The following is a 72,089-nucleotide window of genomic DNA, read 5'->3' as shown; positions in this document are numbered from 1 at the left end:
CTCCTGTTCAATATTTTATCCATCATGCTGCAGTTTTCGCATCATCCTTGAATCCTCCCCATTTTGAAATCAAGACCAGCCATTAGCCATCTCCTAGTTTTCTTTGCCAAGCCTTTCGACTCTTCGGGCTTCCCACCCCACCGCCCCCCCACCCCGCCCCCCAACAGCTTTGAAATACCAATCTGTCGACATCAAGTGGCAAATTCCTGATTCACCCTGGGGGATAAGAATGCCTGTTGATCCTGGAGAACTGGAGGAGCACCTTTCTTCTTCGAGCTCTCCACCTTTCATTCCGTGATCTCTGTCCCCTTTGCTCTCTGTCCCCTCCTCCTACCACTTCCTTGCTTCTTACTGTTTTCCCATTTCTTCCTGCTCCCACCTGTATCCTCATGTCACCGGGCAGCCTGTGTTCCTTCCCTTTACCCCACCACACTCTTTTATTCAGGCTTCTGCCCCTTTCTTGCTTTTCCTCATGAAGGCTTACAGCCCAAAATATTATTACCTTCCATGGCTGTGGCCTGAGCTGCTGAGCCCCCCCAGAATATTGGATGCTGTTCCTGATTCACTCTGTTTTTCTCCCTTCCTCTTTTTCATGCTGGTTTGTGCTCTGAAGTCTGACTCCCCCCCCCCCCCCCCCACCCAAAGTTAAGATGGCAGCAGGCTACCTCCTGAAACCAAGTAACTCCAATAGTTCCATCAGCAACTAAAAGTGCCGCACCTCATTCCAAATGCTTTTCCTGACTGGAAAGTGACTAGTTGCCACTTGGTGGGTGGGGGGTGGGGTGGGGGTGGGGTGGGGGGGGGCTTCGCTCCAGCTTATGGTTCTGCACTGCTTCCTACCTATTGCACAAACAAATGATAAAAATAACATTTGATCATTTCATTTTGTAAAAGGTAGGCTTTCACTGCAAAATAATCAATACAAAAGTTAACTGTGGGTTAATGGCTGGACTGTACTGCTGTGTTATGGAACATAAATATCAAAACACAGAGATCTTAGTGCTTTCAGCCACGGTTAGGTTGCAGAACCTGGTGACAGAGCTAACAGGGCACAATCAGCCTCAGTATGAAATGTTCTTAAGACTGAAGCCAAGAACCTTGGTTTGAATGGCATCCCCTCTCCACATTACAACCGCCTGGCTACATTCACAACTGAAGGGCCAGGTGCACAATGCAGCCTTTTGAATGCAGTGCAGTTGAATGGACTGAACATCTGTTGAATCATACTTTGGCAGCAACTTCAAGAGAGGAGTAAATAACTGCTTATGGGGCTGTGGGTGGAGTAGACTGACGTGAATATGATGAATCCACTCTCAAGATACATTTCATGGAAGAAGTTAAAAAGAATGCCTCCTGACAACCTATAATTATTTTTTTTTTAAATCTTATTTTGTGTGTTATGTTTATGGTGAGCCAAAATTTGACATGTTCAGCTCACTACACAAACTGAGGTAATGGTGATTGTAGGGATGGAGAGAGGCAAGAAATCACTGCACAATAAAATGAGAGATTCAGATTGCTCCACAATGAGGTACTTTTTAAAACCTTGAGTTGTAAAATCTTTATTTTAACATGGATTTTTAATTTGTCCAAGTGCGGCTGCCTTTGTTCTCTATTCAAGAAGAGCGGGAGGATAATACCAGGCTGGTGGGATGAAAACCAATGGGAAGGACACAATTCTGAGGATCAGGATTAATTTACATTTGGAAAGGCAGAGATTAACAAAGATAGCCAGCGTATATTTTTCAGAGGGAGATCTTACCCATTTGATTTAATTTTCAAATATATTAACGAGGGCAGAACAGTTAATGTAGCCCATCTGGAACTTAATAAGGCTTTCGGCAAGGATCCACGTGGGAAATTGTTCCAAAGGTCTATGGCCAATGGGAAAGAAAGAAAGTTGGAACAGTAAGTCCATTGGCTTAGTAGTAGGAGGCAGAGGGTGAAGATGGGGGATTGTTAATGGCCAGTGATGTACCACAGTGATCAGTGGGACCTTTTACATCAATGGTTTGGATATGTATGCAGGAGATATGATTCATAAGTTTGCAGATGGCATGAAAGTTATTGGTGCTGTTTATATTGAAAAGGATTGTCTTAGGTTACAGGAAGATATTGATCAGTTGGTAAAATGGGCAAAGCAAAGGCAAATAAAATGTAATCCTGATAAATGCAACATGATGCACTTTCGGAGGACTATTAGGGTAGAATATTTACAGGGAATAGTAGGGCCCTCGGGAGTATTGATGGACAAAGGAACCTTGTGGTACAAGTCCAATGATTCCTGGAGGTGGCAGCACAAGGTGATACGGAGGTGGAATGGTATATTTGATTTTGTTCTCTGGGGCATGGAATATAAAGACAGGTAGATTAAGGTATAAAATATTGATGAGGCTGCTGTATTGTGTGTGATATGCCGGACTAGGGAAACAAACATGATAGTTACAGGGAGGGTGCAGAGGAGATTCTTCCAATGGATCATTTAATTTGTAAGGAGATAGATAGGCTGGGCTTATTTTACATGGAGCAGGAAAGACTGAGGGGAGATCTGACAGAGATATATATAATAGTCCTCTCATTATAAACGACGATGCCCTTGCACCATTTTAAATGTACCTTTCCTGATCCTCTGCAGTTTGTCTTTCTAACACGAGACTCTGCACTGCCTGCTGCACTTACATACGAGTTGGCTTGCCTGTATAACACGCTAAGCAAAGCTTTTTATTGTTTCTCAGCACATGTGATAGTAAACAACTCAATTCAATAAGGATGGACAGAGACAAGGGAGAGAGAGTAGGAAACCTTGTAGCAGAGATGTCTTAAGATGGGGTGGCATGGTTAGTGTAGACGTTAGCCTTTGCAGAACCAGTGATCAGGACTGGGGTTCGAAATCCTCGCTCTCTGTAAAGAGTTTGTACATTTTCTCCGTGTCTGCATGAGTTTTTCCCAGGGGCTCCGGCTTCCTCCCACCATTCAAAACGTTACGGGATGTAGGTTAATTGGGTGTAATTTGGGTGGCACGGACTTGTGAGCTGAAATGGCCTGTTACTGTGTTATATGTCTAAATTTTTTCAAAAAAATTAAATTAAAATGTTTTAAAAGGCACTAGATTAGAGTTGGAGGTTATAAGTTTAGAGAAATCTGAGCAAGACCTTTTTCCCAAGAGGGGAGTTGAAATCTGAGGATGCACTGCCTGAGGAGAAGTGAAGGCAGAGACTATCGTGTGATGTAGAAAATATCAAGATGAGCACTTGAATTTCCAAGGGAAGAACTAATAGACCAAGTCCCAGTAAATAGGATCAGTTTGCTGGGTATAATGGTCAGCATGGACATGGTGGGACCAGGTACCTGTTTCTGTGTTGTCTGACTCAGTGACTGGCAGGTGCTAACCGGCCTGCGGGGATTTTCCAACATTCTCCATTTTTATTTTGGATATTTGAATCAGTCTACAGCAGCGGGTTCTGGATGTATACAAATAGATATGTTTCTCCAGGCTAGTCCAAGGAAGAATGAGGAAATTCCAAGTCAAACAACACCAAGAAAGTTTTTAAAAACTTGCCTCAAGGAATGCAAATACTCTGGGAAGGACAAGAATTTTATTTTTTTGACCTGCTTTAATTGACCTATATAATGCTGAGATATCTCCTCAAATGACTGCAGTCCTTCTGCCGAGGACAATCCCACTGATAGATGGAATTTCCTGACAGAGGAATTTCCTTGTCAGATATGTGTGGAACTAAAAATTAGTAATGTCCCCATAAAACCTGTTGCCCTTATCTATTTCAGTGTTTGACCTCAATGGTTTCAATGGCCCTGTATTACAGTACTACAAATTTTCAGACTCATATTTATCCTGATGGGCTGTACCAGAAGCAGGCCCCGTCTTATCTGCACAAATCAAAATACAGTTAGCATTTCATTTAACATAATCCCACATGATGCATGTGGGGGGCATTTGGCCCCTTGAGTTTAACCTGGATCACAGAGCAACCCCATTCCCCATGAATTTATCCCCTGTAGCCTATTCTTCCCACAGACACATCAACTCCCACTACATTCTACTCACAGCAATTTGCAGCAGACAATGAACTGACCAACCTGCACGCCTTTGGGACGTAGGGAGGAAAACTGAGCATCTGGAGGAAACACATGTGGTCTCAGGGAGAATGTGCAGATTCTACATAGTTTTTTAGATAGTAAGCAGGGTAACAGGCCATTTCAGCGCATGAGCCCATGCTGTGCAATTATACCCAATTAACATACCCTCGGTATGTTTAGAATGGTGGGAAGAAACCACAGCCACTGGGGAAAACCGATGCAGACAATGGGAGAACGTACCAACTCCTTACAAACAGCGCGGGATTTGAACCCTGGTTCCAATCGCTGGTGCTGTCGCAGTGTTGTGCTAACTGCTATGGTAAAAGTGCTGTCCCACATTAGCACTAGAGTTCAGAATGTAACCCAGTTCTCTGGAGCAGTCTGCCCCTAATAATTTATCCATAGTTTTGGCTATAAAGTTCAAAATTCAAATTCATTGTCAGAATGCATGCATGACATCACATATAACCCTCAGATCCTTTTTCCTGTAGACCAGGCAGAATTTCTACTTATTGGTCATGAAAAGAAGTGTACTCAAGTAAAGACGTGTATAAAAAAGAGAAATTTAAGCAAATAAACAAATGTGAACAAACTGACTGTGCAATACAGAAAAAGTAAATATTCAATAATAAATAATGTCCTTAAATGAGTCCCTTATTGAGTTTGTTGTTGAGGAGTCTGATGGTGGAGGGGTAACAGCTGTTCCTGAACCTGAGTGGTATATCTTGTGCCCACTATACCTCTTCCCTGATGGCAGCAGCGAGAACAGAGCATGTTCTGGGCGGTGTGGATCCTTGATGATCGCTGCTGCTGCTGTCTGACGGCAACGTTCCCCGTAGACGATCTTGATGGTTGGGAGAGTTCTGCCTGTGATGTACTGAGCTCTGTCCACTACCTTTTGCAAAGGCTTTCTGCTCAGAGATATTGGTGTCCCCATACCAGGCCATGTTGCAAACTTTCCAAGTTTGCCAAGAATTCCAAGGTCCACAAACTCCTGAAGAAGTGGAGGTGCTGACGTGCTTTCTTCATGATGACATTAGTGTGTTGTCTCCAGGAAAGATCCTCCAAGGTAGTGACTCCCAGGAACTTAAATTTGCTCACCCTCTCTACCTCTGATCCCCCAATGATCACTGTATCATGCACCTCATGCCCTCTCCACCTCCAACCCCCCCCCCCCACAATGTTTTCCCTTCCCTAAATACCCCAAGCAGTTCTTTGGTTATGGGTACTTGATTCTTGGTTCTGATATGACTGAGAAAGAATGACTTTAAAGAATTTGCAAAATAACCTGTCGTTATTTGAGCATAATATGTACGTAGGAGGAGAAACATGTAAGAAATGGAATGTAGGAGGTGTAAAGGAGTAAGGGGCAGGGCAGAAATTATCAGGCTGAAAACATAGGGAAATAAATATAGGTTAGAAGTGAGGGAGAGGACAAAGGACCACCTTGTCTTAATTGTGAGAGACATGCTGGATTTATGGGAAGGATCAGTAATAGTCAGTGTTGATAAGTGTATTAATGCAGGCCGATTAAATAACAAAATTGTGTGACATGAGTGCATGTTGAAAAGATGCGTGATGTTCTCATGATACATCCAGGCTGCAAGGAGTCTTGAATATCTTGTTAACAATACTGCTAGGTGGAATTTGTTTCAATAGGTTAGCTTCTAGTTTTCTATTTATACTTCAGAAAAATATGTGCTGACAATTTCAGTTTCTACACCTTCAACTAACACCAAACCGTCAGTCATTCTTACATAACTAAAAGGCACTGGCCTTAAATTAATGTTAAGAAGACTTCAAAATGTATGAGTGGCTATCCTCTACAAACTTGAAAAAAGATCATTTCCTGTGCTACAATCCAAGCAATGGAAAAGAGGGCACGAAGAAACTTGCCACTGTTAGCATGTGGTACTCGTAACAGAAATTAAAGAGTGAAATAATTTGATGATATTTAATAGATGCAGAAGAAAAAAAATAGGATTTTATTTTTAACCACTGATTATGAAATTAATTTATATTCCCCAAATAAATTCTAATTCACACCATATTTTCAGATCTCTGTGCTAATTTATCTTACTTCACATTATACCTTTGGTTTATTTTTTGATGAGCTTTTAATTTTTTTTTCCCCCTGTGTATTAAAATCAGACAAGAAAAGATCTAATACAAACTGCTTAGATCTTGTTTTTTTTTCTCTCAGAGAAAATCATCTCTTTGGGTATGAAGGGGCAAAAGTTAAAATTACGAGTTGACTCCAACATTATTTTTAGTCAAGAGAAATGATCACTGAACTTGTGTTATTTTTTTTTATTCATGATATATTTTAATGAATGGCCCTGAATCATTATGGAGCACAAAAATGTGTCTGAAATTCTCTTTCCTCATCCCTTACAATCTGAGGCAAAACCAGCATATTAACCCTGCATTGATCCTGTGACCTTTTATTTTTGATAAGCCAAAGTCAGATCATATGGAAAGATATAGCAAAAGAGTTCTGGTTATACTGAAAGCCTTATGGTATAAATCTCTCTTGTTATAAATATTACTTTTGTTCAAACATTGTTAATATTATGATACTCCTAAAGCCAACAAGAAGACCATGATCTTATATGGTAGTTTGTTTTACCAGAGGTTAAGTTGTTGACATGTTAAGTTGCAGAAAATCCATGGGAAGATGATATCAGCTTGGTTTCCAGTGATTACATTTCTCCATTTGGGAGACACAGAAATTGCAGATGCTGGAATCTTGAGCAAACAATGTCTCCCTGCCTCTTTCCTCTTCTCACCTTCCGTTCAATGCCCTATCATGACCTCTCCACAGCTTCTCCCCCTACGTACATGACAGAGCACCCTCTTTTAACTTCAGTCATGAAAAAAAAATCGCCACCCAAAATGTTGACTGGATGGATATGGATGGTGCCTGACCCTCTTACTTCCTCCAACAGTGTGTCGCTTGCTCTATTTAGGTGTTCTCTTGCAATAACGGAGCACAAAGCAGATCCTGTCATCTTTACCACAGCACAACATCAGCAGATGGTATCTCGTCAAACCTTATCATTGATTATAATGTGCCCATTATTCACAAGGTCCATTCTAACACCTGTGATGGTGTTAGTCATTATGGGAGAAGAAAATTGGAATAATTTCCAAAGATTATTTAAAGTGCATGGAAACACAGAAAGTTGGAGGTAAAGGTTCTATTATTGTCACGTAATACTATATTTAGAATGTAACATACATGAGATTCTTTAACTTTTGTCCACCGTAAGGCAGATAGAGAGTCGCCACTTTGTCCAGCACCCCTCACAGAAACCTACAGCACCTGGTGTTCCAAGGCGGTCTCCCCTCCAAGCACTGACCAGTCCTGAGCCTGCTTCGCTGCCAAGATCAGACTATCTCAGGCGTATTCAGGCTATTAGGTGGAGAAGTCAGAGGTGGATAAGGCCTGCTTCATCATTCAATATGATCATGGCAGATCATGGGACTTCAACACATTATTCCTGTTTCCTCTCCATAGCCCCACCATCCTTTCAGCCAACATGGCTGCATCCAACCCCCCCCCCCCCCCACTTTGAATATAACTAATGAAATGGTCTCAAAAACATTCTGCAGTAAGGAGTTCCACAGGTACCTGAAACTAAATCCCCCTACAACTACTTAAGAACAAAATCCAGGCTGACACTCATGCTTTGGGTAAAATGTCAAACAAGGGTTCTCTCAAATTCTGCCAGCTAGAGGTCAAAGGTTTGGCTGCACTGGCTCATTCTTTCTAGTCAATACAATACTCACCTTTCCACAAAATCAGATTATCAGGTCACTTATATGATTGATGTGCCCCGCACCTTGTTTGTGCACAATTCAATCGACACTTTGCCACAGCAGACAGAATTTACCATGACTTCGTTGCCCGTGAAAAGCTTTCGGAATGTTGAGCTCATGAAAGGAGATGGATAAATGATTTTTTTTAAACAAAAAAGAATACCACCCCGAACCTTCCGACAGCGCAGAATGTGTAGCATGTCAGGCAGGCATGTTTGCAGATTTGCATTGGATTTGTGTAAGTAGGGATCAAAGTAACGCTAAAACGTGCTCACATTTTCCAGCACCGCGGTTATATTCAAACACTCCACCTGCAGCATGCAATTACGTAGAACCCGTGCCCCATTAAACTATTTTACCGCTACAAAGTGCAAGCAATTTGCTCCGTTCAAGGGAAAGAGGGCGTGAACGCGACGTCATGAAGTAACCCCTCTCAGCTGCTAACCGAATTGAAATGACCATGCGAGCACTTTAGTTGGAACATATCTCCGTTGAGCAGAGGGAAAATTTTAACTTCGGGGAAAATAATTCAAAGGATATGTCCGCCAATGGGATTTGTGTGAAACTGGCAGAAATTGCAAGACACAGCAAAATGCAACTTATATTTCAAACCTCGGTGTGTGCTTATGCCGGCGTGTGCGTGAGCTCGGACGGAGATGAACATGAGCAATCACGTTGGTAAATGCGAGGGGTGCCTTAAATCTCAGGCAGTGTGATTCAGTCGGCAACGCTCAGAATGCAGAGTGTGGCGGTCTGGCCAATAATGCATTCAGCTTCCTGTCAATCTCCGCTGAATAGTAACTAACAGCCTGCAATCCGCGCTCCTCTCAATTTAAAACTGTAATAGGTTTAGCAAATAAACCGAGGATTTGAATAAATTAATCTCTAATGCTCCACCTATCGACCTAGTCGCCCTTGTGTTTCCAGCTAATATCGTTGCTGCTTCCACCCATTTTTTTTCAAACATTTTGAATTATTAATACAGAGCTTCGCCTATCCGCGACTTGTTTAAACACAACAATCCTCTGAGAGGAACCTGTCGCGGCGCAGCCCAATTTATTGCGGACAGGCGGACAAGGAATTGGGAAGTAATTTTCGTGGTATGACCACGATCACATTGCGTGTTCTTTGTTTCCTGACACCCGTGTAAGGGCTAATATTATAAAGACGCTGATTACCTTACTTAGACTCACCCCCCACCCCCACCTCCACCCCCCAACGAGCATCCGGATAATATCCTTTCGGTCTCGCACCTCCGTTCCGCTTTTTATTTTGCTGAGCGACGTTAGGAACTTGCTGCTGGACGTGTTATTTCTCTTCCATTCAGTAGTCGAAGAGAGCGCACGGTTGATCTAGGGCGCTTCCCCAGGTTCGCCACCTTTCAAGCGCAATCGCCCCAGATCTGGACTCAGTTTCGGCACAAATCAATCACTACTGATTTTAATCATCGTGGAACCTCCGTTTGACGCAGGGCCGGAGCGCAGCGAGGAGCAGCCGCCTTTCAGGCCGAGGGCGGCCCTGGATTTCTGGGAGAGTTTGACTGGAACTGAAGAAGGGATGTGAGACGCAGACAGCTCCGAAGTGGAGAGCCTGGAACCGTCCTACCGGTAAGAAGCCGGATGGAAACAGCAAGCGTGGTATATGGGTTAAAGCAGACGTGAGAGTGGATTCGGGGGGGGAGGGGTAAAAAAAACTCGAGAATATATAGCGCACCCATTTCTGATTCCAGTCCCGCTGCACAGTAATCAGGAACAACACGCCCATGTGTTAAACAGGCTCGGACTGAAATTGTATGAGGGGCGCTGGCGAGTTCAGCACCGCCGGGCCGGACAGCTCCACGGCCGCTGGCCTTGGTGGCAGTGGGCGGCAAGCACATTCCGAGCTGCCTCGTGCCTGGCATGCTTTCTAATTCCTGCCAAGGATAGGGGTAAACTGGTGCTGCGACCGTCCACACCAGGGATGTTCGGATCACTCCGCTATAAAACTGCCAACTTTCTGCCCCCGTGCTGGAGGAGATCGCAACCAGCGGCTCTGACCTGCTTATCCCGGAACTTTCACGCCCACTCCCCCCCCCCCAACCCTGTCCCCTCGGCTCCTCCCTATATACCCACTACCCCCCCCCCCCCGCCCCTCCCTCTGACCCTTGTTCACGGTCCAGTTGCCCTCGCCTTCCGAGTTCCGAGTAAAGGTGACGGGTTATGGTGCCCTGCCAGTCTTGTGAGGGGGTGCGGTAGCCTTGCCTGTCGCCGCCGGCCCAGCGCCACAGGTTGGTGCTGTCCCGTTAAGCACCCGTTCAACTGGGTTCTGCGTTATTTTAATGATGACGTTCTGCCATCCATGGTCAGGGCTGAGATCAGACTTGGAACATATATATATATATATATATATATTAGTGGTGATATACCCGAGCTTTCTTGAATGAATATGGGCTCAATCTACTGTGTATATATGAGTGAAGGAGGATCAAAGCTTTCCAATTGTGTTTACAGCCTCCTTTCTCAGGAAAATGAACCGAATTCTCATTCTCTGTTCACGGTCTGTTGCTTGGATGGGTGTAAGAATCCAGGTGTATCTGGACACGTGAGGTGGCCGCGGAATGTGATCAGTGTCCCGCACGGGCGACACGATGAGCCGTCAAGTGTGCTCGGCCTTGGATCTCAAGGCGGCCGGAGGGGCGTCTCCCGGTCACTGATTTATGAGCAAGACAGTAACTGTGCCCCAGCAAAATAGAATCTTTTCCATCGGTCGAGCACACGGTGAAGTTCGTGCCCCAGTGTCCACGCAGGCGGAGGTGTGCGTGCGGTTGTGTGTCTGCAGGTGGGTGTGGGCGTGTGTGTGTGTGTGTGTGTGTGTTGGTATGGAGGGGGTGTGGGGTTCTGTCCTCTCTCTTTGAGAGTGTCTGTGCGCGCGTCTGCGTGGGTGGATGTGAGTGTGAGTGAATCTCGCTCTCTCTTGATCGGGTTGCGCGCGCGCGTGTCTGTGTGTGAGTGTGCGTATGCGCGTGCGTGATTTGTAGGTGATCGAGTGTGTATGTTTGTGTGTGTGTGTGTGTAAGATTGGAGCGTCAGTTACCGCGGACCTCTGGTGTAGCGAACCCCACGCAGTCTCGCAGCGAGCTGCACACGAAATCTATCTTCACTCCTCGTGCAGTTTTGCCGGAGGCAGTGAATCAGTGAGCGCAGTTAATCGCCAAAATTCCGCGCTCAGATCGGATGAAATGAGAGGGAAGGCATCTGTCATGATCTTCCTGCTCTTTAAAACCATCAGAAAAGTGTGTGGGGGCGGAGGAGCTCGCTTCCAATCCTCCCCCCCCCCCTTGTTCCACCTCCACTCTTCCTTCTCTCCGCCCCGTTTCATCTATTAGCCCTCTGGCGGCTTCAGACCTGGTAATTAATAGTTCATGATTAAACAGAAAGCTTTAAGGAGGACCAGTGCTTCCGGTCCGTGCCATCGTGCCTGGTGCTGAAGGCTGGGGAGTTAGGCGGGGCGGGGTGGACGGGCTGGTTGCTCCTGACCCAATCGTTTGCCTGTGTTTTGTTTCATCCTGTTACACCTATTGCAAAGATTAGAGGGAAAGAGCACAGTTTAGACACATGGCTTCCGGTAAATTGTGGGCACCAACTGATGGAAGTGAGATGCTGACCACATAGTTCGGGATTAAACTCGTTTTATTGCAGTGCACGATGGTAAAATGCCGGATCTGGGCTGGTGATAATCGCCAAGAGAGACGAACCAAATTCGTCTATTGGCCACCAAGCGAAGAGAGGGCCAGCCCGGCCACTCGCGGGACCACTGCTAGCGTCGAATCCCAACACGCTTAAAAAAACCCACTTCTAAATATTAAAGTAAATTGTAATCATCACTCTCTCTTCCTCTCCCTCTCCCTCTCTCTCACACACACAAGCTCATACACACACTCTCTTTCTCTCTCTCTCTCACACACACACACACACAAGCTCATACACACACACTCTCTCTGTCTCACACACACACACACACACACAAGCTCATACACACACTCTCTCTCTCTCACACACACACACACACTTGTGGTGTCATATCCCCCTCGGCTGCTTACAGGGCAGCAAATACAAGAGTTTGGGTTTGAATGTGAATGGCTGCACCTAAAGAACGTCCGTTCAGTGACGGACACCACGAAGCGGCAGAACTGGTTTGCAGGTGTCAAAACGTTTTCCTAGTGTCGTTGTGTAAGAGAGGCGAATAACTGTTCCAGGAGATTTTCATGAACTTTGTGGCCGATTTGAACAGCAAAACACATTTTCTCTGGGTTATGCCACTTCCACCTTTTCCTTATTTCACTGGCCAAGGGACTCTCGCCTGGCCCTGTGGGTTGAGTTGATGTGTTGAGCGGTAATGCTTTGACTGTTAATTAAAATTGCCTTGCTTAATGGTCTTTAGATTTTCAGCTGCTCCGTTGGGCAGACGCTCTCGCTTGTTAGGATCTACGCAAGCCTGTGCACTTTCTCTCCCATTTATCCTGATGGAAGGTCGATTGAGTCAGCTGTTTTGTATGTGAGGTATCTGCGATCAGACTGGAGGGAGAGAGAGAGAGAGAGAGAGCGTGCAGTGGATACAGAAGGGAGCTCCACGGTTGAAAGGAGGCTGGTGATCTGAGAGATTGTGCAGAAAGATAAGAGAACCATGATCGCCTTCCGTGGGAGGAAAAAACGAGGGAGGGACTTGTGAGGAATCTTGCGGGGGGGAGGGGGGAGACACTGACTGTGAACGGGAGCAGATCTTATGAGCCGGTTGATAGATTCTCGGAGCTGGTACCTGCTGTGACAATTCGCCATGTGTTCGCTCCTGCGGGGGCTGCCGCTCTGGAGATTAAAGCAGCTTCGGAGCGCAAAGGACTGGTGAGCGCTCCGGTCGAACAGGGGCGGCGGAGTGGGGCGGGGGGGAGGCGAGGGGTGGGCGAGTGTGAAACGCCAAATGGATTTCGTGTATAAAACGTGAGCATTAAGGCCCTCCGAGAGGCAGAGAATTGAGAGGAGAAGGAGGGGGGAAAACAAAACTAATTCGTAGACCGACAACGCCAGAACGCCTGACGGTCTAACCCTGAACACCTGTCACGGGAGAAGGAGTCAACGAGTGGGCGTGGGGAATACGCCCGGGACCTCTATCCGATAAGGTGCATTTCCTCGCGTCGCAAGCGCTTGGATAATGCGCGAAAATCAATTCAGCATCTTAAACGGATTTGAATAATTCTTTGACGAAACTTCATGCTGAGGGTGCGAGAACGAGTGCGTGTAAGATAGATAGAGGAGAGAGAGAGAGAGAGAGAGAGGAGGGGTGGGGAGGAGAGAGTCGACTGCGATCAAACAAACCCCCGGCCCAGGTATTGCGGTTCTTCGCTATTCAATCCTCGCCTCTGTTTCTAAATTCAGACTAAAATGGACCAAGGATCCGTGGCGTAAAAGGAGAAACGTCCGGCGTGTTCCGTCCGCAGGTAGAGCCGATAGTGAAGAACCCTCTTTTAAAGGGTGGGATCAGTCCAGCGCCCGTTTGAACTGCTCGACACCGCGCGAAGGGCGAGAAGCTTTCAACCAAGGTAAGGTGCCCCGCAGTAAAAGGAAGCCTGTTCATCGAGTTAAGATGACTTGGGTTGTGCTCGAACCGGTGTTGTTGATCAGGAAGGAACGGTTCCCGGCGGGGAAGGGCCACCTTTGTATGCTGGTCGGCGGGTGGCTCCCATCAGGGCTCAAGAACACTTGCTTGCCCACGGATTGTGCCCGTGACATTCGCGCTAACGTCTCGCTTTTGTAACTTGTGAAACTATGCAAACTCTTACCTGTAGGAGGCAGCCAGTATTTAGAAGCTCTCCAATATTCCAGTAACTAGGTGTGCTCAGCAATACCGGCCGACTTGCACAACTTTAGCCAAGTTATATCGAAAAGGTTCCCATAGATATCGCATCAATGGAATAGACGAGGCACGTGGTGAAGGATTTTAATTAGACTAAATGAAAAGAATCCGTTTCAGCCACAATGGGCGTGGAATTGGTGAAGGTTGGATTAGAGCAACGTGCTCTGAACTATGAAGTGGATAAATAATTGAATGATTTTAAAAAAACACTGCCCCTCTGGTGAGAAAAATTGGATTTTTCTGCCAAAGACCTAGTTCTGACGCAGTGGGCCGAATGGCGTCTTTCTCTGCTCTGTTCCATTAATTCGGTGTAGCGGGCGTGATTTGGCTGGTGAGAAATTTATTTTGCACCAGTTCCTTTATTGGAGGCGCCTCTCGACCCAACATCCCCTTCCTGTCCTCTGCTAAACCCGAAGCAAACCTCTCAGCATTCCGATGGCTCACGTTTTTAATCGCGATTTAGTACAACCGCGAACTGTGGGCAGATCAAATATGTTGACCCACCTCTCGATTTCATAACCAGCAAATAAAGGGGGTTTAGTTGGTTAAAATGCGACCAATGTCTCGATTTCCTGTAAGTTTTTCAGTCCCTCTTGTTGCTTCCGACAGAGCAGCATCTTAATCCCTTCTCTTCGGATCCGCCTCCAGACGGTGGATTGACTGGAGCAAGAAAGGGGGAGGCAGGATGTGATGGACCACCGAATGTTTCAATCTTCCCAGCAATATACACGAATTTGCGCGTGTGTGGCGTGAATCAAGGCAACCTAGACTGGATAGACGCTGGTAAAAGGGAATGCTGGCGCCGTGGATTTTTGCGCGACGTTGCCCTACAGGTACTTGGTCATGTGTCAGCCAGGGAGGAAGGTCTGGATAATACGTTTGAAACGAGTAGCTTTGGCGCTTCAACAAAGTGGGTCCTCTAAGCGAAGCGGGGCTTGGGAAGAGTGGACAGAGGTCAGCGCCCGCTGTCCATTTGTGAAGAGGCGTGTGTTGAACCGTGTCTGGAATGTCGATGAAACCCGACCGGGTCACTCGTTCTCCTGTGAAGTCGTGGACGGTCTAAAGCAAGCCACCCCCTCCCGCCCATGGCGTTCAATGCCTCCACTGACCCCAGATTTGGCGGTCAGAGACAACCCTAGGGCGGGTGAAAGGCGAGATCGCCCCGCGCTCCAGTGTGAAATGCGCTCAAGCCGAGGGTTGCGCTCGCTCGCAAATGGAGGTACCATCATGTGCAAATGTAGGGCGCGGCTTCACCGAAGCATGTGAAGGGAGGCACCTCAACATTTCTGGCAGAAGCCTCTCACACAACAGGTTGAGCATATTTGAAGACGCGTGGCCCTTAGAGGCGGGGAATGAAGCAACTGGGCTTCACTTTAACCATCGTGGGGTCTACCGAATCTGAATTGACAATCTCAATTTCTCCATTCAGTCCTGCCCGTTATTGAGATATTTGCGAGGAAAAGAGGTGACTAGTCAAAGTCTGTGACCGGGGAGAGGGCGTGAGCTTTCCGAGGGAGGTGTCAATGTCAGCTGTAGGGGCCCTTGACCAATTCCCCGCAAGCAGGCCTATGGACCCATATCAGGTAACAAGAATGGTTCAAAGTAGCAGTAATCAAATATTTGAGGTGGATACTTTAAAAAATCTCACTCAAATTATTTGATTCTAGTGATCTCCCATGAATATGGTTGCAACATTAACTGCGTCAACGAGGTTTCAATCACTTTGCAGCTCTCCCTTCCAAAACAAAATACTGTTCCTTTCATTCCTTCTTTGTGAAGGGAACTATTTGCAAAAACTGGGTTGCGCTCTTTAGACCTGAAATCATTCAAGATAGAATTTGAGTCATGATCAGGAACCATTCTGCTGGTGCTGAGGTGGGGGGGGGGGGGGGGGGGAGGAGGGTGGGGCGGAGAGAGAGAGTAGTGTGTGTGTGTGAGAGAGAAAGAGGGTGGGGGTGGGCTTGTTCCATGCCAGGAGAGTTGGTAATCAGAGGGCAGAAGTATCAGGTCATTTACGAAAAGGATCCGGCGAAAAGCCCATCACGACGTTTGGAATGCTCTGCCGGAAAAGCAGATGTAATGGTAACACGTTAGTGGCAAAGTCTAGTATTTGTGTCAGGGCAACTGGAGAGGAAGACGGCCTTCTCACAGCGTAGACAGCAGGGCCACGCCTGTCGTGATTCACCACCATAATGGTGCTCTTAACACTGCTGTGTGGACTTTGGAGATAAGGTGTGAGGCTCCTCGCAGAAGAACGATTTTCATTGTACGAGGGGGTTTTGCGACAAATTAACTTGTTCTGAGGACGATTGTTTATCTTGAATCTAACTCGTTCATTTATGCTAACTTGCTTGGTACCAAGCGCCAGCAATGAACAATATTGGACCCTTTGCCTTTGTTTGTGACTCCTTGCGCTGGCCAAAGATACAGTTGGTCAAAAATAATATCGGTACCGAGATATGCCAGTCCTTGGTGCTGAAAAGCGAGCATTGGGGCTTATCCAGTTGGGGTTAGGACAATACCAGCGACGCGGGGCTAAGGGAAGTTGAGCAAGACCAGGAACTATTTCTGATGCACTTTTATGGTGCATTGGATAAACGCAAAGTTTAAAAAATATATTTAAAAAATATATATACCGAAAGGAAAAAATGCTCTCGTCTCTGTTTAAATATCAATAAAATCGCACGCATTAAAGCAGTGGCCGATCGTCAAGGATCCCATATGTGGCAGTGATCAGGACAACCCTGTATTGACAGATATCAGTGGGAAGATGGTGTTGGGCGCCGGTTAGAGACGCCATGGCACTTTTCAAAGTGATTTTTCTGTTGCTGTATCCTGTATCCTGCTCGTTATGCCACGCTTGACCAGCATACCATAACGCGAGTAGGCGAATGTTCCTGATGGTGTCAGAGTGACTTATTTCTTTCTAAGGCCGAGACCCCAACGCAGGTTAATAGCACGGTTTCGCTGTCGGGCGCAGATGATATATTTTATGCTCTTAGACTTGGCACCTTTGCTTAACCTCTTGTGCTGTTCTGGGTCATAAAGAAGAAGTTGTGGGCAAGTGGTGAGGACAAAGTCAAAGGAAATGTAGGTTGTCAAGTTCTTCGCCGTCCGATTGTACAAGGTGTTGTTAGTCAGGAACAGAGAACGTCTCTCGGACGCCCGAGACTGAGCAAGAACAAGTCCAAAGATTTAGGATTCGTCCCAGAGTTCTTCTGGTGTCTCAACCGAACATCTATCCCCATTTCTCGTTATTTAGCTGTTTGCATGGGGGCAGCCCGCATTACGGTGGAACACATGCCAAAAGCCTGATGGAGGACCTGGGCGGGTCGAGCAGGCACAGTTGGGGAAGAGGAATTTTTGACGTTTCGGGCGCCCTTCATCGGGATTCAGTGTTGATGAAGGGTTTCGGCCTGAAACCTCGACCGTCCTCTTCTCCCACTGCGGCTTCTCGATCCGCTGGGCTGCTCCAGCAGATTCTGCCCTGTTCCAGGCTCCAACCTCTGCAGTCTCCCTTGTGTCTGCTTTAGGTTCAGATATGCTAAAGGAGTAGATTGGTGTGGAGAAGGTTCATATCGGTTGGCACAACTTCGTGGACCGAAGGGGCCGCACTTGCTGCAGTTTTCTGCTATTTTTAAACAAAAAGCAACCAGTCCTTGTAAAGCGCCGTGGGGCGCCATAAAGTTTTGTTTAAAGTTATATTTCAAGGATTGTATTTTTGCAAAATGCTCCACACTTAACACGACCTTCTTAAACCGCCTCGGTGCCGTGATTCTCACCGAAAGCGGCACCCGCTCCCACCCTGTCCACTGGATTGATGGAAACGTGGAGTTCCAATGTCCGGAGTCCTCAGCTTCGCCATTGAAGGAGTCCTGTTTTACTTTTGCTAACCCATGCCGGTGTCTCTACCGCAGTCGGCCGAGAGCCGTTCTTCATCTGTTGCCACGGTTTTTATTTTGTGGAACCACGACCTCGGGTTGATGGCTGTTGTTGAGCTAATACATCTGAGCACGCCGACACCTCCAGGAAGGCGCAGTGTTTTGAGAACACAGAGCTTCTTGTTGTTGCCGGTTTGTTCACAATGTTAATATTTACACTTTGATCTAGACATCTGCTTTGTTTGGTGAAACCATCAATTGCAACCATGTAGAATTCACAATCAGAGACATTTCTGCTTGTTCGTTCTCGATAGATTCAGTTCGTTTTATTTAATGAACTTCCAGTAAAAGCAATGTTCCCTTGTTTGTCTATTTTCCTCTTCAGGGCGAGTTTTGGGGACTGGCCAGGGAGGAACTATTCCACCGGGGGGGGGGGTCTATTTAGAAGCCCCCATGGGCATTAACCTCGAATTAGATTGGCTCTTCCGTCAAGAAAGACTCTGATCCTCTCCCAGGGATGCTGGTCAAAGTCGTGTTCACAATGCAGCCCTCGCTGCTGGTTCCAAGTTTGCAGTGAAGTCGAATTGCTTAACTCGTAACTCGTAAATCGAACAGCTCGGGGTATTTTGCTCAGACTTCGGCTGTGAATTGTTTTCCTTCATTAGGTTGAGCGCAGCGTTGTCTGGAATGATTGTGGCTTTCTGGCTGTTCACCATCCCACGGAATATCTCAGCGTGTGAAGGAGAAGTTTGAATTGATACTCATAGAACATCACAACACAGAAACAGGTCCACTCGGCCCTTCTAGTCTGCGGGGTAGCAAGTCCGCACTTTTAGAAGGTGTACTGTCCCTGCAGCTGCGCTACACGAGAAATCTGCAAGTGCCGGGGTCAAGTGAAGGGCACAAAAGTGCTGGAGAAACACAGCAGGCCACGCAGCATCCACGGAAAGCAAAAGATGGTCGGTGTTTCGGACTTGAGCCCTTCGTCGGGTGTGAAGAGCTTGCTGAGTTTCGCCAGCACTTCTGGTTGCGATACAGGAGGCCAATGGGGCGCAGGGATCTATGATGGAGCAACTTGGATGACGATGCAGTTAACCTACTCAGTATGATGGCACCAACATCTGTGGAGTGGTGGACAGTGAAGAAGCTTATTACACTGGGTTCGAGATTAACTGGGGAAAAGAAGATAAGGGATTATCAATGGAACTTAACTTGAGGTATTGCATTTTTGTTGGTCAAACCAGGGCAGGACTTAGTAAATGTTGGGGCCTTGGAGAGCAGTGTAGAACAAAGAACCCTACGGCAACAGGTACACTCGTCCTTGTAATAGCGACAGAGATTTTTCATCTTTCAGGGTATGAAATACAGGAGCAAGAACGCCATGGAACAACTGGACAAGGTTTATGGAATATTGTACACAATTGTGTTCCACCAGTTATAGGAATGTGTCAGAAGCTGCAAAGGGCGAATAAAAGATTAACGAGAATGTTACCAGACCCGGCAGGCTTGAGTGATGAGGAGAAGTTGGATACGCTAGGACATTTCTCCCTGTAACTTGATAACCGAATAGATAAGGTCTTCCCTTGGGTAGGGGAACCTAAATCTAGAGAGCATAGATTTAAAGTGAGAGGGGAAAGATTTGAAGAAGACCCTAGGGTCAACTTTTATGTACACAGAGGATAGTGGATATGTGGAACAAGCTGCCAGAGGAAATGGTATAGGGGGTACAATTGCAACATTTAACATAGACTTGGACAGGGGAAGGGTTCCTGATTCTCTTGGCAAACGAACATTCCCTCAGAGCGACCCAGCTTGGAATCCGGCTCTGTCTGTCAGGGATTTGAACTATCTTCCCGTGACCGCGTGGGTTTCCTCCCACGTTCCAAAGGTTTTATACAGGAAAATCTGAAGACGCTGTAATTGCAATTTAATACACAAAAGAGCCCGAGCGTCCATTGGAAGCAAAGAAGAATGGCCAACTTTTCGGGCCTGAGCCCTTCCTTAAAGTATGAGCAAAAAGACAGACGCCTGAATAAAAAGGGAAGGCGAGTGGAGGAGGGGGAGGAGCACAAGCCCAGGGGCAAGAGGATATGGGTTGGAAGGCATGGGGGAAAAAGCTGAGGTGATGGGGAGGGGGGGGGGAGCTCTAGGAATGAAGAGGAAAGCGGGCAGGGAGTTGGAGAAAAGGGGAGAGTGGGATAGGGAGAGGGAGTCGGAGGAGTGGCCTTACGGAAACCCGAGATGTTGATATTAATGTCATCTGTTTGGAGGGTGCCCAGACAGAATTGGCGTTGTTGCTCCAATTTGCGGGTAGCCTTGGGCTGGCAGACATGTCGGTCAGGAATGGGGTGTGAAATCGAGATGGATGGGAGCAGGATAATTGGGCGACGCGAGCTCGTGGGCTGGGAGCGCCTGTTACTGCGTAAATTAAAATTTAAAAATATAAATATAAAGAATAACTGAATTCAAATTTCACCCTACGCAGCCTGAAACGTGACTCTGGGTTCTGTGGTGGGACTTACCCCGAGCCCCTGCATCCCAGCAGTGAGTGACAGCTACTAGACTCCACCTCCGACCGTTGTACTAAGTTAGAGACTTCTGCCAGGAGGTGCAATGGTCCTGGAGATGTTGGTAGCATTCCACCGAGGAGCCAGGAAGCACTCATTAAGTGCGCAGAACTGCGGGGCCTGGGGGGGGGGAGGGAGGTTCCTGAGACGGGCTGCTTTGGATAACATCAATGGAATTCTTCATCCCATTGATTCCATTCCATGAGCGAGGGAGAGGAAAATCTCCCTGACTGGGTGTCGGGATAGGGAGTCCTTAAAGGCCGAGAGCCGAGTTGCAAATGGAGTGCAGGGAGAAAGCGGGGCATTCAGAATTTCAATACTGAGATCAATAGATTTTTAACATTAGCTTAAAGCATGAATTGATAAGTAGGTAAAGCACATACCACGCGGGTGCTGTGCAGATGTGGAAATCAATGACCGACTCCAGATGTGTGATTCTCTCTTCTAATGCACGTTGTGAATTGAGATGGGCTGCGCTGCATTTACCAGGACCCGTCTGTTGGATGAGGATCTCGGAGTGGGATGGGTGGGAGTGGAATCAATGTTTCCGCTAGAAATCTTAAGGGCAAGAGCTGCCCATCTATTTCTGATAAAGAGTCTTACCATTGAAAATTGTTCATGTTCAGCGTGGGCCTTGCTTGCCAAACAAATGTTCACGCTGAGTGTTGAAGTGGAGCACAACACGAGAACCGGTTCAGCTTGTGAGCGGCACTTCTCGTGGTGTTCCCTGCCCCGCCCGCGGCGTCCCACCAGTTGCGGACTTCAGGTCACTGCTCCCCCCTCACCCCCTCCACACACAAACGGGTAGTGGCAAACTTGTGGCGCGCCCGGTTGGAATTCAGAGCTGGGTTGCAAACGGGCTCTTTTGTGGCGGAGAGGCATCGAACCCTGGGCAATGCACGGCTTGGTTACTGATGATGGACACCCCCAGTTCCCGCACACCTATATTTCAACATTTTTAATTTTCACTCTCTCTCCTTCGCCCCCTCTTTTTTGGAGATAATGTCCCCGTCCGAATGCTTGGCATTGGCTGAACCATTTAACCTTCTCCAGCCAGACTTCCCCGGTTAATTCTCATGTTGAACTAACAAAGTGAAGCTGGGGGGGCTGAGAAATGACAAGTCGACATCTGGGCTTGGAACCCTTCGACGAGACTGAAGTGGGGTGGGGTGATATCAAGTATATAGGAGCGGGGAAAGAGGTTGGGGAAGGACTGAGACTGAACTCCATGCCCCGGACCCCTCCCCATCTCTGAGTCAACCTGGAGAAGCCTGATCACGCCATCCTGCGCTGCGCTGACCCGATCTCATCGACTTGTCCCAACCCCACATCTGGGAGCCCGGCAGTGGAACGGTCAGAGCTTCATTTGGAAGACGTGATGATATATGAGAAATAGAAGCTGGAATGGGGTATTCGGCCCACCCGAATATGGTACGCTCCGCCATTCAATAAGACTCCTTTCTTACACCATTCCACACATCCTTGGATCCCATCAGCATCCAAAGGTCGACGCACCATTCCTTGGTTCGAATGTACTCCGCGACTGACTTACCTCAGTCCTTGGGCAGAGAATTTCGAAGATTCGCCTGGGTGATGAGGGCTGCTGTTCATCCGTGTCGCCAATGATTGGCCCCTTATTTTGAGCAAAAGTCTCTCTCCCTCTCTCCCACCCCTTTCTCTCTCTCCCTCCCTCCCCTTTCTCTCTCTCCCTCCCCTTTCTCTCTCCCTCCCCTTTCTCTCCCTCCCTCCCCTTTCTCTCTCTCCCTCCCCTTTCTCTCTCTCCCTCCCCTTTCTCTCTCTCCCTTCCCTTTCTCTCTCTCCCTCCCCTTTCTCTCTCTCCCTCCCCTTGCTCTCTCTCCCTCCCTCCCCTTTCTCTCTCCCTCCCCTTTCTCTCTCTCCCTCCCCTTTCTCTCTCCCTCCCCTTTCTCTCTCTCCCTCCCCTTTCTCTCTCTCCCTTCCCTTTCTCTCTCTCCCTCCCCTTTCTCTCTCTCCCTCCCATTTCTCTCTCTCCCTCCCCTTGCTCTCTCTCCTTCCCTCCCTCCCCTTTCTCTCTCTCCCTCCCTCCCCTTTCTCCCTCTCTCTTTCCCTCCCTCTCTCTCCTTCTCTCTCCCTCTCTCAGTATCTAACCCGCCATCCCCAGTAACCAGCGCCACTTAACTACTTCAGCTGTTATCCTAGGTCTGCGTTTGCGATTCCTTGCAAAGACCGTCTTTCACACATTATTCTGCACCAGACGGGCTTCGACTTTTATAGGAGGTAGAGAGTGTAGGTTGCTAGGTAACCGATGCAAAGGTTGCGAGCCGGAGCTGTTTCGCGGCTGAGTCCCCGCACCCTGGTAGCGGTGTTCAAAGAGATTCATTCCACGCCACCCGCATCCTTTCATTCTTCAGCCACCCACCCCCTTTGCCGATCACTCCAAACCTCTAATTGCCAACCCGAGGTAGCACATCTTAACCTTCCCTGATACCGGGAGAGAAACAGAGCATCCTGCATGATCCAACAGCAACCAGGAGACGATGCCTGCCAGCCTGGCTCAACTCGAAAAGTATAAAGGGGGAAGGTCACACGGAGGTTTGGCCCCGAAGGTTGCCTTCCATGGGCTGTCTGACCCGTTGAGGTTCCTCCAGCTTTGTTGCTTCAATTTTTCAGCATCTGCAGTCTCTCTTGTTTGCCAAAGGGAGAAAGTCTGGACTCACTCCACCTCACCTGGACCCAGTTTCTCTCCATCGCCCCCCACCCCCCAAGCTGGAGTAAGGTATCCGTTCTCACGCCCCATCTCTTTCTGACAGAGGAGTTTGCTTTCATGTTGGGTCTATCCTGGGGCCTCCACGTCGATGCAATCACGAAGAGGGCTTGCCAGCGACAACACTTTGTGAGGTGTTTGAGGAGATTCGGTCCGTCACCGCAGACTCTCCAAAACTTCTCCAGGTGGACCATGGACAGCATTCTGGCTGATTGCATCACTGTCTGGCATACTCCAGAGGATTGTTAACTAGGCCTGCAACTTCACCAAGGCCACACCCTCTTCACTCTGCTACCATGGGGAAAAGGTAGAGGAGCCTGAAGACCAGCACTCAGTGGCACAAAGACAGCTTCTTCCCCTCCCCCATCAGATTCCTGAAAGATCAATGAACCACAGACATTGACATTTTCTTGCACTATTTTTATTTATTGTTGTAGGGTGGTTTATATAAATGTTTGCACTGTAAAACAATGAATTTCATGACTTGTTCATGACCATAAATTCTGATTCTCTTCAGACATTTCCTAATGTGACTTTCCAACTTACCCCGATTTCCCCTAGTTACCGAGTCATTTGAAGCTCACCTTTAAGTGCCTGCCCACCTATCCACTCCCAATCAGTTCCCCTTCATTCATCTTCCATTTTCACTCTGTTTTCATAAGAATAAAATTTCAAGAAAATCTATCGATCCTGTTTCAATAAAAAAATCCTTGTAGTAACTTTCACTGACTGTAGGCTGCACCGAACCGGACTTCTGATGTATTCCTGGGAGCCACCCCTTGCTGTCAGTGTAGGGTAACAGCAGCACATCATCCCACCTGGTTGGATACAAAAGAGATTTTGCAGTGATTCTGATCTCAGACACAAGACACAGGCAGTTTCAGACATCCAGTAATTATTTTCACTGCCATAACACATGTTTGCAAACTGTGTGCCAAAAATTAAACAGCTGTCTCCTGTTGTAGTAAATTGGACAACCATTGCCTCCTCACTTGGGTTCAACTGTGACTCAGTGGGTAACACCTTTGCCTTTGAGTTGGGAATTTGAAGTCTCAGTCCAGACACATCTGCCTGCAACCAGTGCTGATACTTGAGTGCAATATAGAGAGGGTAAGAAAATATTATCTTTTCTTTTCCTTTCCTCTCAGTGGAATGTAAAACTTCTCATTGTGAAATTTTGACCAACCTTGCCAAAATTTATTCAATCAATCAACAGTTGTGATTTGTGCAATTCTCTTTGGTAAATTGATGACCCAATTTCCTTATGACTTGTTAAATATAAATTTCATTTGGACATTGCTAAAGGCCCTGCATTCTTACAGATTTTTGTCTGTAATGGGGCTGGATTTGTCTTTTGCTTGTTTATTTAAACACCTTTATTTTCCTCTCACATTTTCTATTCACATTAAATACAAAAAGTAGAAAGGAAAGCAGTGCAAGATCATTTGAGATCCTTTGCGTTGTATTATCATTTAGTCCATACATTTCTATACATGGTGGTGATAGCCAATCATTATTCTCTGTACAGCACCATTACCACTCAGTGCCCCCTAGGGTAGCACCTGTTTCAGTTGTTTGATGGACTTCCTCCAATTTCAGCCCCTCAATCCCTAGTAGAAGGGAGACCCTAGACTTTGGTCCTTTGTGTTAGCGGCACAAAGCCTCAGGGCATCCCTCAGCTTGTACTCCTGCAGCCTGGACTGTGCCGGTCGGCAGCATTCCCTCACTGACATCTATCTCACTGTGGCCAAAGACCCTTTCTTCTTGCCCAAGGAAGGGAGAATGAGATTGAGCACAACACGAGGTGCCGGGAAATGAATGAGAAGGAAAGAGAAACTAACATTTGCTAATTCTGCCTTTTGTGACCTGGGGACATCTTAAATGTTTTACAGTTAATTAAGTACTTCTGAAGTACCATTGATTGCATCCAGGCACATCAAGCATGATAGGCACAGATTACATCTGTCTTTAATCTGCTCTGAGTTCGCAGAAGCATTACTTATTACCAAAGTATGAGAATTTTCTACCTGCTACATTAGCCAACTTAAAACCTCCCTCGATTGAAGTTGTCAGTTGGTTGCAATTTTGCTTCTGGGCCCAACTGGTTCAAGGCAGCCCAGAGCTATCATTTTTTTTAAAAGACGCACAACATGGTAACAGGTCCTTTTGTCCTATGAGCCATGCTGCCCAATTACAACCGATGAACTTACGACCCTGGTACATTTTTTGAACGGTGGGAGGGAACCAGGGTATCCGGTGGAAACCCACGCAAACACGGGGAGGACGTAGAAACTCCTTACAGACAGCTCCGGATGCGAACCCCAGTTGAACTTTGGTTGCTGGCTCTGTATCAAGGTTGCACTAACCACCACACTAACAGTGCCGCGCCCCCCTCCCCCAACCAGGCTAACCATGCTGCCCCGTAGGAGAGATTCCCAGAGCAAAAATCCTGCAGATGCTGGAATCTGAAATAAAAACAGAACATTCCTGAAGTGCTCAGCAGGTCAGAAAGCACCTGTGGAGAGAGAAACACATATATTTAATTTTTCAGGCTGCTTTCTGCAGCGTCACTCACAAAGTTGGCAACACGTGTCAGTCCCTAAACCCGATAATGACAATGAGTTTATTGCCATAAAAATAAGTAAGATGCACATATCCACCAATATTTTTCCTTGCTGCAACCAAACAGGTTCTTTTGGGGGAAAAAAACCCTCCATTTGTGTACATATACGGAAAGGGATAATGTAGCAAAGTATTCTATACTCTGCGACTATAGACGTCAGTGTACATGTTGTTGAATTGATGTATACGCTGGGGAAGTCAACGTACCCACTGTGGAGTCTAGTGTAAGACTGACATCTTCAGGCTTGCATGCTGGGCTTATATACATCACTGCCTTTGTCACATGGACAGGAAGTGATGTCATCAGACTAGACAAAAACCTGTGTTGGATGCAGGATAACTTGCCGCATTTTCCACAATATGTACACCATTTTGGGAGTCGGTTCATTTGCTGGTAAGTGGATCACCACACGACTCCACCCCCCACCCCTGCTGAACCAAGAGACCTGCTGCAGACCCCCCCAAAGTCTGCACATTTTTTTGCTTGGGCGGCCTTCTTCTCCACCGAGGCGCCTGAACCACAACTGGTCCATCCAGATCCAGATGGGCAAGTTTGAGGTGGTCAATTGCAAAAGCTTCCTCTTTACCTCCAATGTCCAGAATGCTCCTTAGTACCTCAAAGGAACCCTCATACAGACACTGGAATGGTGCTCGGTGCGCTCCTTTCTGTATGAAAATATAATTGCAGTCCTGCAAGTTGTGGGGTATATAGGACCTGGCCTGACCATGTTGAGATGTCGGTATGGGTGCTAAAGAACCGAGCTTCTCGTGGAGCTCGCATAGGACCGCTGCAGGTGTCTCTTCCCATCCTCGTGAGTCTGATGGTTTCTCCTGGAACCATCAGGAGTGTTCCATAGATCAGCTCTACCATTGAGGCACCTATATCATCCTTAGGTGCTGTTTGTATGCTCAAGATTACCCATAGCAATTCGTCAACACAGTTAGGTCCTTGCAGACGTGCCACATTTCCAATGCCTGTGGAATCTTTCTACTAGTCTGTTGGATTGTGGGTTGTACGCAGTTGTGTGGTGCAACTTAGTTCAAAGCATTGCTGACCATAGGCTTGATGTGAATTGGACACCCTGTCAGACGTGATGTGCTGGCAGACCGAATCCTGCTATCCGAAATAAGAAAGGCAAAGGTCTTAGTTATGGAAAGAATAGGGATTAGTAAAGCGAGAGTTTTGGAGCTTCTAGGGTCAATTAAGATGGATAAGTCTCTTGGTCCTGATGGGATTTTTCCCAGGACTTTAAGGGAGGGCAGGGAACAAATAGCGGGGGCACTGACAGTGATTTTTTTAAAGATCACTGGAGGAGGGGGTGGTACCGCGGGATTGGAGGGTTGCAAATGTTGTTCCATTGTTCAAAAAAGGTAGTAGGTGTAGGCCAAGTAATTATCGGCCAGTAAGTTTGACTTCGGTGGTGGGGAAGTTTATGGAGGGTATTCTTCAAGATAGTATACACACATATCTGGATAGGAAGGGATTGATTAGGGGAACCCAGCATGGGTTTGTAAAAGGAAAGTCATGTTTGACGAACCTTGTTGAGTTTTTTGAGGAAGTGACAAAAAAGGTGGATGAAGGTAGGGTGGTGGATGTGATCTATTTGGATTTTAGTAAGGCTTTTGATAAGGTTCCGCATGGAAGGTTAATAAGGAAGGTTCAGTCACTAGGAATTAGTAGAGAGATTGTGACATAGAGGTGGCTGGGAGATAGACAGCAGAGAGTCATGGTGGACGGTTGGAAGCCTGTGACAAGCAGGGTGCCTCAGGGATCGGTGCTGGGTCCCTTGTTGTTTATCGTTTATATTAATGATTTAGAGGAGGGTGTGGTTAACTGGGTAAGCAAATATGCAGATGATATGAAAATAGGGGGAGTGGTGGATAGTGAGGTAGATTTTCTTGGATTACAGAAGGATTTGGTTTGTTTGGAAGAGTGGGCTGAAAGATGGCAGATGGAGTTCAATGTAGACAAGTGTGAGGTGTTGCATTTCAGTAAAAATAACTAGAATAGGACCTATACAGTTAAGGGGAGGGCATTAAGGCACGCAGAGGAGCAAAGGGACCTAGGGGTTATGGTAAACTGAAGGTGGATTCCCATGTAGACAGGATGGTTAAGAAGGCATATGGTATGCTGGCCTTCATAAATCATAGTATAGAGTATAGGAGCTGGGAGGTGATGCTGCAGCTGTTTAAGACATTGGTGAGGCCAGGTTTGGAGTACTGTGTTCAGTTCTGGTCTCCAAATTATAGAAAAGATATAGATATGGTGGAGAAGGTGTAGGGAAGGTTTACAAGGATGTTGCCTGGCTTACAGCATCTGGATTACAGGGAGAGATTAAGGAGACTGGGACTTTATTCATTGGAACATAGATGACTGAGAGGGGACTTGATAGAGGTATTTAAAATTATGAAAGGAATAGATAGACTTGACATAAACAGACTCTTTACCCTAAGGGCAGAGGAAGTTGGAACAAGAGGCCATGAGTTAAGGGGAAGGGGGCAACACTTTAGGAGAAATATTAGAGGTGGCTTTTTCACTCAGCGTGTGGTTGCAGAATGGAATGAACTTCCGAATGAGATAGTTGCGTCAGGGTCCCTTCTGTCATTTAAGAGAAGGTTCGTTGTGTACATGGAGGTGAGGGGGTTGAAGGGTTATTGGCAGTGAGTGGGAGGTTTGAGCTAGTGGAGTTGTTCTAGTGGACCGGTGCAGACTCGAAAGGCCGACATGGCCTGTTTCCGCTCCGTAAATGGTTATATGGTTATATATGGTTACCCAGACGGAAATGAGGGCCCTGGAGCAGATGTCGGTAGTCACGTCTGGCCACCGCATGGCCCGATCCACTATAGTGAGAAGAAAAGAGGAACCATGTGACACCGACAGGGGCCTACAATGTCTACATGTATGTGGTCAAGCCTCTGATAACATCGGCTCAAAAAATGTAGTGGGGCTTTCATGTGTTGCTGGACTTTGGATGTCTGGCAATGAGTCCATGTCTTCACCCAATTGCTGACCAGTTTTCGAAGGCCATGCCACACAAATCTTTGGCTACCATCTGGACAGTCGTTCTGATCGAGGGATGGGTCAAACTGCATACAGCATTAAATACCTGCTGCATCCAGGCCACCGGATCAATTGGGTGAGGACAACCTGTAGCTACGTCACACAGGAGTTTGAGCTCCCCCAGGCCTACCAGATTTTCTTCCAGCTGCAGGTTTGAGTTTGCTGTTCGGTAACGTGGAATTTCTTTGTCCACCTGTTGCGCAATGTAGTCCATCCCTTGGACTGAGGTCTGCACAGATTGTATGCCCAGATGAGAACTCAGAAATATACGATAAATGCTGACCAGGGATCTAATACCTTAGTGAAGGCAAATGTAAGTGGCATGTGGTCCGTAAAAGCCGTGAAATGCCTATCTTCTAGAAAGTACCTGAAATGTCTGATAGCTAGATATAATTCTCAATCAAAAGCCCTGTACTTGCGTTCTGGTGGTCTTAGCCAAAATGGTTTCCAATGCCCATCGATGTACTGTTAAACCACCCTTCCTGCTGCTGCACTGGACGCATTACCCGTCAGGGCCGTCGGGACAGCCGTTCTTGGGTGTACCAGCGATGCATCATTAGCCAGTGCTTTCTTGGTGTTCTCGAATGCTACCAACGATTCTTCATCCCAAGAGACATCCCTCGTCTTGCCTGACATCAGGGTGAAGAGGGACCTGTTTCTATGTAAGTCCAAAACACTGGCAGAAATATTTTCTATGTTGGGGTCCAAGTATCATTTGAACCATCAGGGTCACAAATGTAGCGAAGTATTCTACACTGAGCTACTACAGATATCGGTGTACATGTTGTGGAATCACTGTACACTTTGTTCAGTTGATGTATACATAGGGAAATCAATGTATGCACTGTGGAGTCTAGTACAAGACTGATCATTTAAGGCAGAGATTGATAGGTTCTTGATTAGCCAGGGCATCAGAGATTATGGGGAGAAGGCCAGGCAGTGGGGCTGAGTGGGAGAATGAATCAACTCATGATTAAAAGGTGGAGAAGAATCTATGGGCTAAATAGCCTATTTCTACTCCTATGTAAATGTTCTTATGGTCTAATGGACTGGTTTTCCAGGCTTGCTTTGGGAGCTTATATACAGTGCTGCTTCTGTCACATGGACAGGAAATGACATCATCAGCAATGTCATCAGCTCAGATAAAAACCTGTATTGGATGCAGTTAAATTTCCCCCATTTTCCACAGCACGTCTGCCATTTTGGGAGCGGGTTCGCTTGCTGGTAAGTGGGTTGCCACAAATAAATATGAAGAATAAATAGATGATAAATATTCACAGTTGCATAGTGGTGTTTTAATAGTGCAGCCAGGTGTTTATGTGGTGTCAGAGTAGTTGATGGTTAGGATAGAAAAGGGAGGTTCCCTTTAATAAGATGGAAAGAGTGCAGAGAAGATTTACAAGGATGTTGCTCGGACTTCAGGAACTGAAGTCTTACAGGGAAAGATTAAACAGATTAACACTTTATTCCCTGGAGCACAAAAGAACGAGAGGAGATCTGATAGAGGTATTTAAAATTATGAGGGGAATAGAGAGAGTGTAAATGTAGATAGGCTTTTTCCACTTTGGTAGGTGAGATGCAAAGCAGAGGGCATGGGTTAAGAGGGAAAGGGGAAAAGTTTAGGGGGATCTTCACACAGACAGTGGTGGGAGCGTAGAACTGGCTACCAGCTGAAGTGGTGATTGTGGGCTCAATTTGAATATTTAAGAGGAATTTGGACAAGTACATGGAAGGGAGAGGTATGGGAGGCTACTGACTGGGTGCAGGTCAGTGGGACTAGGTTAAAAAAAAAATGATTCAGCACGGACTAGAAAAATCAAAGGGGCTGTAATGTTCTATGGTTCAAGAGCCTCATTGTCATTACAAAGAAACTCTCCTTGAATCTAGAGTTGCTGGTTTTCAGGCTTCTGTACCTTCTTCCAGAAGGTAATAATGATAAGAAGTTATCACCAGGCTGATGGGGACCCTTGCCTTCATGAGGCAGCACCTCACGTAGATGGGAGGTCCAAGCCCGTGATGAACTTGGCTATGTTTGCTACTTGTTGGAGCCTTCTGTGTTCCTAATTACCAAGCCAGTAATGCAACCAGTCACAGTTTACATTCGATAGTACACCTGTCAATTGGTTTCTCAGCTCACTTCAAAAGAGCAATTTGGGAACCTATTATGTGGGAATGGGACTGGAAGTTCAGACGAGATAGAGATGTTAATTTTACCCTCCTAACAGGTTAGTTAAGACAACAGGTTTTATGACAATCTAAATCTCCATGATAATTTTTACTGATTTCTGATCATTTTGTCTATCCCATTAGCCTGAGTTGGATTTAAAGTCAGGTAGAAATGAGTGGAACATTTGTTCCATGTGGTTCCAAAGTTTGAAAGGTTATCTCCATGCCAGTTGTGCTATGTGCAACAACTTTGAAACCTAGTCAATGCCAGCTCCCATGTCTTACACAATGGTGCCTGAATCGATTTGCACTCCTAAACAGGGGTGCAGGGCTGCCAGAGTTCACCGGAGTGCCGCTCCGACACCTCAGGGGGCCACTCCGGCACCCCATGGGGCCACTCCAGGAACATCAAGGGACGGCGCAGGCACCTCCTTGTCGCTGTTTTTGATGAGCTCCGGCACTTAAAAAGTTAGCACTGCACCCCTGCTCCTAATGCTGGGTTGAAAACACATTTTGGCTGCAAATCCTCTGTTGACTGTTACTGGAAAGAAAGCCACTGAATTGATGCAGTCCATTATGTTGACACAAAGAGCCAACCCATTACAGGAACAGAGCTGGTTGAGTTCAGGAAGATCCATTAGTACGGTGTTAACCCTTTAAATTCAGAACTACATCTTCTATAGCTGTCCTCCAGTACACTAATCCCACATTGCAGCTTATTCTCCTGACATTCTCATTAACTCTCTCCAGATCCCAGCCACTCACTTACACGTGAGGCCCAATTAATCCACTGAACCCCCATATCTTTGAAGTATGGGAGGAAACCAGGGTACCTGGGGGAAGCCCACACAGTCGCAGGGAGAATGTGCAATCATCGCGCAGACAGCACTGAGGTTTGGATTGAAGTGGAATATCGGGCACAGTGAGGCTGGGTCTCTACCAGCTGTTCTTCTGTAACTCCTTGTTTAACGTTTTATTGTAGGGCATCCCCTCTGTTCCTAGGAACATCGTAATGAACTGTCTCTGAATCACCTTTAAGAATATCATTTCTTCAATAGGGGCACCAAAATTGTTCACATTTCAGATATTAGAATCTGAGCCAGAGTTGGCTTGTTTGAGTAGAGTACACCAGTCAATAAGACCTTTGCTTTTATTTCCTTCTCCCTGCCAATCCTCAAAAGCATTGATTCGTTTACATCCCAAAAAACTATTCATTTCTACTTTAGAGCTTAGAATCGACTGCTGTGTAGTCTCGAGACTTCCAAAGATTCACAATCCTATAAGAAATGAAATTTCTCATCTCAGTTTAAAGGGGTTGAGCCTTGATCGTGAGGTCACCCCAAGTTCAGGGCTCCTTGATCCAATGGAACACTCTGACAGCACACACTGTGTTAAGCTTCTGAGAATTTCATGTTCATCTAAGGTCATTTTCAACTCTTTTTAAACCAGAGAGTAAAGAAAAACTATCTTCTTTTCTTTGGCTTGGCTTCGCGGACGAAGATTTATGGAGGGGGTAAAAGTCCACGTCAGCTGCAGGCTCGTTTGTGGCTGACAAGTCCGATGCGGGACAGGCAGACACGGTTGCAGCGGCTGCAGGGGAAAATTGGTGGGTTGGGGTTGGGTGTTGGGTTTTTCCTCCTTTGCCTTTTGTCAGTGAGGTGGGCTCTGCGGTCTTCTTCAAAGGAGGTTGCTGCCTGCCAAACTGTGAGGCGCCAAGATGCACGGTTTGAGGCGATATCAGCCCACTGGCGGGGGTCAATGTGGCAGGCACCAAGAGATTTCTTTAGGCAGTCCTTGTACCTTTTCTTTGGTGCACCTCTGTCACGGTGGCCAGTGGAGAGCTTGCCATATAACACGATCTTGGGAAGGCGATGGTCCTACATTCTGGAGACGTGACCCACCCAGCGCAGCTGGATCTTCAGCAGCGTGGACTCGATGCTGTCGACCTCTGCCATCTCGAGTACTTCGACGTTAAGGATGAAAGCGCTCCAATGGATGTTGAGGATGGAGCGGAGACAACGCTGGTGGAAGCGTTCTAGGAGCCGTAGGTGATGCCGGTAGAGGACCCATGATTCGGAGCCGAACAGGAGTGTGGGTATGACAACGGCTCTGTATACGCTTATCTTTGTGAGGTTTTTCAGTTGGTTGTTTTTCCAGACTCTTTTGTGTAGTCTTCCAAAGGCGCTATTTGCCTTGGCGAGTCTGTTGTCTATCTCATTGTCGATCCTTGCATCTGATGAAATGGTGCAGCCGAGATAGGTAAACTGGTTGACCGTTTTGAGTTTTGTGTGCCCGATGGAGATGTGGGGGGGCTGGTAGTCATGGTGGGGAGCTGGCTGATGGAGGACCTCAGTTTTCTTCAGGCTGACTTCCAGGCCAAACATTTTGGCAGTTTCCGCAAAGCAGGACGTCAAGCGCTGAAGAGCTGGCTCTGAATGGGCAACTAAAGTGGCATCGTCTGCAAAGAGTAGTTCACGGACAAGTTTCTCTTGTGTCTTGGTGTGAGCTTGCAGGCGCCTCAGATTGAAGAGACTGCCATCCGTGCGGTACCGGATGTAAACTATAGTAAGGGACAAAATTGTTCCCCTAGGAGGTCAGAGTGGACAACTATGTTTGGAGCCTCATGTAATGGGGGAGATCTTAAACAGTTTTTTGCATCAGTATTTACTCAGGAAACTGGCTTAGTGCATAAGGAAGGATGCGGAACAAGCCGAAGTGTCATGGAACATTCGGAGATTGAGAAGGAGGAGGTGGTGCTTGCTGCCATACAGCGAATAGAGGTAGATAAATCATCTGGGCCGGATATGCTATTCCCTCATACCTTGAGGGAGACTAGTGTAAAAATTGCAGGGGCCCTGGCAGATATATTCAAAATGTCCTTAGCCACAGGTGAGGTGTCAGAGGATTGGAGGGTAGCTCATGTTGTCTCATTCTTAAAAATAAAGGTTCTAAAAATAAAACAGGAAATTATAGGCCAGCGAACCTGATGTCAGTAGGAGGTTAATTATTGAAAGGAGTTCTGAGAGATTGATATATAGGTATTTGGACAGCCATGGGCTGATTAAGGGCAGTCAACATGGCTTTGTGCATGATAGATCATGTTTAACAAATCTTGTAGAGTTCTTCGAGGAAATTACCAAGAATGTAGATGAAGATAAGGCTGTGGATATTGTCTACATGGACTTTAGTAAGGCCTTTGACAAGATATCACATGGACATTAGTTCAGAAGATTCAGATACTTGGTATCCATGGAGATGTTTTATACTGGATTCAAAATTGGCTGTGTGGGAGAAAATGGAGTGGTAGTGGATGGTTGCTTCTCAGACTGGAGGCTTGTGATGAGTGGTGTTCCTCAGGGATCAGTGTTGGGACCATTGTGGTTTGTTGTCTATATCAATGATCTGGATGATAATGTAGTAAATTGGATTAGTAAGATTGGAGGTGCTGTGGACAATGAAAAAGATTTTCAAAGCTTGGAGAGGGATCTGGACCAATGGGAGAATGAGCCAAAAAAATGGCAGATGGAGTTTAATGCAGATAAGTGTGAGGTGATGCATTTTGGAAGGACAAATCAAGGTAGGACATACATGGTAAATGGTAGGTCACTGAGGAGTAAAGTGATCTTGGACTGCAGATATGTTGTTCACTGAAAATGATGTCGCAGATGGACAGGGTTGTAAAGAAAGCTTTTGGCATTCAAGTCTTTATAAATCAAAGTATTATTGGCGTTGGGATGTTGTGATTAAGTTGTTTAAGACATTGGTGAGGTCAAATTTGGAATATTGTATGCAGTTCTAACTACAGGGAGGATATCATAAGATTGAAAGAGTGCGGAGAGGATTTACTAGAATGTTGTTGGGTCTTCAGGAGTTGAGTTGGAGGGTATGATTAAACAGGCTAGGACTTTATTCCTTGGAGCGTAAAAAAATGAGGGGAGATTTGAAAGAGGTTTACAAGATTTTGAGAGGTATAGACAGAATGGATGTGAATAGGCTTTTTCCACTTAGATTGGGGGAGATAAATATGAGAGGTCATCGTTTTAAGCTGAAAGGGGAAAGGTTTAGGGGGAACATTAGGGGAAAGTTCTTCACTCAGAGAAAGGTGGGAGTGTGGTATGAGCTGCCATCTGATGTGGTGAATGAAGGCTCGATCTTAGGTTTTAAGAATAAATTAGATAGATGCATGGATGGGAGAGGACTGGAGGGTTAAGGAATGGGAGCAGGTCAATGGGACTAGTGGAATAATGGTCAGGACAGACTAGAAGAGCCGAATGGCCTGTTTTCTATGCTGTGGCATTCTATGGTTCTACAGGCCCAATCTATTTGATCTTTCCTGATCAGCCAACCTTCTGTTTCCAGGATATAGTTCAGTGAACCTTTTCGGCATTGATTCCAGAGTGCGTAACATCTTTTGTTAAACAAGAAGGCCAATACTGTGGCAAGTCTAAATGCAGTCACATCATAGGCTTGTAAAATCTATAAAGGCGATTGATCAGTCTATCTTATGAGGAAAAGTTGAGGAAGCTACCCCTTCCCTTTCTATATTTAAAAAACCATTGACAGCCACTCAACCCTCCACTCTTGCTCAATGGAATCATCCATTCCAAGCTGTTGCTATTGGATCCATTCACAGAATTACAACGTCAGTCTCTCATTTGTGAGGGATGATATCAGTGAAGACGTTGCTGAGCTGTGTTACCGATCGCCCTAGTCACAAGTGTTCTATGAAGATGAAGAAAGTTCAGCTTGTTTTGACCTGCACCCAGTCAGTAGCTGCTCTCCTTAAGATGTAGAAGGAGGTAAATTCAGCTCAGGACATCAGGCAAATGTCCCTCCCCTCCATGAACTCCATCTACATCTCCCACTAATTAGGAAAGGCACCAGCATACTGAAGGACCCATCACGCCCTGGACTCACTTTCTTCTCCCTCCTCTCATTGAGGAGAAGGTTCAAGAATGTGAACACCAACAGGTTTGAAGTGTTTCTTCCCTCCAGCCATCAGGCTCCTGAATGAACCCCATAACACTGCCATCATAATCCCCTTGCTTGGTGCTGAGTGATCTTCCATTGCATTGCAATTCTATCCCATGTAATTGTGGTCTTAACACAGCTGCTTTAGAGATAACCCATTAGACTGCTTGCAGAAGAACCCTGCACACTGTTACAAGCCCAAAGGACCCCAAAACCCAGCAGCGAAGATATTCACCATGACAAATGGTTACTTAAACAAAAGTTGTTTTTAATTATCTTTAAACATGAAAACAGAATCAAACTTTAGCTTATCACTATTAACTTAACTAACCCAACTTAACCCCCTTCTAATTCTAAGTGCACATGTATGTAATGTGTGTGTAAATTTAAGAAAGTTCTTTGCTTCACAGTTCAATTTCACTTCTCATTCTTCCAAGTTTTCTGGTTGCAGGCAATTCTTATACTGTGTGCAGAATTTAACATGTATAAAGTTTGCAAGGCTTTGGTGCTTGAAAGGTAAATGTTTACCACTCAGGAAGGTTCTTGTAGGTTTGCAGAGAGATATGTGTGGTTCCAGGATTTCCACAACGGAGGTCTCACCATTAGTCACCTCAATGTCTTTCTGATGAAACTTGCCCCATCAGGGTTCTCCAGATGATAACCTCTTTCTTTCAGGTTAAACAGAGTTCCTTTCTATTCCACTTATTACAAGAGAAATATCAGACAGATAGCACTTCCAGCCACCAACCACTCTGGAGCTTTTGTTTCAGTTCCAACAAGCTTCTCCTGGCTTGTTACAGCTTTCCATCACATACAGTCAAAGACTCCCTTCTGTCTCCCTCTCTGTCTGATATTTAAAAACTGCCAGAAGCATGTCCTTCTCTCCCTCGCTTGCAAACCCCGACCTTCTCCAGCAAACAACAGGAGTTAGTCTTCTAGCCCATCTGTTGTTTTCAGTAAACAAGAACCCAGAAGTGTCCTTTCTGTGCACACTGTCAAAACCCTTGCAAAGAGCTATCAATAGACAGTGTATCTCCTTCTTGTTGCTTTAAAGACAACACTCCATTCATTCATGATGTCATTTCAATTAGCACCTACTTATGAAATCTTCCATAGGCATTCTCCATAGTTTCTGTAAAATCACTGAATATGAAATCTCCAGTATTTCAAATAAGATCTGTTTTAAAGTGTGTGTATGTAACCTACTCTAATTTTACCAATTTATCTCCCAAAAACATTCCCAAATATTCCATCACAACACAATACTGGGTATTTGGTGACAGTAATGGTCATAGAGCTTTAACAGTGCTGGAAGCTGGTTGCTTGAGAGAACCCAGCAGTAACACAATGATCTTTCCCTGCAGATACCAGGCATGGTTCTGTGAATTCTGCACAGCATCACTATCTCTCCATCCCTCCAGATTTTACAGGATGCATTAAGTTAAAATGCTAAACTGATTAACAAATTCTCCCCAGCTATTCAGAGGCACTATAAACTGCCTTGGCCAAAATTTATGGGCTCTTAAACCACAGGTTTACAACTCATGGATTAAATTAAACTCAAAGCAAGTTATTTGTTTGTCAACTAATGACCAAAAGGAGATTGGAGAAAAAGCAAGTCCCAACCCACACCTACTTGGAATATTCCATCAAATGGAAATGTTTAGCTGAGGGGTACTCTTATAAAAGCATTTAAAATTATGATGGGGTTTGATCAGGTAGATGTTATGAAGATGTTTTCACCCATGTGGGTAACTAAGACTAGATGTTATAACATTTAGGACAGTGAAGTGATCAGGCACAATGTAGAACATGGTATCATGTGGACTGGTTTGGGGAAATCGTATTCAAGAGCATAAACTCACTTTATAGAGTGGGAGGGTACCTTGAGTAGGAGCCAGGAAATAACTGATGGTCAAATTTCATCTCATGAAGTTGCAGACTCTACAGGATGGGGGGATGCTCTGGATCATCAGCCTTCGACATGGGAGATGGCACAGTTGGTGTAGTGGTTAGTGCAACGCTGGTATAGCACCAGCAATTGGGACCTGGGTTCAAATCCCGCGCTGTCTCTAAGGAGTTTGTACGTTTTCTCCGTGTCTGTGTGGGATTTCCCCGGTTTCCTCCCACCCTCCAAAATGTACTGGGGATTGTAGGTCAATCGGGTGTAATTGGACAGGACGGGTTCATGGGCCGAAAGGGCCTGTTACCCTGCTGTACGTCTAAACTTAAAAAATTAAAAAAGAAATTAAATTAAATGTAAATTTAAACACTGAATATTTATTATTTTTCCTTTCCTATTATTATATTTTTCTCTCTTCTTGTATGTTATATATCTGGAAAGCTGCAACAAATAAAACTTTGATTTCATCTGTGCATTGTGTACTCAGGTTGATGATAATAAACTTAAAATTACAAATGGAACTGTTAGCATGGGCAAAATACAGCCTTGGTGATTGATGTGGGAGCATATCTGAGAGATGATGCAATGAAAAGAAGGATTTTAGGCTGGGATCCTTCACAGTTCCTTGATAAGACCATGTTTATCATATGAGTTAAGTGCTGGGAAGAGCTTCCATCTTCTTTAAGCTAGTAGCAGAAACCTCCATAGAGTGGCTCTGGAGAGTTAACCCAGGTTATGTGTGTAAATTGGTGTTGTTGGTTTGGGAACTGGAGTGCTACCTGCACCATATCAATCAGCAAGGACTTCCCAGTGGCCATCACTTCAATTCCATGCATCATTACCGCACTGACACATCGTGAAACACAAAAGTTTGTAGATGCTGTGCTTGTAGTAAAATATACAGAAATGCTGGAGGAGGTCAGAAGGTCTTGGGTCTAGGAAAAGATACATTACCAGCGTTTCAGGCCTAAGCCCTCTCATCTACCAGCAATTTGGAATCTCCAACCAGGTGACAGCAATATCAACTTTTCCGATTTCTGTTAACCCTTCCCCGATATCTCTTTCACTCACACCTCTATCTCCCTACCCACTTCCTGACCTTCTTATATTAGAGAGCTATCTTTCTTAGCCCCCTGCCCTCTCCCTTCTCAGCTTTATCTTCTACCCTCCTACTTGTATCCACCAATTACCACTTACCTGTTACCCTGTGCTCTTCCCCCTTCCTCCTTCCTCCTTCCCCCTTCTGCCTTCCCCCTCCCCCTCCCCTCTCTCCCCACTCTTCCCCCTTCCCCCTTCCCTTCCCTCCTCCCATTCCCCACCTATTTATTGAGGCATCTGTTTGAATTTTGACACTTCTGACGAAGGGTTAAGGCCTGAAATGTGGATTGTCTTCTACTTACAAAGGATAATGTGTGACCTGCTGAATTTCTCCAGCACTTTTAAGCACTACACCAGACCCCTGCATCTGCAGATTTCCTTATTTACCTACTGTTACGGAGTATGTTAGAATAGTTATGGGTAAAATATGTCTTTAAAAGAGAGAGATTGTGGGGGTTTAGTGTAGGTCACTTCACAAACAGAGTAACACTTCACAAAAGACATCTCATTTAAAATGCAGGAACTTTGCTGAAGCCGGACATTGAGGCTCCAGTTAACTTTGCAGAAGCAACGAAGAATGCTGATCTATGGTGTACGGGCAAGAAAGTCCAGGCTCAGAGAGGTTGATAAGATCTTTCAAAGATTGGGTTTGGAGCCTTGGAAGAAGTCGTATGGTTTTTACAGGCAGAGAGAAAAATAAGCAGTTACTTTTTTTTCTCTTTAGAGAGAGAGAGAGAGAGAGAGAGAGAGAGAGAGAGAGAGCAGTCAGTTCTGCAGTGGCTTTTGGAGGCTGGCAAGCTTGTTGAAAAACCCCATTTTGAAGACAGATTGTGAGTTCAGCCTGTTCAAAACAAGAGAAAATGGCCGGCTAAAGTGTTTCTCCTGAAAAAGGGGAAACGAGGAACTCCGTGGTGACCTGGAAGAAAAGGTTATCATTTGGAAAACCCATGATGGGGCAAGACAGTGAAGTGACTGATTGAAGGGAATGAGCAACAAATTGCTCTCTGAAACCAACAAGAACCTTCTTGAGCAGTAACCATTTAACTTTAAGCCTGGTGAAGATTCATAAATGTTAAATTCTGAGCACAGTATGAGAATTGCCTGATACCGATGAACTTGGAGAAGTTAAGAGTGAATGATTGGACAGTGAAACAGAGAACTTTCCTGAACATGTGCACATCACATACACGTGCACTTAGAATTAGAAGGGGGCTAAGATCGGTTAAGAGTAATCAGTTAAAGTTTGATCCTGTTATTACGTTTAAAGAAAATGAAAAGCAACTTTTGTTTCAGTAACATTTGTCTTGGTGAATTTCTATTGCTGCTGGGTTTTGGGGTCCTCTGGGCCTGTAACGCTACCTGTACCTGTTCCGAGACACTCAGGCCACACACAGAGTAAAAACGTGATGTTGAAAAAAGTTGAAAATGTAAAATTCTTCTTGATATTTTTTGGAGCTGACAACTCATTATTTATTGAATGTTACTTTTGCCAATGAACGTGGTGTTTTATTCAACATTATTTATAATTCAATTCTTCATTGACCCCTAGTGGTCATTCTTCATTGACCCCTAGTGGTCATTCTTTTTGTGATTATCACATTTATGTCACTCTCAGCCTCAGAGTTTGTGTGAACCTGTGTGATTATTATAATGTGTTGACAATTTGAACATATTGGAGTTGTCAAACTGGTCATCACTAGATTAGGAAAGAAACCATACTTCTATAAAGAGGCATGGCAAAAGTCCATTCTATTTCATCTCAAGCTCATCTGAGCAGCCGGCAGAGGAGCAGGGTTAATTGGATGGTACTTCCAAGCATCCAGCCCTGCCACCGTAGGCTGAATCGAGAGCTTCGTGATTCTGGGCCATGTTCTGAAAATGCACAGATTTTTAAAAATATCTTGTGCCTCCTATATTATGTCCAGTGACACCAAAAAGTTGTCATTCAACTCTTTGGCCAGATGATCCGTTGCGCAGAGAGCAAAAGTTCAAAGAGCAAATGCATTGCCATTGTAAAACAACTTGGAAACGAAATCTTAGGTGGCAGCCTTGTACCTTCCTCGGATCACAGGGTGTCGTGCGGAGCTCTCACTGGAGCCAGGCTGACACTCCAGTCCACTTGTGGGGGAGGGAGGGGGGCAGTGTTGCACTGTCAGTGCTACTGTCAGCTGGTCAAGACGTTAAACAGAAGCTCCGCCTACTGACTCAGGTAGGAAGATTTTCTGAATCTAGACTACAGGAGGGGCAAGGCAGTTATCACTGGTATATTTGGCAATATTTCCCCACTAAACATCACAGATTACCTGCTCATTGTCACATTGCTGTTTGTGGCAGTTTCTTTGTTTCCTCCTGTTCAACCGAGGCTACCCTTCAGAGGTGCTTCACTGAATGTCAGGTGCTTTAAGGTGCTCTGAAAGGGTCATGAGAAATGTTGCATGAAGGCTTAAAAACTGTAAATTCATGGCTCTGCAGCTGCCTTTGTTCAGCAGTCTTGAACAGACTCCTGTTGCCTGTTCACTCCTGTATCTCCGGATCCTCTTGACTTGACTGAGACTAGCTCTTAAGTAGCAAATCTAATTCTAATGATGTGGATGAAGGGCTCAGACCCAAAGCGTCGACCGCCTTTTACTTCTGCTGGATGCTGCATGACCTGCTGAGTTTCTCCCGCACTCTTGTGTGCTGCAAATCTAATTCTAATGTTTCTATTTTATTTATTCTAAGTTTCCACTTATTACCTTTGGGACTGTGCTCTTTCCCTCCCCCACTCCCCCCTACCATTTTGTTCAGGTGGCTGCCGACATTTTTTCATACCTCGATGAAGGGTTCAAGCCCGAAATGTTAGTTATCTACTTTATCTTGAACACTGTTTGACCAACTGAGTTTCTCCAGCATTGCATTTTTACTTCAACCATGTTGTCTGCAGACTTTCATGTTTCAATTTTCCAAGGTGGGCTCAGCCTGGTATTTAACTTGAAAAGTGCAAGTTGTTGTATTTGATGGATTAAACCAGGGCAGGGCCCACACATTCAACATTTAGATCTTGGAACATATTGTAGAACAGAGAAAGCTGTACATGATTTCATGAAAGTAGTGACACAGGTAGACAGGTTAGAAAAGATGATGTTTGGTGTACTTGCCTTCATTGGTCATGGGATTGAGTACAGGAATATCATGTGACAACTCTACAAGACATTGGTGAGACCACGCCTGGAATAATGTGCATAGTTCCAGTTACTCAGTCATAGAAAATATATTTTAAAAATGAATTATTAAACTGAAAAGGGTACAGTAAAGATTTATGAGAAACTCACCAGGATTATTTTATTGTTAGGTAATAAAACAGAAAATGTGATATAACACAAAATTTCCTTTCATTTGTTATGAGTCCAGGGGACCCCAAAACCCATCAGCAATAGATATTCACCAAGACAAATGGTCACTTAAACAAAAATTGCTTTTAATTATCTTTAAACATGAAAATAGAATCAAACTTTAACTTATCACTATTAACTTACTTAACCTACCTTAACCCCCTTCTAATTCTAAGTGCATGTGTATGTAATGTGTGTGTGTAAGTTCAGAAAAGTTCTTTGGTTCACAGACCAATCTCACTTCTCATTCTTCCAAGTTCACTGGTTGCAGGGAATTCTTATACTATGCACAGAATTTTTAACATTTATAAAGTTCACCAGGTTTTGGTGCTTGAAAGGTAAATGGTTACCGCTCAGGAAGGTTCTTGTTGGTTTTCAGAGAGAGATTTGTTGTTCCTTTTAATCAGCCACTTCAGTGTCTTGGTGATGAAACTTGCCCCTTCAGGGTTCTCCAGATGATAACCTCTTTCTTTCAGATCACTACAGAGTTTCTTTCTGTGAAACATTAGTCAGACAGTCCTCTCCTCTTGCATGAACCACAAGGGCTTTGACCAGGCTGTCTTACAACTGGGTTTTCCATAAGCTTGCCAGCTTGTCCTGTTCCAGTCCCAGCTGCTGTCTGCTGGCTGTAACACTGTACAAGTGATCTCTGTCTGTCTGTCTCACTCTCTCTGCTTGCAAAACCACATGACCCTCAGAACAACAAGTTCTCTTCCAGACAATTTGCGGCTCCAGCAAGCTCTTTCATCTGTTGCCTTTTGTAAACAACAATCCATTAGTGAAGTCTCTTGAGCACTCTTCAAAGCTCTTGTGGTTCAAGCTGTGAGGCCCCAATATGTCTAGCATTAGCAGAGTTCCAGTATTTCAGATAAGATCTGTTTTAAATTGTTTGTATGGATCCTACTCTAACAAACCTTTCCCCAATTCATCTCCCAAAAACATATCTATATATACTCTGTTACAAATTTACTGTAAGGCTAACAAAGATTTGCTGTCAGCAGAAATTGCCCAGTGCCCCTAACTGCCAAAGAAGGAGAAACAAAACAGAGTCTCCCTCAGAGTCGATGAATATCCATGGTTTCACCTCCAGCGCTCCTGAAGCCTTCGCAGCCACACATGCTTCAGTCCAAGCTGTCAGCAACCCAAGCTCCAGATGGACACCTCTCACACATTCAATGCCCTTGGGACCCTCTTGCATCCCGGTTTCGATGCCCGATATCCTTTGTGCCAGTCTTGAGCCAGTTTCCAGCAGTCCGCAGCCTGGTGCAAGTCCTTTGATAGGTTGAATATACTGGGACTTTTCTTCCTGGAGGGAGGAGGCTGAGGGGGTCTTTATAATGATTCATAAAATCATGAGGGGTAGACAAGATGAAGTCTTTTCCCCCAGGATAGAGGGCATAGATTTAAGGTGAGAGGGGAAGATTTATAAGGCAGTGAAGGGCATCTTTTCCACACAAAGGGTGGTGGGTCTGTGGAACAAGTTGCCAGAGACAATGGTAGAAACTGTAACGGTTAAAAGACATTTGGACAGTAACATGTAGAGGAAACGCTTAGAGGGATATGGGCCAAATGTAGGCAAATGGGTCTAACTTAGGTCTTGTCTGGTACTAGCCAGACAACTTGGTCGGCATGGACAAATTAGGCTGAAGGGCCAGTTTCCAATCTGTGACTCTTCCAGGGAGATGATAAACAATGCAGCCTCAGTTTACTGAGACTTGTCGCAATAGTTCTACTATTTCATGATGGTAGATCATGATGGCGGAGGATGAAGGTGGGCATTTGATTCTTTGAATCATAATGACAGGAATCCTGTTATGGTTCTCTATGGAACTTCTCCATCATTGTCCTCAGTATTCCCATGGCCACACAGAAAATCCCAGCTGTTCTCATTGACTGACTTTGAGCCTGATACACTGAGAGAGAGCACGATGTTAAAATTATGGGTAAACCTGCTTTCTTTGCTGATTGTAAAAGATTCCACACACTAAACTTCCTTACAGTGAATCCCCTGGGCCAGATATGATATTCCCTCAGACCTTGAGGGAGACTAGTGTAGAAATTGCAGAGGCTCTGGCTGATATGTTCAACATGTCCTTGGCCATGGGTGAGCAGCAGAAGATTAGAGGGTAGCTCATGTTGTCCCGTTTTAAAAAGGCTCCAAAAATAAAGCAGGTAATTATAGGCTGGTGAGTCTGACATCAGTAGTAGGTAAATTATTGGAAGGAGTTCTGGGAGATATGATGTATAGATATTTGGACAGCCATGGGCTGATTAATGACAGTCAGCATGGCTTTGTGTGTGGTAGGCCGTGTTTAACGAATTTTGTAAAAATTTTTCGAGAAGGTTACCAGAAAGGATGATGAAGGAAAGGCTGTGGACATTGTTTACATGGACTTTAGTAAGGCCTTTGACAAGGTCCCGCATGGGAGGTTAGTTCAGAAGATTCAGACACTAGGTATCCATGGAGAAGTTGAAAACTGGATTTGGTATTGGCTGCGTGGAAGAAAATAGAGAGCAGTAGTGAATGGCTGATTCTCAGACTGGAGGCCTGTGATTAGTGGTGTGCCTCAGGGATCAGTGTTGGGACCATTGTTGTTTGTTGTCTACATCAATCTGGATGATAATGTGGTGAATTGGATCAGCAAGTTTGCAGATGACACAAAGATTGGAGACATTGTGGACAGCGAGGAAGATTTTCAAAGCTTTCAGAGGAATCTGGACCAACTGGGAGAATGGGCCAAAAAATAGCAAATGGAGTTTATTGCAGATAAGTGTGAGGTGATGCATTTTGGAAGGGCAAACCAAGGTAAGATATACACAGTAAATTATAGGGTTCTGAGGAGTGTGGAAGAGCAGAGAGATCTGGGAATACAGATACATTGTTCACTGAAAGTGGCATCACAGATGGACAAGGTAAGCCTTTATAAATCAAAGTATTGAGTACAGGAGTTGGGATGTGATGTGAAGTGGTTTAAGACATTGGTGAGGCCAAATATGGGATAATGTGTGCAGTTCTGGTTGCCTAACTACAGGTAGGATATCAATAAGATTGAAAGAGTGCAGAGAAGGTTTAATAGGATGTTGCTGGGTCTTCAGGAGTTGAGTTACAGGGAATGATTAAACAGGTTGAGAGTGAAGGAAAATTAGGGGACATTTGAGAGGTTACAAGATATAGAGAGAGTGGATGCAAGAAGGTTTTTTTTCCCCCCACAGATTGTGGGAGATAAATATGAGAGGTTATCGTTTCAAGCTGAAAGGGGAAAGGTTTAGGGGGAACGTTAGAGGAAAGCTCTTCACTCAGAGAGTGGTGGGAGTGTGAAACGAGCCACCATCTGATGTGGCGAATACAGGTTCGATCTTAAGAATCTTAAGAATAAATTGGATAGCTACATGGAAGGGAGAGGTCTGGAGGGTTATGGAATGGGAGCAAGTCAATGCGACTAGTGGAATAATGGTTGGTACAGAGTAGAAGGGCTGAATAGCCAGTTTTCTGTTTTATGATTCTACTTTCTTACAAAGAATCCATTCAGCCCATCAAGTCTATGCACATTCCTAACAGACAATCCCATTGGTCCTATTCCCCATTCTTTATTTCCCTGTAACCCTGAGTGTACTTAACAATAGCATTAATTGCATTCACGTTTGGACTTCTTTCCTGCTGATCTTGGTGCTGTCAGTAATGAACATGCTGAAAGGTTTCAGGATAATTGGAATCTGACTATTGTTGGACACTGACGCAAGAGGCATCAGATGCTGAGTACAAATGAAAATCAGTGGCAAAGCATTTTTAAGTCAGTCAAACTAACGCAATGTGTCAGCATCATTATGCAATTAAACATGTGAAATTTAAAAGTTAATTTAATGTTTCTCCAACTTCCCACATGAAACAACAAATCTGCTTGACGTTGTCTATCATAATTCCCAATTTTTTCAGGAAGCAAACCTTTTGGAAAAAAATTGTTGTCCTGTGCTATATTTCTATTTGTGGGATCTTGGTGTGCAGAAATAGCTCAATCCTTCTGTATTACACTACAGAAATACCTAACCAGATGTGAAGAGTTTTGGAATTTCCAAAGGTAAAGTTCCGTCGGAAAGCAAGTTCTTACTTTCACCATTGTTTCCTTCTACAGTGTAGTCAAACTCAGCTTCAAAGAACCCCTCAACCAGTATTGAACTCCCGTGGATCCAGAAAGTGGTTCATTTGAGGTACCAATGTTAAATGCAACACTCTTGCATTTGCTGTACAGGCAAGTGAAATATATGAATGGGCAGTGAAGAGAAGGGAAAAGAGATCATAAGTTAATTGCTGCTTAAGCATGCAGAGCATTCTGGCTGACTTTAAGTGAAGCAAGTAAACCGGGTTCCAGGAAATCAATAGAGCTCATCACAGGATTCTGTCTGGCTGTGTTCTGCACTTCACAAGTTCTTAGAATCCAAGAATATTCTGTGATTCTATGTTGGGGAAATGAGGTTGCTGGCTCTTCGGCATGGCATCTGGATATGGTTCACCAGTGTGCTCAACCATGATAATCCTATCACACTGCGGCACTGCATGTTGTCACATTGCCGCACCAGCCATGATATGGCGTGACTTCTAATCCAGTCAGAGTGTGATGTTTTGTAATGGTGTCGCATCTGTTCTGTAATAATATGCCTTGCATCCTGATATGTTGTGACATCTTGTCCGGTAATGGTGCGCTCTCTCAACCTGTAACAGTGTGACATTTAAATTTAAATTCATTTACAACACGATGGAAGCAGATTCGGCTTCTTGAAACCTTGTGCTGCCCAATTACACCTACCAACGCTGAATGTGGGAGGAACTGGAACTCCCGTGGAAATTCCACGCAGATCACGGGGAGAATGCACAGTGCTGGATACGAACCCTGTTTGCTGGTGCTGTAACCTCTTGGACAGATGTGCTGTGACATGCCCTGTAATGGCGTGACCTATTCGCACCTTGGGCGACACTTGTCCTGTGATGGTGTGGCATCTTACCTTGACTTGGTATGATATCTTGTCTTTTAATGAATTGCTTTCTGGTCCCGTATTGGTGTGCCATCTTATCCTCTAATTTTGTGGAATCCTTCCTAAGCAATTTTTTTTGCTGGTCTAATATTGATGGGATGTGCATCAGTGCTAATTAACCCTTTCATAAATAATTATATCTGCTCACTTTTAAAAGAACAGAGCCTAAATACCATAATGTTCCAAATCCATCCATTATAACAGCTCACAGCATCTCTGGGTTGTAATTATAATTAATGACTGGAAAGTTCAATGTTCGGTGTGCGTTGAAACATTAGCGTCGTAGCGTTAGGGACTCGTGGGACTGCTGGTCAGTGGGAGGCTGTGAGTCAGAGCCTGCCTGCTGTTGCTAAACTCTCCAAGATTGTTCCTGGAGTCCCCAGGAATAAAAGATCAATTTCCTGCACTCTACTGCGAGCAATCTGAGAGAGCCATACACTTAACAAAATTCTTTTGACAATTTTTATTTGTTAATTTTAAAATGATTGGTCGCTTGAAGAAGGAAGATTGTCTCATTGTTTGGGGCCTTTTTGGTAACTGAAGTTTATGTGATTAAACTCGCTGGAATAAATCTGACCAAAATTAGGTAACTCACTTGACATTGGGAGGGTGATGGGAAGAGGAATGAGGAATAATGAACATAGTACATGAACATCTGTTGCCACTAGAAACTGCTTTGATTAGGCTTGATTATGCAGCGCTCTCCAACATCATACAGTGTGTCATTGTCAGGAGCCGCAATGAAATCTTAACTCCTCCTATTTTTTTTAAAGAATGAGTGTATATATATATATATATCCAAACCAAATGCAGGAACCATGAGTGCAAGTGAAGCAGAATAGTTTTTAGGCCAAAACGGACAAAGAAGGAGCTGCTAATTTTCATATTAAGCAGAAGAGTGAATTGTTTCTTTGTCACGTGTGCAGTAACAGAGTTTATTTTGTGTGCTACCCAGCCAAGTCAAGGCATACAACAGGGAAGTACAATAATAACAAATCAGCAAACAAATAAATCAAAATTGGAGGGAATATATATTTAATATTTAAAATTTAAATTTAGACACACAGTATGGTAATAGGCCATTTTGGCCCACGAGTCCGTGCTTCCCAATTTATACTCCATTAACCTACAACCGCAGTATGTCTTGAATGGTGGGAGAAAACTGGAGACCCTGGGGAAAACCCACGCAGACCTGGGGAGAACGTACAAACTCCATGCAGACAGGGTGGGATTCAAACCCTGGTCCTGATTGCTGGTGCGGTAAAGGCATTGCGCAAACTGTTATGCCAACCGTGCTGCGTCGTGTTGTAACAAGTCAAATAATGCAGGGCATAGAGAAAAGTATAGTTAAAACAGAGCGAGGACATCATATTTTGCCCGTGTGAAGTCCATTCAAGAGTCTAATCACAGCAGGATATAAACTGCCCTTGAATCTGGATGTTCATGTTTTTAAGGTCGTATATCTTCTACTGTTGGGGATGGAGGGGAGGGGAGAAGAGATGGGTGGATGGGTCCTTTACTTCATTAGCATCTCTCCTGAGGCAGCAAGAAGTATTAATGGGGTTATTTTGAACTTTAGAATGAATGCCATTTCTAAAGGCTGATTGACCACTGGTAGTCACCCAGTCCATCCATATACTAACCCAGAATATGCTCTCAATGCTTATTGAAGGGAGCAACCCAGCATTGGGCATCGAAAGCCATTGACGTTTGAGTCTAATAAATACCAAGATGCCCTGAACAGATTAGGGCTATAAGGTCACAATCTGGACAGTCTCAAGAGCACAATTTGGCTACTAGATTAAAGACAGGGTTTCACACTCCAAACCGTGTCTGGACATAAGAGCAAATTTTATGAGCCAGTGAATTTAAATTCAGCTAATTAATTAAATAATTCTACAGTAAAATTGGTGATCTCAGTGATGGTGACCCTACAATTACTGGATTGTTGCAAAAGCCATCTGATTCACTAATATCCTTCAGAGGACAAAAGCAGCTGTCCTTACCCAGTCTGGTATCTGCATGGCTCCAGTAGCGTGGTTGATTTGAGGTAACCACTCAGTTCAAGGACATAGCAATAAATAGCAGCCCTTCCAGCAATATTCTCATCTGTGAACGAATAAAACACTTTCCGGTTTAGAAATGTTTATAGATCTGAGACAGACATCCAGGTCCAGGGATGGGTGTTGGGAGGAAGGGAGAGGGGTGGGATTCTGGGAGATGCCTCATAGCCCCCAGTAGTCTCCTCGTGTTCCGAACATCATATTTCAATGAACCTTCAACAGCAAGGAGGAGGAGTGAGCGCGATCATTGTCAAAGAAAGCTGAAAGAAGGCAGATATTTAGAAGATGATGGGTGTCTTGAACCCTGGCACTGGCTAAGGTAAGGTTGGGCACTTTAATAATATGAGAACAAGCTTCATCTCTCCAAAACAGACCAATAATATCCTCCATTTCCCACACAGTTAACATGATCCATCACAAGCAAGGAAGGACCACCTTTAAGAAGCTTTCTCATATCAATTCATTTGTATTTATATTTCCTTTTTTTATGTCCACCTATATTTCTGGATTTGAAAATTCACTGCATAAGAAAAATTCCACCTAGCCATAATGGGGTTCTACCAAAGTTCAAAATACAGATTTGTGGTGAGAGTTGCGACATCACATAGACCCCTGAGATTCTTTCTCCTGCAGGGGAGGCAGAATTTCTACTTACCAGTAGTGCAAAAACAAACTGTACTCAAGAAAAGATAGGTATACAGAGAGAAATGTAAACAGGAAAGCAGTGCAAACAAGCTGTCCAATGCAGAAAATTAATACTCAATAATAAATAAAGCGCAAAGTAAGAGTCCCTTAAATGAGTCCCTGATTGAGTTTGTCGTCAAGGAGTCTGATGGTGGAGGGGGAGCAGCTGTTCCTGAACCTGGTGCTGCGAGTCTTGGGGCTGTTGTACCTCTTTGCTGATGGTAACAGTGAGAACGGAGCATATCCTGGGTAGTATGGATTCCTGATAATTGCCGATGCTTTCTGACGGCACCTTTTCTCGATGACGGGGAAAGTATTGTCTGCGATGTCCTGGGCTGTGTCCATTACCTTTGCAGGGCTTTCCGCTCAGAGGCATTGGTGCAGCCGGTCAGCACACTTTCCACGACAGAAGTTTGCCAAGGTTTTCAATGTTATCTACTGAACTGCCCTGAGAAAGTGGACGTGCTGACATGCTCTCTTCGCAATGATGTTCGTGTGTTAGGGCCCAGGAAAGGTCCTCTGAAATAGTGACTCCCAGGAATTTAAATTTGTTCAGCCTTTCCCAATGATCACTAGATCGTACACCTCTGGTTTTCCCTTCCTGAGGTCCACAATCAGCGGCTTGGTTTTGGTGATGTTGTTAGCGCACTATTCAGCCAAATTTTCACTCTCCCTCTTGTATGCTGACTCTTTGCCCATTTTTTATGCAACTCACCCCCGTGGTATAATCGGAAAATTTGTTATTGTCATACTGGGCCATGAAGTCATAGTGTGAAGTGAGTAGAGCAGTGGCTAAGAATGCAGTCCAGTTGAGCTCTGGTACTGGAGGAGATGTTAACATAAGAACATAAGAAAGAGGAGCAGGAATTGGCATCCAGCTGTCGAGTCTGCTCCGCCATTCAATGAGATCTTGGCTCATTGTTCTTACCAAACCTCGCTGATTGGGGTCTGGAGGTGAGACTATCAAGGATCCAATTACATAGTGGTGTGTTGAGTCCCAGGTCTTGGAGTTTGCTGATCATTTTTGAGGGGATGATGGTGTTAAATGCAGAACTCTAGTCGATAAAGAGCATCCTGATGTCTGCATCAAAAGATCCAATTATTTTAAGGTCCACTCCAGTTTTCAATATGGTTAATCTATTCACAAACCCAGAAGCCTCTCACAGACAACTTTGAACCCGTTTCCTTCATCCAGCTATAAGGATGCCAGAATGACACGAGGCATATTTATTCTCCAAATCCCATTGTCACTTTAATATTCCTCTGTTCAGTTTGCTGGAAAATTGGCTCCATGCCTCTACCTCACATTTCAAAGGGGAGTCGACCATTTAATGATCTTTAATTTGGCGAATTACTCAAAAAGAAAGAATGTTTCAAGCTGCTCCATCGAGTTGCTGCCGTTTTCATTCCCTCGCTCCTCTTCTGCTTCATAGTCCACACTTCAATCTCTCATTCTATGCAAGCTTTCCCCCTTTCGACCAGTGGAAGTTGAACCTTCCTCCAGAGTCTGCTTATCCAGCTCTGCCCTGCCGATAGGGTTGAGCTGAGTAATTTAGCGGACCCGTTCCTGGTAATCGTGTGGTGTGAAGCATCCCAACCTGGCAGGGCGAGTTAAATTCATCACTTATTGGGGCCAAGTGTCAGAGCCCTGCTGAGTTAGCTCGCAATCGCCTTCTGGCGGTGTGAAAGCACATCCTACTCTCGCATTGTCACTGCTGAAAGCGGGACGCCCCTGATATACCATAGACATGGTCCAGACAGGTGTTATACTAATACAGGGCTTTTAACAGACTATAACCACCACTAAACTGGCCAGTGGGAAAGCATCTCCATCTGTTATACCATTAGGGTGGAGTATCTCTACAGCCATAGCCAATAGCAAGCAGTCAGTATAATACACCCCCCCCCCCCATTACATCATCACAGCCCCTTAAAATGCCGGGTTGCCAATTAACCAGGTAAATCATGGTGCTGTGGGAAAGGCTCCTGAGGGCAGCATGCCCAGCAAGTCTTCCCACTTCCTCGGAGGGTTGGCAGAGTGAAAGGAGCTGATGACTCTCTGAGCATAAACACAGAGATGCCTCTATTCATTGTCTCATCTCGTGAACTTCACTGCCTTATCAGAGATGTACATGTAGGTTTGTGATTGTTAAAGCTTCAAAAGTCTGACAATATTGGACCAAGTTGGGGGATATGATATGGGAATATCTCACCCACACTGTGGGTTGGAGGGCATCCATTGTCAGCACGTTGTTGGTGTGAATGTTGACTTCTATTTTAGGTAACCCCCCCCCCCCATCTGATTCCACTGTTCCCATCTCTTCTTTAGCTACTCTTGGACTTACTTTTTCTCTCCCTCTCTCTTCTTCCTTCCTTTCTCAAGGTTCCTCCCTCTCCCTGTCTCTCATTGCTTCTGTCCTCTCACCTCTGGGCACTTGATCATCTTCCTACCCCATTTATAAATTTAATATATATTTTTTTAAACATAGACATCCAGCACAGTAACAGGCCCTTCCCACATGCTGCTCAAATACCCCAATTAACCTACAACCCCTCTATGTTTTTGGAAAGGTGGGAGGAAACCAAAACATCCAGAGGAATCCCATCCAGACATGGGGAGAACGTACAAACTCCTTACTGACAACTCCGGATTCAAACCCGGGCCAGTGGCATTGTAATAGTGTTGCGCTAACCGCTATGCTAACTGTATATGTACATGTACATTCACTGATTCTATCTTAGTCTTGATAAAATGTCCAGATCCAAATGTTGCCTGACCATTTCCACCCATAGATGCTGTCTGACCTGTTCAGTTCCTTCACCAGTTCTTTGTCTGCTCAAGACTTCAGCACCTGCAGCTTCTGCATTTCTCAGTGGATTGTCCTTTTGAAAGTCACCCCTGATATGGTTGGTTGATCCCAAACGGCTGATATTTTAGTTACTTATCAGATCAGATAATATTCATTGTCATGTAACAAAACAGAAATGTAATATTACACAAAATTCCCTTTAGTCAGCTACAAGTATTATATTATACAGGTATGTGCTGCTTAACGTCTGTTTGGGCAATGTCTAACTGCAGATACGTCCGTGGTCCCTTAATTATTCAGTTACCATGAGCAAGTCTGCAGAAATTTAGAAAAAAATGATTGCTAGTTATACTAGTTATAGGAAATTGTATATTGTATACCCAAACTGATCTAACAGCTCCACTCTTTCCCACAATCCTGTATCAGTCCCAACTAATCCTACTGCCCCGTGCTTTCCCCATAGCCCTGTGTCAGTCCCCACACTGATCCTACAGCCCTGCTCTCTGCCCACAGCCCTGCGTCAGTCCCCGCACTGATCCCACAGCCCTGCTCTCTGCCCACAGCCCTGTGTCGGTCTCCACACTGATCCCACAGCCCTGCTCTCTTCCCACAGCCCCATGTCAGTCTTCACGCTGAACCCTACTTACAAAGTAAAAAGTTTACAGGTACACTACAGTATCCCATATTAGCTTTGCTAAGTATATAATATGGTGTTCGCACAGCGACCATATCATATAATGGCCAGTTTCACAGAGCAACTGCACAAGAATCCACGGACACCTGATTCCAGATCCAAACCGATGAAGAAGCATTCAGAACCCAGGGCCCTTCAGGAGCCTTTCTAGCCCTCAGCAACCTCTCAAATCCTGGTTCTGATACCTTGTTCTCTAGCAGGCGGCAGTCTGGTGAGAGTCCTTTGACCTCGAGTCACCTGCAGCCCACAGCCTGTGTGGGTTCCTCGCTCGCAAACTGCCAACAGCTCAATGCCAGTGAGTGCCCTTCAACCCCAAAGCCCCTCGCTGGACCATCACTGTGGTCACTGTCCTTAGGGTCATCTCCTCCGCTTCTGCTTCTCAATGGGGGTGGTGGTGTTCTCTCCATTACTGGTGCCCTGTGCCAGTCCACTGCTCCCCCAGAGTCTGCAAGGCCGCTGTAGAACACGTGCCGCCATCTTGGGCCAGACCCTGTGTGAGCAAAATTTTAAATAAAACATCGTTGGCTCTTTTAACAGGCTGTTTAAATCTGTACTGTACATCAGTATTGGCTTGGGTGGTAGGATCCCATGGTATCTCCACACACCACTCTCTCTGGGTTCTGAGTCTGACACAGTACTGAGATCCCATGAAATTCTTAGTTTTGACTACTATCCAAGCATTGCAAAAAGTCTCCGTTCTGTGGTGATGTTTTGGATTTTAAAGTTCACTGGATGCCACCTGGTGAAAACACAGTGTCAACGGCAGACTGTTCCTTGCATTTTAACGAGGCAGGCAAATCAGGCTCATTCACGGCCACTTTCCACCATTCCAGAAATTGCTTGATCATCAGGGGTTGGATGGGAATATGCCACAGTCACTCGGAGGGAAAGCAGAGGTCTGCAGGTGGTGAGGAACTGATACAGCACACGGAAGTGCTGAAGGAACTCAGCAGGTCACGCAGCATCAGGCAGTCAGGCTCGAAATGTTGATCGCTTATTACTTTCCACAGGCGCTGCGCGACCTGCTGCACTTTTTGTATTGTGCTCACACCATTTGCAGATTTTTCTGTTCAATTCCTGAGAGCCATCTGTGAACTGGCGTTTCTGTTGGTTGAAAATTGACAATTTCAGTGAGGCTTGTCCCCGCCACCCCCCCCCCCCCCCCAACGGATATATAGGGATCCCTCAACTTATGATGGGGCCATGTTCTGGCAAACCCATCGTAACTCGGTAAAGAATACCACACCTACCAAATTTTTATAATTACATTTTGAATACCTTTATTCCACACTGAAAAAAAACCATTAACGTGTACAAACGAAAGCCCACTGGGCATGAAGAATGCTCGAAGCATTGAACTAAAATTAATTGCTGGATGGGGGAAATAGCATGTCACATATCACGAGCATGGAACATGGGAACATATCATGGGAACAGATCGGAATTCGAAATTGAAAGTACAGATCGGAACCATTGTAACTTTTACCCCTTTCACACGTCCATCCCAGTAAATTGGCCCTTCAGTGTCCCAGGATAGAAATGGGGGTTTGGCCTTTCACACTAGACCACTCCTAACTGGGACCCTAAACACTTTCACACTTGCAAGGGTTCATCCCTGGAGTTTGGTCTGTTCTACCTTTAATAGGAAGTGCCTGCCATACAATTGCCCGTTTCACACTGCCTGATCTCAACGCAGACGATGGGGATTGTACTAGGGGTCGAGGCCAGCAATCCCCGACGTAAAACGACGTCATCTGATGCCAGTGTTGAGCACATTTTGCTTCCACACTTGCCACTTTAAAGGTCAACTGGCATTTGATTCTGGGATCACTGGCAAGCGTGAAAGGGGCTTTTGAAAATCGTAAGGCAGACCATCGTAGGGGAGAACCGCAGTTACAATGGTACGAAATCTGAATGTCTCATGTCAATGACTACTTTCCAGTGCCTTAAAGTATTAATTCATGTTACATTGTTTGATGAAGTATTTTACAAGTGACAATGAAAGATATTTGCCTTTTCGGTTTCCAAAGCAAATCTGTAAGTGGCCTGCCACTGTGAATTGGTAACTGCATAGTTAAAGACAATGTATCTGTTTTGAGTAATGCTGGAAGGCTGTTGGCTTTGATTTAAACTGCTACCCCTATTTCTTAACTCCTGAAGAAACTTGCATTTTTATAACTAACTTTCATTTCTTGAAAAATGCTTTCGAACATTTTTTATGGGAGAGTTTGCATGATGTCAGATTTCAATAAGCCAGGAAGCCTGTGTGGATACTGACCACGTGGGCACCATGGTCATCATGGAAGAGATAGGCCAAGAGGGGCCTCATTATCCATAATATGAATGATTGCTGCCGCAAAACACTGAATTTCATGACTTGCTCGTGACAATAAATTCTGATTCTGTGATTCTCTGGTCTGGATTTAAGGAAAAATGCAGGGAATTGGGGGAAGTGTCTTCAGAATGTGTGCCAACTCCACTCCCTGACATGCCCTTGGGGGAGGAGTGAGATCATTTCCCATGCAAATATATCTCCTTCCTGCAGTCAACAGAGCATTGAAAATTCAGGAAGGCAGATGTGAACAGCTGTACGTCGATGGTCCTGTAGTTACCCCCTCGTACCTCCTTACAGATTTGCTGTGGGACATGCTCCTTATTTTACCAGGAGTTGAAAACAAAAGTTGTCGGTCACATATAATTGGTACAACCTCAGGGACATCCACATTGATGCCATCGTCAAGAGGGATAATGATAAGCTTTCTTTCCACTCACATTCCACTTTAAGTAATCCCTATGCCATCAGTACTCTGTGATTAGTAAGGGATTGCTTAAGGTGGTAGGTGAGTGGGAAGGGAAGGTTGAGAACCACTGCTCTAGACCCAATTGTTACTGAAATATTTTGCTTGAGAAAATTGTCATTGGCCCATTTCCTTTCGGGACGATTAGGGAGGATTAAAACAGTGGCTTTCTAGCATCTTCTTTCCACCCATATACCATCTTAAGCAATCCCTTACTAATCAAAGAGCACTGAAGGCACAGGGAATGCTTAAGGTGGTAAATGAGTGGAAAGAAAAAAGTTTGAAAACCACTGGTCATACACATTATGCAATGTACTTGTGCACTGAAATTTTTACTTGCAACAGCAAAATAGGAAGTTCATAAAAATCAACTAAAAAAAAGTACACGTTAAATTAAATTGAAAAGAAAAACTAAATAGAAAAATACATACTGTTCATATTTATCCCAGTGTAAAATAAATAGTGACTTGCTATAATGGAGGCAGTCCTATTGTGTAGTCCCCGTGCAGACAATCCTTTATGGTGACAGAGCAGTCCATGTAACAAGGGGAGGTTTGAGAGCCTGATGGCTGTTGGAAAGAATCTGTTCTTGAACCTGAAGGTGCTGGTCTTCAGAATTCAGTACCTTCTGCTCAAAGGTTGCAGTGAAAAGAGGTTGTGACCAGTGTGAGAGGGTCCTTTACAATAATGGCTGCCTTCTTGAGGCAGCCTCTCCCACAGATGTATTTATTGTATAGGAGGTCAGAGCCTGTGGTGGACCTGGTTGCATTTGCTACTGTCTGCAGCCTTCTGTGTACCTGGGCATTTGAACTGATGCCAGATTAACATCAACCTAGCAAGGATGAATTGCACACAGGAGCAATCGGTTCAATTTCCAAAAGGGAAGTGGCTTTTATGTGAGATTTACATATCAGAGAACCACATTTTCAAACAAGATATTAAAACAAGGCCCCATTTATGATCTCAAGTAAGCAGAGCACAGCACAGTTCCAAGAGAAAGCACCAGTCTTCTCTCTAAGGTGCTGCTGAGAATGTAAATAAGTTCACGGAGCTTTTATTTTAGGGCTTGCTGTTGCAATATTGGATCATGTGCGAGTCCAAATAGGTTCCAAGTACTGAAAGGTCTTTCCTTCATGTGCTCCACCATCGAGAATAGGGTCTGGGCTCCATTCTACATGTTATGGAGGAGAGGTAATATCCAGGGAGGGAGGCTGCGTATAACTTGACCTGAATCATGGATTTGACTTCTCGATCTACCATTGTGGAAGTCTCCGGCTTCCAATATACAGGGATCCTGGAGAGCAACTTGCTACCTAAGTGTTGTGGTTGTTGTTGTAGTCGAAGATGACCATGACTTCAAAATCAGTGGGTTTAAGTCATGGCTTGTGCTTGACTTGAATTAAAGTGAGGGAGAAATGCGCAGGTCGTCAGCCTCATTCTCTCGCCCCGGCCTATCTGGACCCAGTGGCGACATAGTCAAGATGGGTGGAGACAGGTCAGTATGCAGTGGACGGCCAGCAGTGTTCTGTGTGTGTCTCACTGTGTCCTCTTAGCACTCCACAATGCATTGCTGAGAATTGCCTTTCTGCCCATTGATGGTTTCTTCCACACAATCCGCCGAATCCAGGCTTCACATGCTAGGTAGACAAGCCCTGAGTGTTGTGGGTCCATGGCAGCTATTGCGGCGTGCTCGCAAGCCTCCCTACCCATTGTTGGACACCCTCATCCGCCTTTGCAGCCGTTGGGAGATGTCTCCTCTTCCGCCTGCTCCACCATTGGGATGATCACCTAGTGGTGTAGTAATGACCCCACCCCCTCACTTGTTTTTGCTCGCTAGCTGAAGCGGTTTCCAGCATGCTGGCATGAGGAGCCAACGTGAGAGACTTAGGAGGTGAGTGAGGTCCAGTGATGCCTACCATCCCCACCTTAGTGAGGTGCAGCTATCAGAACCAAAGGAACTCCCTCTCCTCAGAGCTCCCTACACTTTTGCTGCCTAACTTCACAGGGCCGAGGTTCCTTTGCGATTGGATTTTTATTTTCATTGGGACAATCAGTGACTCCCTTCATGAGTGTAAATCAGTCCTGTGCAGAAATTATCACCTCTGTTTCCTATATCACAATAGATATACTTCATGATCACCCTGAAGACTATAGGATGCTGGGACTGTACAGTGTAGTAAATAATCTCTCAGATATCAAAGATCCCTTTTACTGTCTGGATTGCAACCCTGGAAAATTTCTTTTTTATGATTTTTTTTTTGTTTGTCTCTCCTTCAATCAAAATTAGTTGAGCAAAGCGACCATTTTACAGGGTTACCACACAAGGAGCATATGACAGCTCTTGGCCTGTATTCATTAGAATTTAGGAGAATGGGGGGGAGGTGTGTCTCAGTGAATCATTTTGCATGATGAAAGGCGTGGACCGAGCAGACATAGAAAGGTTGTTTCCCATGGTGGGTGATGTGCTTCAAGGCCATCCTGTGCTATGACCCAGGCTTTCTGGGGAGGGGTTATGATGTTGGAGCCTTTATACAGGGTCAAAAGGGAGGAGCCACGGATAGAGGGGTTCAGGATAGGGCGGTTAGATTAATGAGTGCACAGCAGTTCACCACATTGGGCAAACGTAGGACAAGAGGGCTCAACTTCAGGATTGAAGGGGCATCCACTTAGAACAGAGATGTGGAGGAATTTCTCCAGCCAGAGGGCGGTGAATTTGTGAAATTGTTGCCACAGGTATTTGTAGAGGTCAGGTCATTGGGTGTACTTGAGGTAGAGATTGAGAGATTCTTGATTAGCCAGGGCATCAGAGGTTATGGGGAGAAGGCCAGGCAATGGGGCTGAGTGGGAATGGGGATCAGCTCATGATTGAATGGTGGGGCAGACGATGGGCTGAATAGCTTATTTTTTTTCCACCTGTGGTCTACTATTCAGTGCCAGTATGAGCAATTGATTTCCAAACTCCCAACCTCATATGTCTCCAGAGAAACTGTTTCTTCATTTAGAGTGTGGGGGGGTGGGGGGTGGGGGGGGGGTTATATTCCTGCAAGATGGTTCATAATGTGAATGTTTGCCCCGTGACGCTGCTGCAAAACACCAAATTTCGTGACTTGTTCTTGACAATAAATTCTGATTCTTCTGGAGAAACACAGCAGATTTAACCTTGGATGTGCCTTTGCTTGTTAAATCACTGCTCTAGAGGCCCTAATTGCCTTATTAATTATAAACATTGCTTCATCGGATCAGACCAACCAGGTTTACCCTTAATTTGAGCAAACAATTTACCCTGTCATTAACCTCTGACCCTCTCAGCACCTCTCCAATCCTACAAGGCACAGAAGTAAATTCCACACCTCTCAGTCCATTTGTAGATCTGTGGATACTCAATCTTTAATGCCCATTATGTTTTCCACATCTTTGACGTCATTGCATGACAGCCGAAGACTTTAATATAAATGTCTATCCAAGGGTTTGGGGGGGGGGGGGGGGGGGTGATGCTTTATTTGTAAAGCATGTTGAGACTTGAAGGCTGAAGGTTGCAGATTGCCTGTGACAGTGTGACATTGTTCAAAGCTGACACAATGCATGCCTTTCCCTTCCGAGTGGAGCACACAATGAGTACATGCATGTCCCTACTTGAAAATGTACACAGAGGTCTTGTCAGCTTTTGCCTGATTTTACTCCTGTGAAGTGCCTTTGGGCATTTGACTAGATTGCTTTGAAGGCTGTTGTAATGTCTCCCTGGCTACCAAATGTGTTGGAAACACCGGTCCCCTGCACTCGGTGGATGAGGCGGGGCACCAGCAGATGCTTCTGTGGCAATTTCAGTTGCATGGAAATCGACCGACTGAGTATTATACATTCTGTATTCAAAGGATGCATTCCAAGGATGTGTTCAGTTATAAAGAGTGTTCGGGGGTGGGGGGGTGGGGTGAGTGGCAGTGGAAGTGGCAGCTTAGGATCATCTGGACTGACCAGTTCTGATGGCGGCAGTTCAGGCAATTAAAGTGGTGAAGAGGGCAAGTTCAAGTTTATTGTACACGTACCAAACACAAAAGTGATTGAAGTATTTTTGTGAGCAGTCGAGTTGGATATCACATGCATAGTACAACACAGTAAAGCACAGTACAAAAATGCAGGGCCTCAGAGAGAGATGAGTTGATATTAAAGGAAAGGCAACATAATTTTACTATGTTAAGGTTCTTTGAGGAATCTGATAACAGCAAGAAAGAAACAGTCTTTGATCATGGTGGTGCATGGACGAGAGAGAGGGGTCAAAAGAGTGTGGCCAGAGTGGGTCGAGCCTTTTAATATGTTGGCAGTTTTGCCGATTCAGCTAATGAAGTCCATGGAGGGGCGGGGAGTATGCATTTGATGGCCTGAGTTCACGGAAGGGAGAGGAGGGTGCGCTTGATGGCCTGAGCCCTGATCTCCACTTTCTGTGGCTATTTGTGGTCTTGGGTGGAGTTGTTCCCGTCTCACTCGGAGATGAGCAGGATATTTGCCTTCATTAATCATGTAGAAGAAGGGAGGTCATGGTCCAACTTTATAAAACACGGATCAGGTCAGAGCTGGAACATTGTGTGCTGATCTTTGGTGAAAGCTATGATGGAGCTCTACGGTGCTATCTGCGAAACCCAGATGTCCCATTTTTTCATAGTGACTTCAACTGTGCCAACCTGAAAACTGCTCTACCAGGGTTTCAACGGAATGCCATCTTTGCCACGAGTGGAGAGACTCCCTATCAAGGGAGGGTGAACTCACACAAGGCAGCAGAAACAGACAATTTACCCGGCCAGGTGCTGAAGGATGGTGCTGACCAACTTACAGAGGTCCTTATGGAGATTTGAACACATCATTGCAGTAGTCCATCGTCCCAGCAGGTTTCAAGACATCCACCATCATCCTGGTACCAAAGAGGGTGATAGTTAGTAACAGGTCTCCACAACTACCTCCCCAGGGCATTGACTCCACCTTTATGAAATATTTTGATCATCTGGTGATGGAACGCATCAAAGCGCACCTCCCAGAGACACTGGACCCATTTCAATTCACCTGCAAATGGAATCATTCCACTGTCAATGCTGTAGCCTTGACCCTCAACTCTATCCTAACCCACCTCGAAAACGGCGCTCATGCATCAGGCTGCTGTTCATTGACTTCAGCTTGGTGTTCAGTGCAGTCGTACCTCCGAGGCTGGTGGAAAAGCTGTCCTCCTTGAGTTTCAAGTCTGCAGTCTCTCCAGGTTGGAAGCATAACATCGAGCACCATCACGCTAAACACTGGTGCACCTCAGGGCTGTATGCTCACCCCGCTCCCTTTCACCCTGCTGACCCACGACTACAACATCAGATCCAGCTCCAACAGAGTCCTCAAAATTGCAAATGACGCGACAGGATTTGGCCTCCGTTAGCAATAACAATGAGTCAAAATGAGTTTCTGTAGTGGTTAACACACCGCTTTTACAGCGCCACTGATTGGGACTGGGATTCAAATCCCATTAAGGAGATTCCCCTCATGTCTGCATGGGTTTTCCCCGTGGGTTCCGGTTTCCTCTACTGTTCAAAATTTATAGGTTAATTGAGTATAAATTGGGCGGCGTGGACTTGTGGGCTGAAATGGCCTGTTACTGTGTGGCATATCCAAATTAAAAAGTACAGAGAGGAGGTGTAAAATCTCGTGAAATGGTAAACGAATATCGACCTGAGTCTCACAAGACAAAGGAGATGATTGTGGACTTCAGAGGGACCAGAGACAATCACCCTCCACTACACATAAATAGGCCATTAGTGGAGAGAGTAGAGAGCACCATGTTCCTCGGAGTTCACTTGAAAAATGACCTATCCTGGACAAATTGCATCTCCTCACTTGTTGCAAGGAAGGCACAACAGTGATTGCACTTCCATAGAAGACTGAGACGGGCCAGCTGCCATTCTGTCAACTTTCTACAGGAGCTCTGTTGGGAATTTCCTTGCCGGCTGCATCACAGTGTAGGGTACTGTAGAGCATTGGATTGGAGCTCAATCCACAGGATCATGAATGGCAGAGAGGATCAGTGGGGTCATCCTCCCCCTATCAACGGGATTTACAGGAATCGTTGTTTAGAGGGCTCATCAACATCAGGGAGGACCTCATCACCCTGCATTCAACATCACCCAGCTACTCCGGATGGGGAAAAAGGATACAGGAGTATCAGAGCCAGATCCACCAGTCTGAGGAACAGGTTCTTCCCATGGGCAGTGAGAATGCTGAACAACTGCTTAAACTACTCACTGTGACTACTATTTATTACAAATATTTATTTTTTTAAAAATATATATGTATATACATATATATACATATGTGGATATGTATATCCACAAACAGAATTTTCAATCAGATTTCAGAATGACCTATCTCTTCTACAAAAAGGCTGTAGCCTCGCAGATAGTATTTCTTATCCACGGATTTAGACCCAGGATTATATTTACGGTCAAACGTATCCTTATCATTAGTCTGTACGTTACGTCTGGATGCATGTTTTGCACAGCTCTGCACTGTGAATGTTGTTTTGTTGTGTTGTACTGGTACAACTGGATGACAAATGAACTTGAAATGTAGTTGCTACACTATGAGAAGGATGTGATTTGTGCTGCAGGCAGTTCAGAGGAGTTATCAGGATGTGGCTTGTGTTGGAGCATTTCCGTTACAAGACAAGACTGGATAAGTTGCTTTGTTTGCCTTGGAGTGGAGGAGGTTGAGGGGTGACCTGATTGAAGTGTACAGAATTATAAGGGTGGAGATAGTCAGAAGTGTTTCTCAATGACATAAGAGGGCATAGCTTTAAGGTAACGAGGAAAAGATTTAGAGGGGACCTAAGGAAGATGTTTTTATACTTAGAGAGTGATTGGAGTCAGGAGAATATTGCCAGAGAGGGTGTAGGTATTCTTACAACATTAATGGGAGGTATGGTTGGCGTTGCGGTTAACGCAGTGCTGTTACAGTGTCAGCGATTGGGACCAGGGTTTGAGTCTCGCGCTGTCCATAAAGTGTTGGTACGTTCTCCCCGTGTCTGCTTGGGTTTTCCCTGGAGGCTCCGGTTTCCTCCCACCATTCAAAATGTAATGGGGGTGTAGGGTAATTGGGTGTATATTGGGCAGAATGGGCTCGTGGGCCAAAATGGCCTGTTACCGTGCTGTATGTCTAAATTTTAAAAAAAAATTTAAAAATCACAAGCCAAGCACTTGAATTGCTAAGGCATAGAAGACAACAGACTACAGATACACGGAATGGGATCAGTGTAGATAGGTACGATGGCTGACATGGACATGATGGGCTAAAGGGCCCATTTCTGTACTGTGTGACCCTGTAACTCCACGAGGCCCAGCGGTCAGCTGTTGGCCAGCAATGAGGTGCAGATCAGAGTTCCCTCTCTAGAGCTGGAGAGGGACGAGAAATAGTGAGGTCAGAAAAATAGAGGGGCCTCACTGGGGAGGAGCCCCAGGGAGTGTTTGGGTGGTGGTGGGTCCTTGGGTTGTGAGAGGGATGAGAGTTGATGGTAGGAAAGGGGAATGGAGCTGTGAAGTTCGTGGCATTTGTTGTGGGGAAGGGTTCCTTGCAGAATGTGGTGGAGCCCAAGGAAATAAGTATGTCATAGGATCAAGAGTGGACCATTCAACCCATCTTCTGCCATTTAGTAAAATCACAGCAGACATTCTACCTCAAACACCATTTTCATGCCCTACTCCCCATTCCTCCTGATTTCTTGAATGTCCAGAAATCTATCCATTCTTTATATTAAATGAAATTTGATGATGGATTCACTATTCTTCACATGAAGAAATATCTTCTAATTGTTCATTATTTTTACATATACCAAGATATAGAAGAAAAATCTTGTTTTAGGTGCTAACCAGGCAAATCAGCCCACACACAGAGCAACGGGCAGTGCAGAATATAGTGCTACAGAGAAGAGGGCTGTTAAAACATTACAAGGTTACAATGAGGTAGAGTTGCCAGATCAAAAGATCATCTCTGACATATGAGAGGTCCATTCAAGAGACTGATAACAGCAGGAAATAAGTTGTCATTGAATCTGGCCTACACTTTATTTTGCTGCAGTTCTGGACTCTTTAGTTCTGGATTCCTCAGCTCGAGGAAGCATCTTCCCCATCCCTACCCTATTAAGCTCATTAGAAATGTTATGAGTCTCAGTGGGGTTACCTCTCATTGAACTGAGACTCAGCTTATGCAATTTCTCCTTGAAATGATGCACCCATTTGTCTGGTGACTCTTCTCTCTGTAGCCAGCATACCTTTTGGCAAGGAGACCAAAGTTGAGTACAATGCTTCATTTGTGAGGGCTATAAAACTATTGGAGCAGAAATAGGCTATTCAGCCCATCGAGCCTGCCCCGCCACTTAATCATGAGCTGATCCATTTTCCCACTCAGTCCCTCTGCCCAGCGTTCTCCCCATAATCCTTGATGATCTGGTTAATCAAGAAGCCATGAGTCTCTGCCTTAAATACACCCAATGATTTGGCCTCCACAACCGCCTGTGGCAACAAACTCCACAGATATTCCACCTTCTGGCTAAAGAAATTCCAATGAATCTCTGTTATAAATGAATGCCCTGTTAAAACTGAACAGTCCTGTGTAATCAAATATGGATGCCTAATGGATGCCCAGTGGACAGCCTTTTCCTTGCATAGCTCCAGAAGGAGGCTGGACAATCAACCCCATGCTTTGTGCAACTGACCAGGAAATTATGTCAGGGGCATGAGGTTGATTCTGCCTTACAAGTTCCAGTTGCATTTCTGACCTGGCAAAAGGCATGACCCTATTCCACTCTGGGACAACATTGATTTCTGATTGCATAACGCTGAAGGATGCAGAATTTCACAGTCAAAACTCTGCTCCTTTGTTTCTTCTTACAGGCCTTCATTTAAGGTTTAACAATTTCGAATGAACTCGCACTCTCTTTAATATGTGGCTGCTTTCTCCACATGTTGGAATTAACCGAATCTGAATGCGCATCAGATCCCAATGTGATAGATGGATGATATATTTATTTAATAGAGATAGATGGCCAGAAATGTTGATTGTATTTAAAAGACAGATTAAAGACCTCAGCTGATCATCATGACCAAGTAAATGAGACACACCAGCTCCGTACCAACAGCTTCAACAAAGCAGCAATCTGTTCCAAATTTAGAATACCCTGTTGGAATATTCAGTCAACATTCCACAAACAGAATTTTCAATCAGATTTCAGGGTGACCTATCTCTTCCACAAAAAGGCCGTAGCCTCACAGATAGTATTTATTATCCATGGATTTAGACCCAGGATTATTTTTATGGTCAAACATTTTCAGGCTTCAACTGACACAGCGAGGGCTTGGAGCCTTGAACTGAAGCTTATGCACTGCATCTACCCACTCTGTGCTGGGTTCCTGATTTCAGACAGAGGGGCAAGGCAGGGAGCGTGCCAGCTTCTAGGTTGAAGGGGATGAGGCTGGATAATGCCAGGTTTTTGGCTGTTGTCTCAGAAACACTGCAAGGAGATTGTGTGGGCCACGAGGACAGCAGCATTTGGCTGAGTGGCTTGGGAAAATAGGCTGGTAACCGTGTGACCTTGGCTCATTCGGCAAGATAACATGGCACATCAGCCAATTATGGAATCAGGTTCCATCCATGGGTCGGTCGACAAGAGAGAGGGTTTGGAAGAAATGTCAAACTGATCGTTTAGTTTCAAGCACTATGTCCCATTAACCTTCCCGTACTCCTGCAGAAGTAGGAAAAATGTACACTGATCATAACTTTGCTGTAAGCAGATTCAAACCCTGACCAAGGAGAACCAGGCTTAAGAAACACATAATTTAAACCAGTCATTTGGTCCAAGGCTTACCTGCAATGCAAATGCACAAGGGATACTGCTCACCTCCTCATGTCTCCACCATTAAAGAATTCAGCTTTCTGCCATTATGGTTCACTTCAGATGAGCTAACATCATTGATCGCAGCGAAGGCTCCGAGGAGCTGTGCTCCAGAACTGGCTGTGACACTCCCCAAGCTGTTCCAGTACAGTTACAACAATGGCATCTACCTGACAAGGTGGAAAATTATCCAGGGAAATCCTATTTTCAAGAAGCAGAGGAAGTCCAATCCACCCATCAGTTTTCTCTCAATCTTCAGCGTAGCGGTTAGCGCAACGCTGTTGCAGCACTATTGATCGGGGGACTGGGGCTCGAATCCTTATGCTGTCTGTAAGCAGTTTGCACATTCTGTCTGTGTCTGTATGGGTTCTCCCCAGGGGCTCCGGTTTCCAGTGTTCGAAACATATGGACTTGCAGGTCAGTTGGGTGTCATTGAGTGGCATGGGCTTGTGAGCTGAAAGGGCCCGTTCAAAAATTTTTTAAATCAGCAAAGTGATGAAGTGTTTTGAACAATATCTATGAAGAGGGACTTGCTTATCAATAATTTACCCATTTTGGTTTTCACTAGGTTCCAAACCTTGTGACAGCCTGCGCAACAACTGCTATTCTAGATGTGTAATGGAATGATTACACTACGTTTGACTGAATGTGGCATCAAGATACTCTGGTAAAACAGATCAATGGGCATCAAAGGAAAGGAAGATGATTGTAGTGGTCAGAGATCGATCCTCTTTGTTCCAGGACATTACCACAGAGTTCCTCAGGCCCATTCACCTTCAACTGCTTGGCCATTATCTCGTAGTACACAAAACAAAGGGCTGGAGAAACTTGGCTGGGCACGGAGCCTCCATAATAAGTGGGAGCAGTGACGGAGGGATTGCGAGAAAGGTATAGAATCCTTCAAGAGGGCAAGGTGGGTCGAGATGAAGTGGTGGCCAAGAACTTTCCTTCCACCACCTAAAGATACCAAGCGAAGATGTTCTTTGATGATAGCAGAATCTTCATTCCAATCTCGTCTCCTCAGTACATGAAACAGCAAGAAGGAACCTATTCCTTTCTTACAATTCCTCCGTCTCCACCACACCTGCTCCCACTTCTTATGGATGCTGTTTGACCTGCTGAATCTTGCAGGATCTTCATTCCAATCCCATCTCCTCAGTAAACGAAATGGCTAAGACCAGGCATGGATTGATCAGTGCAAAATAACATTGGCATGAACAATTACAAGAGCAGGTCAGATACCGAAGAGAAAAAAAAATACTATAGCCACTGTAAATCTGAAATTAATCCATATAATGTTGGAAACTCTCAGTAGACTTTGTGCAGAGAGAAACAGTTAACCTTTCGGGTATGACTGCTGCATTTGTCTTGTATTCTGATACCCTGGGGACTTACCATCATCAACAAGGCACAAGATGGGAGCATGGTACATTGCTCTCCACTTCTACAAGAGCATCGGTCCAACACTTATGAAACTTGACACCTCAAAATAAAAGGCCATTTGGTTACCACCTTTTTGACCACCTTCAGCATTCGTTTCCTCTTGCACGTGCACATTTATTTTTAACTTTAGACATGCAGTTAGTAAAAGTCCTTTTCAGCCCATGCATCAAAATGACTGCTTTGAACAGTCGGACAAAGCCAGATCACCCGGAGGAAACCCATGCAGACATGAGGAGAACATGCAAACTCCTTACAGACAGCGCAGGATTTGAATCCTAATCACTGGTGCTCTAACAGCATTGCGCCAAACATCACGCTAACCATGTCACTGCTGTGCATGCTACTTAAAAATATTTACCAAGGCCACTCTGCTAGCACCTCCCCAAACTGTGACCTCCACAGTTAAGGAGGAGAAGTGCAGCAGATGTTGCCATCTAGGGTCACCAGTCTTCATTGACAATGGGTCTGAATCTTGGATCGTCTCCCTCACGGCACCATGGGTGACCCTTCACCGGAAGGATCATCATTAGCAATTTCCCATGGGGCAATCAAGGGTGACCTTGTGAGAAACACCCATTTCACCTACAGTACATAAAGCAAATAAAATCTTTTCTATCCTAAAGACATCTCGAAGTTCATTACACAAAGCCAACATGGTATTTATATTGTTGTAACAAAGAAAACACAGCTTGATCTGTTGCTATACATGATGTTATCGATTGGTAATAAACACCAGCAGATCACCAGGAAGTAATTCATGCAAACACTTTCAGAGTAATTTCTGAGTCTTAGTAGGATCCTCAATCAAGTATCTCACCAGAATGATACCATCTTTGCATTTGGTATATCTGTTTAGATTAGCGCTTCTTAACCCTCTGTTTCCACCCATCTGTTTACACACCTCTGTTTCTCCACCTCTGTTTCTACCCCTTCTGTTTCCACCCCTCTGATTCACCACCTCTTCTTCTCCACTTCTGTTTCCACCCCTTCTGTTTCCACCCCTTCTGTTTCCACCCCTTCTGTTTCCACCCCTTCTGTTTCCACCCCTTCTGTTTCCACCCCTTCTGTTTCCACCCCTTCTGTTTCCACCCCTTCTGTTTCCACCCCTTCTGTTTCCACCCCTTCTGTTTCCACCCCTTCTGTTTCCACCCCTTCTGTTTCCACCCCTTCTGTTTCCACCCCTTCTGTTTCCACCCCTTCTGTTTCCACCCCTTCTGTTTCCACCCCTTCTGTTTCCACCCCTTCTGTTTCCACCCCTTCTGTTTCCACCCCTTCTGTTTCCACCCCTTCTGTTTCCACCCCTTCTGTTTCCACCCCTTCTGTTTCCACCCCTTCTGTTTCCACCCCTTCTGTTTCCACCCCTTCTGTTTCCACCCCTTCTGTTTCCACCCCTTCTGTTTCCACCCCTTCTGTTTCCACCCCTTCTGTTTCCACCCCTCTGTTTCCACCCCTCTGTTTCCACCCCTCTGTTTCCACCCCTCTGTTTCCACCCCTCTGTTTCCACCCCTCTGTTTCCACCCCTCTGTTTCCACCCCTCTGTTTACACACCTCTGTTTCTCCACCTCTGTTTCTACCCCTTCTGTTTCCACCCCTCTGATTCACCACCTCTTCTTCTCCACTTCTGTTTCCACCCCTTCTGTTTCCACCCCTTCTGTTTCCACCCCTTCTGTTTCCACCCCTTCTGTTTCCACCCCTTCTGTTTCCACCCCTTCTGTTTCCACCCCTTCTGTTTCCACCCCTTCTGTTTCCACCCCTTCTGTTTCCACCCCTTCTGTTTCCACCCCTTCTGTTTCCACCCCTTCTGTTTCCACCCCTTCTGTTTCCACCCCTTCTGTTTCCACCCCTTCTGTTTCCACCCCTTCTGTTTCCACCCCTTCTGTTTCCACCCCTTCTGTTTCCACCCCTTCTGTTTCCACCCCTTCTGTTTCCACCCCTTCTGTTTCCACCCCTTCTGTTTCCACCCCTTCTGTTTCCACCCCTTCTGTTTCCACCCCTTCTGTTTCCACCCCTTCTGTTTCCACCCCTTCTGTTTCCACCCCTCTGTTTCCACCCCTCTGTTTCCACCCCTCTGTTTCCACCCCTCTGTTTCCACCCCTCTGTTTCCACCCCTCTGTTTCCACCCCTCTGTTTCCACCCCTCTGTTTACACACCTCTGTTTCTCCACCTCTGTTTCTACCCCTTCTGTTTCCACCCCTCTGATTCACCACCTCTTCTTCTCCACTTCTGTTTCCACCCCTTCTGTTTCCACCCCTTCTGTTTCCACCCCTTCTGTTTCCACCCCTTCTGTTTCCACCCCTTCTGTTTCCACCCCTTCTGTTTCCACCCCTTCTGTTTCCACCCCTTCTGTTTCCACCCCTTCTGTTTCCACCCCTTCTGTTTCCACCCCTTCTGTTTCCACCCCTTCTGTTTCCACCCCTTCTGTTTCCACCCCTTCTGTTTCCACCCCTTCTGTTTCCACCCCTTCTGTTTCCACCCCTTCTGTTTCCACCCCTTCTGTTTCCACCCCTTCTGTTTCCACCCCTTCTGTTTCCACCCCTTCTGTTTCCACCCCTTCTGTTTCCACCCCTTCTGTTTCCACCCCTTCTGTTTCCACCCCTTCTGTTTCCACCCCTTCTGTTTCCACCCCTTCTGTTTCCACCCCTTCTGTTTCCACCCCTTCTGTTTCCACCCCTTCTGTTTCCACCCCTTCTGTTTCCACCCCTTCTGTTTCCACCCCTTCTGTTTCCACCCCTTCTGTTTCCACCCCTTCTGTTTCCACCCCTTCTGTTTCCACCCCTTCTGTTTCCACCCCTTCTGTTTCCACCCCTTCTGTTTCCACCCCTTCTGTTTCCACCCCTTCTGTTTCCACCCCTCTGTTTCCACCCCTCTGTTTCCACCCCTCTGTTTCCACCCCTCTGTTTCCACCCCTCTGTTTCCACCCCTCTGTTTCCACCCCTCTGTTTCCACCCCTCTGTTTCCACCCCTCTGGTTATCCACTCACATGCCACCTTAAGTAATAAGTAAAAACTCAACTCTGGAGAAACTCAGCTGGTCAAACAGTGTATTTTATGTAGCAAAGATAAAGATACATAACTAACGTTTCAGGCTTGAGCCCTTCATCATAGCATGCAGATATGTCCTATGCCATAGGGGCTCTGTGGTTAGTAAGGGATTACCTAAGGTGGTAAGTGAGTGGGGGGTTAAAAAAAAGGTTGAGCACCATTGGTTTAGATTGGACCTGGGTTCACCTCTTGTGATAAAGAGCTGGGGATGTTGGCCACTGAATACGACAGAGTCAGTATTCAAGCTATCAATCTGAATTTTCTCTTCCATTGCCAACGTTTTACCCAAAAACGTGGATAAATAGTCACCTCAAATTTTATGATAAATTCTAATCCCCAGCCTAACCACCTTGCTAAATACTTATGGCTGAAATGGTGTCAGAACAGTGAGGAGGAAAGACTCAAAGGTATTATTAGTTTTAGTTTCAGATCACATACAATGTATTGTTTTATCAGAGCTTTTTGTTTGTCCATCACAGATGCAGTGATGTAATGAATTGCCCTGTAAATTACTCTCTTATTGCACCATCTGGGTGCAGTTTCTGTAACTTAGCAAAGGCTGCTAAATGAACCTAAATTCTGTACTCCTGATGTGATTGGCGTTTTGGACAATAAAGGCATAAGTTTTTGCTCTAAGTTACGGAAGAGAAAATTTATTTGCAGTAAGTTGACCATTACCAAGAATGAAGTCAGTCTGACTAGAAGCACAATCTATCATTCTTCTTGAAGGCCTTCAGTTGCCAGGAATTCAACATAATGCAACCGAGTGACTGAAATCATGGTGATTGAGTGGACTGGGGATAACGCAGTGGGATTGAGGCCAAGAACACGCGCTCCCCTCCTCCAGTGTTGGTGACAGATTGGAAATGCCTAATGACCGTTGTTTCCAAGACAGCGATTGACATTTCTGTTAAATGCCCCATAAGGACCATTGTACAAGGTATGTTGTCATCCTGGGAGCTTTAAATACAACATCATTCAACTGAAATACACCGCGCCCCCTCCCCTGGGAGCAGAATACATTCCATATTGAGGCAAATGCAAAATCTACAGATGCTGGCGTCCAGTGAAGTACAAAAAAAGTGCTAAACCAACTGTGCTCATCTACCAGTCCCCGTTGAATGCTATGGAATTTCTAGGCAGGCGAATCTTAACCAGATCTCTTCTGAAATGGAGAAGTTGCTGAGAGTTATGGATGACTATGTACTCACAACCTCCAGGAAATGATCCGTAATTACGGCAAGCTATTTCCTCCAGACCCATAGCAAGTTGGCAGAGCGTCAGTGCTGGATTTAAGTCTACTTGTAAAGTGAATGGATGGCACAGCGACCTTGCGTGTAATCTGGTCGACTGCTTTGCTTTGCAATAACTTGAGCGTGGGCCGGTTTTTCTCCTTCAGGATACTGGCTCTGCACTGAGCTTTTCTTAT

The 72,089-nt window shown here is 45.3% G+C and overlaps 1 long non-coding RNA gene across 1 annotated transcript; it reads left to right on the top strand.

Moving 5' to 3' along the window:
• Positions 1-25,932: 25,932 nt before the first annotated feature.
• LOC138756505 (uncharacterized) lies at positions 25,933-67,685 on the top strand. Its single transcript, XR_011353117.1, has 2 exons — positions 25,933-26,013; positions 66,745-67,685. It is a non-coding gene; the product is annotated as an uncharacterized lncRNA (long non-coding RNA).
• Positions 67,686-72,089: the final 4,404 nt, after the last annotated feature.

Source organism: Narcine bancroftii, chromosome 3 (genome assembly GCF_036971445.1).
Source record: "Narcine bancroftii isolate sNarBan1 chromosome 3, sNarBan1.hap1, whole genome shotgun sequence".
In the NCBI taxonomy this organism is placed as follows: Eukaryota; Metazoa; Chordata; class Chondrichthyes; order Torpediniformes; family Narcinidae; genus Narcine; species Narcine bancroftii.
Note: the sequence above shows the minus strand (reverse complement) of the source record. Positions and strands in the feature narration are given on the sequence as shown.